The following is a 67,426-nucleotide window of genomic DNA, read 5'->3' on the forward strand; positions in this document are numbered from 1 at the left end:
AAGGATGATGAGGGACTACAATAGGATGATGAGGGACTATGAAGGACTATGAGAGGATGGTGAGGGATTATGAGGGATGATGAGGGACTATGAGGGATGATGAGCGACAATGATAGGATGATGAGGGACTATGAGGGATGATGAGGGACTATGGGAGGATGATGAGGGACTATGAGGGATGATGAGGGACTATGACAGGATGATGAGGAACTATAATAGGATGATGAAGGACTATGAGGGATGATGAGGGACTATGAGAGGATGATGAGGGACTATGAGGGATGATGAGGGACTATGAGGGACTAAGAGAGGATGATGAGGGACTATGAGAGGATGATGAGGGACTATGAGAGGATGATGAGGGACTATGAGGGATGATGAGGAACTATGATAGGATGATGAAGGACTGTGAGGGATGATGAGGGATTATGAGAGGATGATGAGGGACTATGAGGGATGATGAGGGACTATGAGGGACTATGAGAGGATGATGAGGGACTATGAAAGGACTATGAGAGGATGATGAGGGACTATGAGAGGATGATAAGGGACTATGAGAGGATTATGAGAGACTTTGAGAGGATGATGAGGGACTATTAGGGGACTGTGAGGGAGTATGATAGGACTATGAGAGGATGATGAGGGACTATAAGAGGATGATGAGGGACTATGAGGGACTATGAGAGGATGATGAGGGACTATAAGGGACTATGGGGGATGATGAGGGACTAGGAGAGGATGATGAGGGATTATGAGAGAATGATGAGGTACTTTGAAGGATGATGAGGGACTAAGATAGGATGATGAGGGACTATGAGGCATGATGAGGGACTATGAGAGGATGATGAGGGACTATTAGGGACTATGGGGGATTATGAGGGGATGATGAGGGACTATTAGGGATTATGAGAGGATGATAAGGGACTATGAGAGGACTATGAGAGGATGATGAGGGACTATGAGAGGATGATGAGGGACTATGAGGGACTATGGGGGATGATGAGGGACTAGGAGAGGATGATGAGGGACTATGAGAGGATGATGATTATGAGGGGATGATGAGGGACTATTAGGGAATGTGAGGGACTATGATGGGACTATGAGAGGATGATGAGGGATGATGAGGGAGTATGGGAGGATGATGAGGGACTATGAGGGATGATGAGGGACTATGAGAGGATGATGAGGGACTATGAGGGACTATGAGGGATGATGAGGGACTATGAGGGATGATGAGGAACTATGATAGGATGAAATAGTATGATGAGGGATGATGAGGGACTATGAGAGGAGGATGAGGGACTATGAGATGATGATGAGGGACTATGAGAGGATGATAAGGGACTATGAGAGGACTATGAGAGGATGATGAGGGACTTTGAGAGGATGATGAGGGACTATTAGGGACTGTGAGGGACTATGATGGGACTATGAGAGGATGATGAGGGATTATGAGAGGATGATGAGGGACTATGATGGGACTATGAGAGGATGATGAGGGACTATGAGGGACTATGGGGGATGATGAGAGACTAGGAGAGGATGATGAGGGACTATGAGAGGATGATGAGGTACTATGAAGGATGATGAGGGACTACGATAGGATGATGAGGGACTATGAGGCATGATGAGGGAGTAGGAGAGGATGATGAGGGACTATGAGGGACTATGAGAGGATGGTGAGGGATTATGAGGGATGATGAGGGACTATGAGAGGATGATGAGGGACTATGAGAGGATGATGGGGGACTATGAGGGATGATGAGGGACTATGATGGATGATGAGGGACTATGAGAGGATGATGAGGGACTATGAGGGACTATGAGGGATGATGAGGGACTATGAGGGATGATGAGGAACTATGATAGGATGATATAGGACTATGAGGGATGATGAGGGACTATGAGAAGAGGATGAAGGACTATGAGGGATGATGAGGGACTATGAGGGACTATGAGAGGATGATGAGGGACTATGAGAGGATGATAAAGGACTATGAGAGGACTATGAGAGGATGATGAGGGACTTTGAGAGGATGATGAGGGACTATTAGGGACTGTGAGGGACTATGATGGGACTATGAGAGGATGATGAGGGATTATGACAGGATGATGAGGGACTATGATGGGACTATGAGAGGATGATGAGGGACTATGAGAGGATGATGAGGGACTATGAGGGACTATGGGGGATGATGAGGGACTAGGAGAGGATGATGAGGGACTATGAGAGGATGATGAGGTACTATGAAGGATGATGAGGGACTACGATAGGATGATGAGGGACTATGAGGCATGATGAGGGACTATGAGAGGATGGTGAGGGATTATGAGGGATGATGAGGGACTATGAGGGATGATGAGGGACTATGGGAGGATGATGAGGGACTATTAGGGACTTTGAGGGACTATGATGGGATTATGAGAGGATGATGAGGGATTATGAGGGACTATGGGAGGATGATGAGGGACTATGGGAGGATGATGAGGGACTATTAGGGACTGTGAGGGACTATGATGGGATTATGAGAGGATGATGAGGGATTATGAGAGGATTTTTTATTTTTATTTTTATTTTTTATTTCACCTTTATTTAACCAGGTAGGCTAGTTGAGAACAAGTTCTCATTTGCAACTGCGACCTGGCCAAGATAAGGCATAGCAGTGTGAACAGACAACACAGAGTTACACATGGAGTAAACAATTAACAAGTCAATAACACAGTAGAAAAAAGGGGAGTCTATATATACATTGTGTGCAAAAGGCATGAGAAGGTAGGCAAATAATTACAATTTTGCATATTAACACTGGAGTGATAGATGATCAGATGATCATATGCAGGTAGAGATACTGGTGTGCAAAAGAGCAGAAAAATAAATAAATAAAAACAGTATGGGGATGAGGTAGGTGAAAATGGGTGGGCTATTTACCAATAGACTATGTACAGCTGCAGCGATCGGTTAGCTGCTCAGATAGCAGATGTTTGAAGTTGGTGAGGGAGATAAAAGTCTCCAACTTCAGCGATTTTTGCAATTCGTTCCAGTCACAGGCAGCAGAGAACTGGAACGAAAGGCGGCCAAATGAGGTGTTGGCTTTAGGGATGATCAGTGAGATACACCTGCTGGAGCGCGTGCTACGGATGGGTGTTGCCATCGTAACCAGTGAACTGAGATAAGGCGGAGCTTTACCTAGCATGGACTTGTAGATGACCTGGAGCCAGTGGGTCTGGCGACGAATATGTAGCGAGGGCCAGCCGACTAGAGCATACAAGTCGCAGTGGTGGGTGGTATAAGGTGCTTTAGTGACAAAACGGATGGCACTGTGATAAACTGCATCCAGTTTGCTGAGTAGAGTGTTGGAAGCAATTTTGTAGATGACATCGCCGAAGTCGAGGATCGGTAGGATAGTCAGTTTTACTAGGGTAAGTTTGGCGGCGTGAGTGAAGGAGGCTTTGTTGCGGAATAGAAAGCCGACTCTTGACTTGATTTTCGATTGGAGATGTTTGATATGGGTCTGGAAGGAGAGTTTAGAGTCTAGCCAGACACCTAGGTACTTATAGATGTCCACATATTCAAGGTCGGAACCATCCAGGGTGGTGATGCTGGTCAGGCGTGCGGGTGCAGGCAGCGAACGGTTGAAAAGCATGCATTTGGTTTTACTAGCGTTTAAGAGCAGTTGGAGGCCACGGAAGGAGTGCTGTATGGCATTGAAGCTCGTTTGGAGGTTAGATAGCACAGTGTCCAAGGACGGGCCGGAAGTATATAGAATGGTGTCGTCTGCGTAGAGGTGGATCAGGGAATCGCCCGCAGCATTAGAAACATCATTGATATATACAGAGAAAAGAGTCGGCCCGAGAATTGAACCCTGTGGCACCCCCATAGAGACTGCCAGAGGACCGGACAGCATGCCCTCCGATTTGACACACTGAACTCTGTCTGCAAAGTAATTGGTGAACCAGGCAAGGCAGTCATCCGAAAAACCGAGGCTACTGAGTCTGCCGATAAGAATACGGTGATTGACAGAGTCGAAAGCCTTGGCAAGGTCTATGAAGACGGCTGCACAGTACTGTCTTTTATCGATGGCGGTTATGATATCGTTTAGTACCTTGAGCGTGGCTGAGGTACACCCGTGACCAGCTCGGAAACCAGATCGCACAGCGGAGAAGGTACGGTGGGATTCAAGATGGTCAGTGACCTGTTTGTTGACTTGGCTTTCGAAGACCTTAGATAGGCAGGGCAGGATGGATATAGGTCTGTAACAGTTTGGGTCCAGGGTGTCGCCCCCTTTGAAGAGGGGGATGACTGCGGCAGCTTTCCAATCCTTGGGGATCTCAGACGATATGAAAGATGATGAGGGACTATGATGGGACTGTGAGAGGATGATGAGGGACTATGAGGTACTATGGGGGATGATGAGAGACTAGGAGAGGATGATGAGGGACTATGAGAGGATGATGAGGTACTATGAAGGATGATGAGGGACTACGATAGGATGATGAGGGACTATGAGGCATGATGAGGGACTAGGAGAGGATGATGAGGGACTATGAGGGACTATGAGAGGATGGTGAGGGATTATGAGGGATGATGAGGGACTATGAGAGGATGATGAGGGACTATGAGAGGATGATGAGGGACTATGAGGGATGATGAGGGACTATGATGGATGATGAGGGACTATGAGAGGATGATGAGGGACTATGAGGGACTATGAGGGATGATGAGGGACTATGAGGGATGATGAGGAACTATGATAGGATGATATAGGACTATGAGGGATGATGAGGGACTATGAGAAGAGGATGAGGGACTATGAGGGATGATGAGGGACTATGAGGGACTATGAGAGGATGATGAGGGACTATGATAGGATAATAAAGGACTATGAGAGGACTATGAGAGGATGATGAGGGACTTTGAGAGGATGATGAGGCACATTTAGTGACTTTGAGGGACTATGATGGGACTATGAGAGGATGATGAGGGATTATGACAGGATGATGAGGGACTATGATGGGACTATGAGAGGATGATGAGGGACTATGAGAGGATGATGAGGGACTATGAGGGACTATGGGGGATGATGAGGGACTAGGAGAGGATGATGAGGGACTATGAGAGGATGATGAGGTACTATGAAGGATGATGAGGGACTACGATAGGATGATGAGGGACTATGAGGCATGATGAGGGACTTGGAGAGGATGATGAGGGACTATGAGGGACTATGAGAGGATGGTGAGGGATTATGAGGGATGATGAGGGACTATGAGGGATGATGAGGGACTATGGGAGGATGATGAGGGACTATGAGAGGATGATGAGGGACTATGAGAGGATGATGAGGGACTATGAAGGACTATGAGGGACTATGAGAGGATGATGAGGAACTATAATAGGATGATGAAGGACTATGAGGGATGATGAGGGACTATGAGAGGATGATGAGGGACTATGAGGGATGATGAGGGACTATGAGAGGATGATGAGGGACTATGAGGGATGATGAGGGACTATGAGGGACTATGGGGGATGATGAGGGACTAGGAGAGGATGATGAGGGACTATTAGGGACTATGGGGGATTATGAGGGGATGATGAGGGACTATTAAGGATTATGAGAGGACGATGAGGGACTATGAGAGGACTATGAATGGATGATGAGGGACTATGAGAGAATGATGAGGGACTATGAGGGATTATGAGGGACTATGAGAGGATGATGAGGGACTATGAGGGATGATGATGGACTATGAGGGATTATGAGAGGATGATGAGGGACTATGAGAGGATGATGAGGGACTATGAGGGATTATGAGGGATTATGAGAGGATGATGAGGAACTATGAGGGATTATAAGAGGATGATGAGGGACTATGAAGGACTATGAAGGATTATTAGGGACTATGAGGGACTATCAGAGGACCGTGAGCGACTATGGGAGGACTATGAGAGGACCGTGAGCGACTATCGGAGGACTATGAGGGATTATGAGAGGATGATGGGGGACTATGAGGGACTATGAAGGATTATTAGGGACTATGAGGGACTATCAAAGGACTTTGAGCGACTATGGGAGGACAATGAGAGGACTATGAGCGACTATGGGAGGATTATGAGAGGACTGTGAGCGACTATGGGAGGACTATGATGGATTATGAGAGGATGATGAGGGACTATGAGGGACTATCAGAGCGACTATGGGAGGACTATGAGGGTCAAATATTTCTCAGAGGCCGGTCATCCCACCTCCTCCATGTCCTGGTCTATACAGCAGATAAACCTTCAGGTAGGGCGGGTCATCTTCTCCAGAGAGAATGTAGTTGGATGTTCTATTTAAAAACTCTCCGCCCATCAGGCCTGAATGAAGAATTGTTATAGGAAACACGACACGTCTTCCTGCGTCCAAGTCATGTTACGGTTCTGTCCTGATATGTGTTTTATCCTCGGAGAAAGAGCTGTGATATTCAGATACAGTGCCTTGCGAAAGTATTCGGCCCCCTTGAACTTTGCGACCTTTTGCCACATTTCAGGCTTCAAACATAAAGATATAAAACTGTATTTTTTTGTGAAGAATCAACAACAAGTGGGACACAATCATGAAGTGGAACGACATTTATTGGATATTTCAAACTTTTTTAACAAATCAAAAACTGAAAAATTGGGCGTGCAAAATTATTCAGCCCCTTTACTTTCAGTGCAGCAAACTCTCTCCAGAAGTTCAGTGAGGATCTCTGAATGATCCAATGTTGACCTAAATGACTAATGATGATAAATACAATCCACCTGTGTGTAATGAAATCTCCGTATAAATGCACCTGCACTGTGATAGTCTCAGAGGTCCGTTAAAAGCACAGAGAGCATCATGAAGAACAAGGAACACACCAGGCAGGTCCGAGATACTGTTGTGAAGAAGTTTAAAGCCGGATTTGGATACAAAAAGATTTCCCAAGCTTTAAACATCCCAAGGAACACTGTGCAAGCGATAATATTGAAATGGAAGGAGTATCAGACCACTGCAAATCTACCAAGACCTGGCCGTCCCTCTAAACTTTCAGCTCATACAAGGAGAAGACTGATCAGAGATGCAGCCAAGAGGCCCATGATCACTCTGGATGAACTGCAGAGATCTACAGCTGAGGTGGGAGACTCTGTCCATAGGACAACAATCAGTCGTATATTGCACAAATCTGGCCTTTATGGAAGAGTGGCAAGAAGAAAGCCATTTCTTAAAGATATCCATAAAAAGTGTCGTTTAAAGTTTGCCACAAGCCACCTGGGAGACACACCAAACATGTGGAAGAAGGTGCTCTGGTCAGATGAAACCAAAATTGAACTTTTTGGTAACAATGCAAAACGTTATGTTTGGCGTAAAAGCAACACAGCTGAACACACCATCCCCACTGTCAAACATGGTGGTGGCAGCATCATGGTTAAGGGCCTGCTTTTCTTCAGCAGGGACAGGAAAGATGGTTAAAATTGATGGGAAGATGGATGGAGCCAAATACAGGACTATTCTGGAAGAAAACCTGATGGAGTCTGCAAAAGACCTGAGACTGGGACGGAGATTTGTCTTCCAACAAGACAATGATCCAAAACATAAAGCAAAATCTACAATGGAATGGTTCAAAAATAAACATATCCAGGTGTTAGAATGGCCAAGTCAAAGTCCAGACCTGAATCCAATCGAGAATCTGTGGAAAGAACTGAAAACTGCTGTTCACAAATGCTCTCCATCCAACCTCACTGAGCTCGAGCTGTTTTGCAAGGAGGAATGGGAAAAAATGTCAGTCTCTCGATGTGCAAAACTGATAGAGACATACCCCAAGCGACTTACAGCTGTAATCGCAGCAAAAGGTGGCGCTACAAAGTATTAACTTAAGGGGGCTGAATAATTTTGCACGCCCAATTTTTCAGTTTTTGATTTGTTAAAAAAGTTTGAAATATCTAATAAATGTCGTTCCACTTCATGATTGTGTCCCACTTGTTGTTGATTCTTCACAAAAAAATACAGTTTTATATCTTTATGTTTGAAGCCTGAAATGTGGCAAAAGGTCGCAAAGTTCAAGGGGGCCGAATACTTTCGCAAGGCACTGTAAGAGACTGTTCCTGATGTACAGCCCTGTGGGGAGAGGTAACAGATAAGAGACTGTTCCTGATGTACAGCCCTGTGGGGAGAGGTAACGGATAAGAGACTGTTCCTGATGTACAGCCCTGTGGGGAGAGGTAACAGATAAGAGACTGTTCCTGATGTACAGCCCTGTGGGGAGAGGTAACGGATAAGAGACTGTTCCTGATGTACAGCCCTGTGGGGAGAGGTAACAGATAAGAGACTGTTCCTACTGTACTGGCCGGTATGGAGTGATGAGGAGAGTGGTGGCTGATAGGAGACTGTTCCTACTGTACTGGCCGGTATGGAGTGATGAGGAGAGTGGTGGCTGATAGGAGACTGTTCCTACTGTACTGGCCGGTATGGAGTGATGAGGAGAGTGGTGGCTGATAGGAGACTGTTCCTACTGTACTGGCCGGTATGGAGTGATGAGGAGAGTGGTGGCTGATAGGAGACTGTTCCTACTGTACTGGCCGGTATGGAGTGATGAGGAGAGTGGTGGCTGATAGGAGACTGTTCCTACTGTACTGGCCAGTATGGAGTGATGAGGAGAGTGGTGGCTGATAGGAGACTGTTCCTACTGTACTGGCCGGTATGGAGTGATGAGGAGAGTGGTGGCTGATAGGAGACTGTTCCTACTGTACTGGCCGGTATGGAGTGATGAGGAGAGTGGTGGCTGATAGGAGACTGTTCCTACTGTACTGGCCGGTATGGAGTGATGAGGAGAGTGGTGGCTGATAGGAGACTGTTCCTACTGTACTGGCCGGTATGGAGTGATGAGGAGAGTGGTGGCTGATAGGAGACTGTTCCTACTGTACTGGCCGGTATGGAGTGATGAGGAGAGTGGTGGCTGATAGGAGACTGTTCCTACTGTACTGGCCGGTATGGAGTGATGAGGAGAGTGGTGGCTGATAGGAGACTGTTCCTACTGTACTGGCCGGTATGGAGTGATGAGGAGAGTGGTGGCTGATAGGAGACTGTTCCTACTGTACTGGCCGGTATGGAGTGATGAGGAGAGTGGTGGCTGATAGGAGACTGTTCCTACTGTACTGGCCGGTATGGAGTGATGAGGAGAGTGGTGGCTGATAGGAGACTGTTCCTACTGTACTGGCCGGTATGGAGTGATGAGGAGAGTGGTGGCTGATAGGAGACTGTTCCTACTGTACTGGCCGGTATGGAGTGATGAGGAGAGTGGTGGCTGATAGGAGACTGTTCCTACTGTACTGGCCGGTATGGAGTGATGAGGAGAGTGGTGGCTGATAGGAGACTGTTCCTACTGTACTGGCCGGTATGGAGTGATGAGGAGAGTGGTGGCTGATAGGAGACTGTTCCTACTGTACTGGCCGGTATGGAGTGATGAGGAGAGTGGTGGCTGATAGGAGACTGTTCCTACTGTACTGGCCGGTATGGAGTGATGAGGAGAGTGGTGGCTGATAGGAGACTGTTCCTACTGTACTGGCCGGTATGGAGTGATGAGGAGAGTGGTGGCTGATAGGAGACTGTTCCTACTGTACTGGCCGGTATGGAGTGATGAGGAGAGTGGTGGCTGATAGGAGACTGTTCCTACTGTACTGGCCGGTATGGAGTGATGAGGAGAGTGGTGGCTGATAGGAGACTGTTCCTACTGTACTGGCCGGTATGGAGTGATGAGGAGAGTGGTGACAGATAAGTGGTTATCTGTTGAGGCTGACTGTGTTTCCAGACCTGAGGCGCTGCGGCTCTATTCAGCGCTGCGGCGGAGAAAATATATTTAGTCCCGTAACCATGGATATAGAACCATAACATCACCTACCGTTCTGAGCTGGACCAGGCAGCTGATCCATAATCTTGATGATGGTACAGAGGACTACAAAACAACGTTTTGCTTTGTGAATGAAGACATTATTCTGGTTTAAGAAGATGAAAACTGTTCTTCCTGTTTATCGTTTGTGTCTAGTCTGTCAAGCCATTCCTCAGGTTATGTCCTGTTGTTTGGCAAGTTGGCTCTTCTTTGTGGGTTTGCTTATTAACTTGTTTGTTGTCTGTATGTTAAGGACATTTAGTGTTGACATTTAAGTAGCTGCTTCTGTTCCACACCACAGTCATCCTGATCCGGCTGCTATTCTGAGTATGTAGAATAGAATAGACTAGACAGGATAATATGTCTAGGTTAGAGTGTTCAATAGACTAGACAGGATATTGTGTGATGAAGACAGGCTGTAAATCCTAACTGAGGGTCCCAGCTGAGCCTTCGTATTAAAAAGAAGTGTGTGAGCGCCTGTGTTTGTGTGACGCCTGTGGGTGTGAGTGCCTGTGCGCGAGTGTGTGTGAGTATTCAGGAGATGACTGTGTCAGACTTCACTGAACTGGCGCCCTCTATCTGTACCCACAGCACCAACTGAGACAGAGAACCAGCCCCTCCTAAAGAACACAAGTACTAGAACACCAATCGTATTTGGTACAGTTAAAGAGAGTTCCTGCACCTCGTTGATCATTACACCTCAAGACCAACTCCTCTCCAGTCAGCAAGTCTCTCCCAGATATTACGTAACCTTTTTCAAACCCAATTTTGTTGTTGTCTGTTGGTTTTAGTCAATTACAAAACTAAGTTTAAGAAAAGAACATGTCTAAAGATGACTTGTCAACATTGTCTGCTCCCGAGCGTTCTCACATGATGCCGCTGACAATAGCCACACGAGTGAGAGCTAGCTAGCTACCAACCAGAACATTAAGCTAACCAAGACCAATAACACAAACAAATGGTCTTTACAGCTACAAGTAGTGAATGGAGTAACTAACAGACTATACAACTACTAGTAGTGAGTGGGGTTACTAACAGACTATATAACTACTAGTAGTGAGTGGAGTTACTAACAGACTATATAACTACAAGTAGTGAGTGGAGTTACTAACAGACTATATAACTACTAGTAGTGAGTGGAGTAACTAACAGACTATATAACTACTAGTAGTGAGTGGAGTTACTAACAGACTATATAACTACTAGTAGTGAGTGGAGTTACTAACAGACTATATAACTACTAGTAGTGAGTGGAGTTACTAACAGACTATATAACTACTAGTAGTGAGTGGGGTTACTAACAGACTATATTTACTATATGTTATAGGAAACACGACACGTCTTCCTGCGTCCAAGTCATGTTACGGTTCTGTCCTGATATGTGTTTTATCCTCGGAGAAAGAGCTGTGATATTCAGATACAGTGCCTTGCGAAAGTATTCGGCCCCCTTGAACTTTGCGACCTTTTGCCACATTTCAGGCTTCAAACATAAAGATATAAAACTGTATTTTTTTGTGAAGAATCAACAACAAGTGGGACACAATCATGAAGTGGAACGACATTTATTGGATATTTCAAACTTTTTTAACAAATCAAAAACGGAAAAATTGGGCGTGCAAAATTATTCAGCCCCCTTAAGTTAATACTTTGTAGCGCCACCTTTTGCTGCGATTACAGCTGTAAGTCGCTTGGGGTATGTCTCTATCAGTTTTGCACATCGAGAGACTGACATTTTTTCCCATTCCTCCTTGCAAAACAGCTCGAGCTCAGTGAGGTTGGATGGAGACATTTGTGAACAGCAGTTTTCAGTTCTTTCCACAGATTCTCGATTGGATTCAGGTCTGGACTTTGACTTGGCCATTCTAACACCTGGATATGTTTATTTTTGAACCATTCCATTGTAGATTTTGCTTTATGTTTTGGATCATTGTCTTGTTGGAAGACAAATCTCCGTCTCAGTCTCAGGTCTTTTGCAGACTCCATCAGGTTTTCTTCCAGAATGGTCCTGTATTTGGCTCCATCCATCTTCCCATCAATTTTAACCATCTTCCCTGTCCCCGCTGAAGAAAAGCAGGCCCAAACCATGATGCTGCCACCACCATGTTTGACAGTGGGGATGGTGTGTTCAGGGTGATGAGCTGTGTTGCTTTTACGCCAAACATAACGTTTTGCATTGTTGCCAAAAAGTTCAATTTTGGTTTAATCTGACCAGAGCACCTTCTTCCACATGTTTGGTGTGTCTCCCAGGTGGCTTGTGGCAAACTTTAAACAACACTTTTTATGGATATCTTTAAGAAATGGCTTTCTTCTTGCCACTCTTCCATAAAGGCCAGATTTGTGCAATATACGACTGATTGTTGTCCTATGGACAGAGTCTCCCACCTCAGCTGTAGATCTCTGCAGTTCATCCAGAGTGATCATGGGCCTCTTGGCTGCATCTCTGATCAGTCTTCTCCTTGTATGAGCTGAAAGTTTAGAGGGACGGCCAGGTCTTGGTAGATTTGCAGTGGTCTGATACTCCTTCCATTTCAATATTATCGCTTGCACAGATCTCCTTGGGATGTTTAAAGCTTGGGAAATCTTTTTGTATCCAAATCCGGCTTTAAACTTCTTCACAACAGTATCTCGGACCTGCCTGGTGTGTTCCTTGTTCTTCATGATGCTCTCTGCGCTTTTGACGGACCTCTGAGACTATCACAGTGCAGTTGCATTTATACGGAGACTTGATTACACACAGGTGGATTGTATTTATCATCATTAGTCATTTAGGTCAACATTGGATCATTCAGAGATCCTCACTGAACTTCTGGAGAGAGTTTAGGGGCACTGAAAGTATAGGGGCTGAATAATTTTGCACGTCCAAGTTTTCAGTTTTTGATTTGTTAAAAAAGTTTGAAATATCCAATAAATGTCGTTCCACTTCATGATTGTGTCCCACTTGTTGTTGATTCTTCACAAAAAAATACAGTTTTATATCTTTATGTTTGAAGCCTGAAATGTGGCAAAAGGTCGCAAAGTTCAAGGGGGCCGAATACTTTCGCAAGGCACTGTAACTACTAGTAGTGAGTGGGGTTACTAACAGACTATATAACTACTAGTAGTGAGTGGGGTTACTAACAGACTATATAACTACTAGTAGTGAGTGGGGTTACTAACAGACTATATAACTACTAGTAGTGAGTGGAGTTACTAACAGACTATACTAAATGAGTTGAATGTCTTACCTGTGATTAAATGTTTTCCACACATAGCTATGTGTAGTCTACTTGGACACAGGGTTTCCATAATTTCCCCCACATATATCCTGAATCCACAGCACACGGCTTTTCTTTTAGGCTCTATTTCACTAGGTGGGAGCATCGCGAACCATAGGTGGGGATTTTTGACCTGGTTTCATGTACATTGAACAACAAAGCAGCTTTTCGGCATGTTTTGTGATTTCTGTTTATCAAAAAAACGACAACTAAATTGTCTCTTTTACAATGGGATCAATGGGAAAGAATATTTGTTTTCCTCAATTTGTGGGCGTGGCTGAGGGGAATTCCTTCTCATGACATGAATACCTCTGAGTTTAGGGTGTCACACACAGCTGTCTGTTTCCTAGGTAACGACCCATATGACTGACAACAGTAGATGATTCTCTGGTTCTCTAGTACAGGAGTTCACACACAACATAGCTAGTATTCTAGTTGACAGTTTATCATAGAGGAATCACTTAATAATGTACATTCCAAATCCTCACAACAAAAACAACAAGAACATATACAATACACATTGATAACAGGAGCTGCCTTTAACAGTATTCGTTATGTACAGTTTTCTTTACCATTTACTTAGTTGTTAGTTTGTAATCAACAATGTCTTTAGAAGAACATGATTTAGAGTGTTATACATATAAACATGATCTGTACCGTGAGATCGGTACAGTATTTACAAATCTTTACTGTATATCATACAGAGAGAAGCCGGATCAACATGTACCACAAACAGTACAACAACAGATTATCACAGATCATCAACCAATGATCAATAAATAAATTGCTCAAATATCTGAGTACTCCTGATTAATTACATTTAGTTCCTGATTTGCTATTGCTGACATATTATAATCTGGATATGTGAGGTGACATTGTGGTAACTTTGTGGTATTCAACAGCTATTTGTTATAAAAATACATTTGCTGCTTTGAGTTCCGTCACTCATGAAATTATGATAATAATCTGCACGTGAGAGACGCAACACTCAGTGTAGACTAGTGGTTAGAGAAACAACTCTCAGTGTAGCCTAGTGGTTAGAGAAACAACTCTCAGTGTAGACTAGTGGTTAGAGAAACAACTCTCAGTGTAGACTAGTGGTTAGAGAAACAATTCTCAGTGTAGACTAGTGGTTAGAGAAACAACTCTCAGTGTAGACTAGTGGTTAGAGAAACAACTCTCAGTGTAGCCTAGTGGTTAGAGAAACAACTCTCAGTGTAGTCTAGTGGTTAGAGAAACAACTCTCAGTGTAGCCTAGTGGTTAGAGAAACAACACTCAGTGTAGCCTAGTGGTTAGAGAAACAACTCTCACAGTGTGGCCGAGTGGTTAGAGAAATAACTCTCACAGTGTAGCCTAGTGGTTAGAGAAATAACTATCTCTTCAACACATCAAACATAGGAGATTTACAGTAGAACAACGAACAGAAACAACTCTCTCAGCGTAGTCTAGTGGTTAGAGAAACAACTCTCAGGTAGTCTAGTGGTTAGAGTGTAGAGCGAAACAACTCTCTCAGTGTAGTCTAGTGGTTAGAGCGTAAAGCGAAACAACTCTCTGTGTAGCCTAGTGGTTAGAGAAACAACTCTCTCAGCTTAGTCTAGTGGTTAGAGCGTAAAGCGAAACAACTCTCTCAGTGTAGCCTAGTGGTTAGAGAAACAAATCTCTCAGGTAGTCTAGTGGTTAGAGCGCAGAGCGAAACAACTCTCTCAGCTTAGTCTAGTGGTTAGAGCATACAGCGAAACAACTCTCTCTTCAACACATCATCAAACATAGAAGAAGATTTACAGCATGACAACAAACAAAACAGAAACTTCTATCTAAACTATAACCAAACATATGTAAAATAAAGATCTGATATTTAAAATTATAAGATAAAAGCTGTTGTTGAATGTTGAGGCTCCGTTTCCCAGACTCCAGTCTATTCCTGGAATAAAATGGTAGATTTTCCATTGAGCTGCAAACTGATTAATCCAGGAGAAGTTTTACAGTAATCTGGGACAGAACCAATAGTATTATAGTCTGGGACAGAACCAATAGTATTATAGTCTGGGACAGAACCAATAGTATTATAGTCTGGGACAGAACCAATAGTATTATAGTCTGGGACAGAACCAATAGTATTATAGTCTGGGACAGAACCAATAGTATTATAGTCTGGGACAGAACCAATAGTATTATAGTCTGGGACAGAACCAATAGTATTATAGTCTGGGACAGAACCAATAGTATTATAGTATCGGACAGGGACAGACAGAACCAAAGTATTATAGTATAGGACAGTACAGACAGTACCAATACTATTGTAGTATGATACCATACATGGGACAGGTATGTGTTGTAGTCATTATTATTAACACAGGTCTGTGTTGTATATGGTATGGGACAGGTCTGTGTTGTATATTGTATGGGACAGGTCTGTGTTGTAGTCATTATGGTATGGAAAGGTCTGTGTTGCATATGGTATGGGACAGGTCTGTGTTGTATATGGTATGGACAGGTCTGTGTTGTTTATGGTATGGGACAGGTCTGTGTTGTATATGGTATGGGACAGGTCTGTATTGTATATGGTATGGACAGGTCTGTGTTGTTTATGGTATGGGACAGGTCTGTGTTGTATATGGTATGGGACAGGTCTGTATTGTAGTCATTATGGTATGGGACAGGTCTGTGTTGTATATGGTATGGACAGGTCTGTGTTGTATATGGTATGGGACAGGTCTGTGTTGTAGTCATTATGGTATGGACAGGTCTGTGTTGTATATGGTATGGACAGGTCTGTGTTGTAGATGGTATGGGACAGGTCTGTGTTGTATATTGTATGGGACAGGTCTGTGTTGTATATTGTATGGGACAGGTCTGTGGTATGGGACAGGTATGTGTTGTAGTCATTATGGTATGGGACAGGTCTGTGTTGTACATGGTATGGGACAGATCTGTATTGTAGTCATTATGGTATGGGACAGGTCTGTGTTGTACATGGTATGGGACAAGTCTGTGTTGTATATGGTATGGACAGGTCTGTGTTGTATATGGTATGGACAGGTCTGTGTTGTATATGGTATGGACAGGTCTGTATTGTAGTCATTATGGTATGGACAGGTCTGTGTTGTTTATGGTATGGGACAGGTCTGTGTTGTACATGGTATGGGACAAGTCTGTGTTGTAGTCATTATGGTATGGAAAGGTCTGTATTGCATATGGTATGGGACAGGTCTATGTTGTATATGGTATGGACAGGTCTGTGTTGTATATGGTATGGGACAGGTCTGTGTTGTAGTCATTATGGTATGGACAGGTCTGTGTTGTATATGGTATGGACAGGTCTGTGTTGTATATGGTATGGACAGGTCTGTGTTGTATATGGTATGGACAGGTCTGTGTTGTATATGGTATGGACAGGTCTGTGTTGTTTATGGTATGGGACAGGTCTGTGTTGTATATGGTATGGGACAGATCTGCATTGTATTCATTATGGTATGGACAGGTCTGTGTTGTATATGGTATGGACAGGTCTGTGTTGTATATGGTATGGAAAGGTCTGTGTTGCATATGGTATGGGACAGGTCTGTGTTGTATATGGTATGGACAGGTCTGTGTTGTAGTCATTATGGTATGGAACAGATCTGTGTTGTATATGGTATGGACAGGTCTGTGTTGTATATGGTATGGGACAGATCTGCATTGTATTCATTATGGTATGGGACAGGTATTTAGTGTATATGGTATGGAAGAGATCTGTGTTGTATATCGTATGGAACAGATCTGTGTTGTATATCGTATGAGACAGTTCTTTGTTGTACATGGTATGGGACAGATCTGTGTTGTTTATCGTATGAGACAGTTCTTTGTTGTACATGGTATGGGACAGATCTGTGTTGTTTATCGTATGAGACAGTTCTTTGTTGTACATGGTATGGGACAGATCTGTGTTGTTTATCGTATGAGACAGTTCTTTGTTGTACATGGTATGGGACAGATCTGTGTTGTTTATCGTATGAGACAGTTCTTTGTTGTACATGGTATGGGACAGATCTGTGTTGTATATCGTATGAGACAGTTCTTTGTTGTACATGGTATGGGACAGATCTGTGTTGTTTATCGTATTGGAAAACAGTTATTATAGTATAGGACAATACGGCCCACAGCGTAGAGACTCTAGACTGCTCTGTACCTGCAGAGCCCTGCTCCGTCCAGACATACCCACTGCAGTCCTGGAGCTTGGCTCTACAGCAGACTCTGACCCACCCAGCCCCGCCTCCGGATGCACCCTGCCGTCCCGCATCCTGAACTCCACCGAGGCGAACGACGACATGCTGCCATTTTTCCTCGCCCAGGTCCGGGATGTGTCCACAGCTGTCTCCCTCTTAGACCTGCCCTGCAATCCCTGATCCTTGCCCTCTGACCTCTCCCTGGCCCCGTTCCCGTTGAGACTGAGATTGTCAAGGAAGGGGTCTGAGTCGCTGCTGTGGGACATGTTATAATAGGTGCACTTAGGGGTCGGAGGTCGGGCCAGCTCCTCTAGCTCGGAGGAGGAGAGGACAGACAGGGGGTTGAGGTGGTGGTGATGGTGGAGGGAGGTGGAGGAGAGGTGGTCGTAGGCTGGAGCCTCCTCACTGAGGGTTGTATCCACGGATGTGTTGTCAAGGTTACCATACATCCCCATGGGAACCGGGGGAGACTTCCTGATTAGGTGATTCTCCTTAAGAAGCCAGCGCCCTTGGTCAATCAGAACCCCCTCACTAGAGTCAGGGAGGCTCTTAGAGTCTGCTGCGCTCTGCCACGCTCCTCCCACCCCTTCAGGAGAGTCCCCCTCCTTAAATAGCCAACGTCCCTGATCGATCATCCTGACCAGCTCTGGTCCTGGTTCTGTCTTCACTGAGCTGGACCCACTGACGTACGACAGGCTCTCCCCACAGACTTTAGCCCCAGAGTGACAAGACTCAAAGCTCCCTGTGGGCCTCTTCCCTTCAAGACTCTCAGGGCTCCTTAACTGATCTGCTTTCATTTCTACCGAGGGTTTAGAGGCCCAGAGCTCCAGAGAGGTAGTACTGGCTTTACTCTGCTTGTCACTAGTCTGTCTTATACGTCGAAAGCCAGGCGAGTGTCTCCCTGCCTCTTCCTTGTCTTCGTCTCCGCTCTCCGTTGACATGTCCACTGACCCCTGGGTCTTGTACCCTCCGCTGCTGGATGTCTCAGGTCTGTAGTCAGACAGGTCAGAGGTGTTGGGGCTGGGCAGTCTCTTCAGGCCGTACTGGCTGTCGACGCACCCGTTAAATATAACCATCTGTTTGGTATGGACGACTCTGGTTGCCCCCTCCGGTTCGATCCGCAGGTTACCCTTAGGGTCGTAGGTGAACATCAGGGAGGAGGACTTCAGAGCAGTGTTGACAAAGTCTAGAAGCTCCTGAGATATCTCAACAGGATGGGAGCAGTCTTTACCTCTGACCTTTTCTTCCTCATCCTCATCCTCATCTTCCTCTCCTTCGTCAGTCTTTAGTTCGTTGGAGGTGTCTAGACCCTGATCTTTGACACCACAGAGGTATATGGCTCTAGAGGAGGAGTTGTTGGACACTACGTCAACCTCCTCGTGTTCTGAGACTTTACACTCTACCTCAGATTTATCTGACTTTACAGACTGCCTTGAAGTCATTGACTTTTCTGAATTTACGGATTTCATTGATTTCTCAGACATTACAGATTTCTCTGACTTTACTGAATTATCTGACTTTAAAGACTTAATTGACTTCCTTGACATTGATACTTCAGACCCAACCTCTGCTGCCTCCTCTTCCTCCACCTGCTCCCCCTCGTCATAATTCTGCTCTTCACAGCTGCCCTGGTCCTCCTCCTTCTCCTCTCCCTCCTCTTCTAAACCTCGTTCTTCTATATAACAGACTTCGTCTAACATCCTGCCACTGGAACAGACTTTGTTATCTGAGGATGGATGACTATCAACACTCCTGCCCTCTTCAAAGTCTGATTCAGATCTTTTGTCCTCACTCTCCACCACTTCTTCCTTCTCCTCTTCCCCCACCTCTTCTCTCTCCTCCTTTTTCTCCTCCTCATCTTCTTCACCTTCTCCCTCCTCTTCCTTTTCTGCTAACTCCTTCCTCTGCCTCTCAACTTCCTCACCCTCCTCCTCCTCTGTCTCCTCCTGCTCATCTCCTTCCTCCCCTTCCTCCTCCACCCTTTCCTCCTCCCCCTCATAATCTCCCTCCATATCCTTAACTTCCTCCTCAACCAACTCCTCGTATTTCTCCTCCTCTTCCTCATTATCTCCCTTCTCTCCATTCTGTGCCTTTTCACCCTCCTCCTCTTCTTTCTCATCCTCCTCCACCTCCTCCTCCTCCACCTTAACTCCCTCCTCCACCTCTTCTTTCTCATCCTCCTCCTCCCCCACCTTAACTACCCCCTCCACCTCCTCCTCATCCACCTCTTCTTTCTCATCCTCCACCTCCTCATCTTCCTCCTCCACCTCTTCTTTCTCCTCCTCGACCTCCTCCCCCACCTCTTCTTTCTCATCCTCCACCTCCTCCTCCACCTCTTCTTTCTCATCCTCCACCTCTTCTTTCTCATCCTCCACCTCCTCATCTTCCTTATCCACCTCTTCTTTCTCATCCTCCACCTCCTCATCTTCCTTATCCACCTCTTCTTTCTCATCCTCCACCTCCTCATCTTCCTCCTCCACCTCTTCTTTCTCATCCTCCACCTCCACATCTTCCTCCTCCACCTCTTCTTTCTCATCCTCCACCTCCTCCTCCTCCTCCACCTCTTCTTTCTCATCCTCCACCTCCTCATCTTCCTCCTCCACCTCTTCTTTCTCATCCTCCACCTCCTCCTCCTCCTCCACCTCTTCTTTCTCATCCTCCACCTCCTCATCTTCCTCCTCCACCTCTTCTTTCTCATCCTCCACCTCCTCCTCCTCCTCCACCTCTTCTTTCTCATCCTCCACCTCCTCATCTTCCTCCTCCACCTCTTCTTTCTCATCCTCCACCTCCACATCTTCCTCCTCCACCTCTTCTTTCTCATCCTCCACCTCAGCATCATATCCTTCCTCCACATCTTTCTCATGAACAGAACCAGCTGGACTAGATACTTCAGAAGCTGACTGAGCTGACTTCAATGACTGAGCTGACTTTACTGACTTCAATGACTGAGCTGACTTTACTGACTTCAATGACTGAGCTGACTTTACTGACTTCAATGACTGAGCTGACTTCAATGACTGAGCTGACTTCAATGACTGAGCTGACTTTACTGACTTCAATGACTGAGCTGACTTTACTGACTTCAATGACTGAGCTGACTTTACTGACTTGAATGACTGAGCTGACTGAGCTGACTTCAATGACTGAGCTGACTGTACTGACTTCAATGACTGAGCTGACTTTACTGACTTCAATGACTGAGCTGACTGTACTGACTTCAATGACTGAACTGACTTTGCTGACTTCATTGAAACTGATACTTCAGACTCTACCTCTGCTGGTGATTTCAGTGACTGTACTGACTTTACTGTTGTAATTGAATTCTCTGACTTTACTGATTTCAATGACTGAATAGACTTCATTGACAGCATTGACATTGACTTTGATTCCCTCATGCCTGATTCTATTAATGAACTAACATCTTGGGATGTCTTTACTGATTTCAATGACTGTACCGACTTCAATGACTGTACTGACTTCAATGACTGAGCTGACTTTACTGACTTCAATGACTGTACTGACTTCAATGACTGAGCTGACTGTACTGACTTCAATGACTGTACTGACTTCAATGACTGTACTGACTTCAATGACTGTACTGACTTCAATGACTGTACTGAAAGCAATGACTGTACTGAAAGCAATGACTGTACTGAAAGTAATGACTGTACTGAAAGCAATGACTTCATTGACTCTCTCTCTTTTGACTCCATCCTGTCAGGGTCTGATAGTCCACCAATATCAGGCTCTGACTTCACTGACTTCAATGACATTTCTGAGTTAATTGACTGCATTGACTGTACTGACTTTGCTGATTTCAATGACGTCACTGACTTCAATGACTGTACTGACTTCAATGACTGCATTGACTTGGACTTCATTGACTCTCTTTCTGTTTCAGGCTCAATTAGTAAACCATCATCCGTCTCTAATGACTTCAGTGACTGTAATGACTTTACTGACCTCAGTGACTGTACTGATAGCAATGACTTCATTGACTGAATTGACTTGGTTTCTGTTGACTCCCTCCTGACAGGATCTGAAAGTATATCAACACCCGACTGTAGTGTTGGTTCTGACTTCACTGAAGCAATTGACTTTACTGACATCAACTTTGATTCCCTGATGCCTGATTCTATGGCTTTATTAACATCTTGTGTCTGATCTGCAGCGCTGACCTCCTCAGAGTGAATGGCTGTTGCTTCTGTTTGTGGGAAGTCTCTTCTCTCCCTAGCATCCAAACCCTCCCCCTCCTCCTCCTGCACCTCCTCCTCCTGTTCCTCCTCCTTCTGCTCCTCCTCATTTTCCTCTCCCTCCTGCTTCCCCTCCTCCTCCTCTTCAGCTGAAGGTCTGGGTTGAGAAGCTTCAGACCCAGGCCAGTTATCAGGTATCTTCTTCACATCTTCCTCAAACACCTCTAGTTCCTCAATCTCATCACACTCTACTTTGTCTACCTCAGTGTCAACAGCATAAGACATATCACTGACGCTGCCCCCTAACATTGGAGACCTCATGGCGTATTGCACTGTTCTCTCTCCCTCCACCAACGACGACACCTCATCCCTGAGTTCCTGGGGCATGTTAAGTTCCTCCATGAGCTCCTCGATACCCAACCGTCCTCCGTTCTCGTCACCCGCCTCAGACTCCACATCCAAGGCAAACTCCTGGTTGGTGCTCGGAGACAGAGGAGGACTTTCCCTGTCTCCCATTTCACTGCTCCTTTCCTGGAAGTCTCTCCAGCTGTCCTTCAGCTGATCAGATGTCCGGCTCTGCAGGCTGGCCAGGCTGGCTCTCTGCTGTTCCTCGTCCTCCATGGTGGAGATCTTCTGGAGCGACTGCATCACCAGGAGGGCCTCCGACCCGCTGTTAGAGTTCCCTCTACAAAACTCTCCTCCTCCTCCTTTTCCCAGGGCTGACGACAGGGTGTCCTTCAGGGTGGACACCGACAGGAAGGACATCAGCGCCTTGGAGGACGAGCCGAACACCGATGACACCTGGAGAAGAAGAAGAAGAAGTAGAAGAAGACGAAAAGGATGAAGAAGAAGAATTCTCATCTTTAGCTTGTGTCTAGTCTGTCAAACCATTCCTTAGGTTCTATCCTGCTGTTTGGCAAGCTGGCGCTTATTTGTGTGAAGGAGTTAGAATTATTCATCTGTCAGTTAGTCATCGATTCATAAAAACACAGAAGCCATACAATACAAATAAATCAGCAGAAACAATCCTATGGCTAAGAACAACAACACGACTATTCCTAATAAACATGTGAACCCAGCTACCTGAGAGGAGAAGTCGGGCATGCTGTGTGATTTCTCCAGGCTGGCAGGAGGCTGGGAGGCCTGTCTGATGCACTGTATCGAGGAGCAGAGCTGACGGAAGATCGGTGTAAGAGTGGCCTTGGGGATAAGGAGGTGGTGGGTGGAGGAGGAAGACTCACTGTGCTCAACAGGATGAGGGACAAAGGACGCTGAGCGGTGGAGGAGACCGAGCCTGCTCTGCTGTTCCACCGGGTCGATCCTATTAGTAGTGGGAATAGCATTAGAGTAGTAGTAGTAGTAGAGAAGTAATAGTAGTATAAGTATAATTAGTAAGACTATTGTTAGAGGAGGAGCAGTAGATTATTATTATTTTTAGTAGTAGTAGTAGCAGGAGCAGTTGAAGTAGTGGTAGTTGTATTGGCAGTAGTAGTAGTATTAGTGGTGGTATTAGTAGTAGTAGCAGTAGGAGTCAGAACATAGTTTGAGGAAGAGTAGTGGTAACAGTAGAAATAGAGTTAGAAGAGTAGTAGCTGAGTACTAGTTGTAGTAGTTATTATTATTATTATTAGTAGTAGTAGTAGTAGTAGTAGCAGTAGTAGCAGTAATATTATTATTATTAGTAGTAGAAGTAGTAGAAGTAGTAATATTATTGTTATTATCGTTATTATTATTATTAGTAGTAGTAGTAATATTATTGTTATTATCGTTATTATTATTATTATTATTATTATTAATAGTAGTAGTAGTAGTAGTAGTGGTAGTAATATTATTATTAGTAGTAGTAGTAATAGTAATAGTATTGTTATTATCGTTATTATTATTAATATTATTATTATTATTAGTAGTAGTAGTAATATTATTGTTATTATCGTTATTATTATTATTATTATTAGTAGTAGTAGTAGTAGTGGTAGTAATATTATTATTAGTAGTAGTAGTAGAGGTAGTAATATTATTATTATTAGTGGGAGAAGTAATATTATTATTATTATTAGTAGTAGTAGTAGTAGTAGTAATATTATTATTATAAGTTGTAGTAGTAGTAATATTTGTATTATTATTAGTGGTAGTAGTAGTAATATCTGTATTATTATTAATAGTAGTAGTAGTAGTAGTAATATTTTTATTAGTAGTAGTATTCGTAATAGTATTATTATTAGTAGTAGTAGTAGTAGTAGTGGTACTATTATCAGTAGTAGTAGTCGTAATATTATTATTGGTAGTAGTAGTAGTATTCGTAATATTATTATTATTAGTAGTAGTAGTAGTAGTAGCAGTAGAAATATTATTATTATTAGTTGTAGTAGTAGTAATATTTGTATTATTATTAGTGGTAGTAGTAGTAATATTCGTATTATTATTAATAGTAGTAGTAGTAGTAGTAATATTTTTATTAGTAGTAGTATTCGTAATAGTATTATTATTATTATTAGTAGTAGTGGTACTATTATTATTATTAGCAGTAGTAGTAGTCGTAATATTATTATTGGTAGTAGTAGTAGTATTCGTAATATTATTATTATTATTAGTAGTAGTAGTAGTCGAAATAATATTATTAGTGGGAGTAGTAGTAGTAGCAGTAGGAGGAAGAGTAGAGTTAGTAGTAGAAATAGAGTTAGAAGAGTAATAGCTGAGTACTAGTTGTAGTAGTTCGTAATATTATTATAATTATTATTATAATTATTATTATTATTATTAGTAGTAGTAGTAGTAGTAATATTATAATTATTATTAATAGTAGTAGTAGTAGTAGTAGTGGTAGTAGTAATATTATTACTAGTAGTAGTAACAGTAATATTATTATTTTTTTAGCAGTAGAGTAGTAGCAGAAGTAGCAGTAGTAATAATATTATTATTATTAGCAGTAGTAGTAGTAATAATATTAGTATTATGTGTAGTAGTAGTAATATTATTATTATTATTATTATTGGTAGTAGTAGTAGTAGTAATATTTTTATAGATGTAAAATTATTATTATTGTTAGCATAGTAGTAGTAGCAGTAGTAGTAGTAAATGTATTAGTAGTAGTAGTAGTAGTAGTAATATTATTATTATTAGTAGAAGTAGTAGTAGTAATATTATTATTAGTAGTAGTAGCAGTAGCAGTAAAGCAGTAGTAGTAGTAATGTTATTATTAGTAGTAGTAGTAGTAGTAGTGGTAGTAGTAGTGGTAATATTATTATTATTAGTAGTAGTAGTGGTAATATTATTATTATTATTATTATTAGTAGTAGTAGTAGTGGTAATATTAGTAGTAGTACTAGTAGTAGTAGTAGTTGTAGTGGTAATATTATTATTATTATTAGTAGTAGTAGCAGTTGTAGTGGTAATAGTATTAGTATTATTGTTAATATTATTAGTAGTAGTAGTAGTAGTGATAATATTATTATTAGTAGCAGTAGTAGTAATATTATTTGTAGTTGTCGTAGTAGTAGTAGTAGTAGTAGTAGTAGTATTATTAGTAGTAGTAGTAATATTATTATTCTTTTTAGCAATAGTAGCAGTAGCAGAAGTAGTAGTAGTAGTAATATTATTATTAGTAGTAGTATTAGTAATATTATATATTTATTATTATTATTATTATTATTAGTAGTAGTAGTAGTAGTAATATTATTATAGTCGTAAAATTATTATTATTATTATTAGCATAGAAGAAGTAGCAGTAGTAGTAGTAAATGTACTAGTAGTAGTAGTAATATTATTATAATTATTAGTAGTAGTAGTGGCAGTAGTAGTAGTAATATAATAATAATGATTATTATTATTCGTTATTATTATTAGTAGTAGTGGTAGTAGTAGTAGTACTATTATTATTATTATTATTAGTAGTAGTAGTAGTAGTAGTAGTAGTAGTAGTAGTAGTAGTAGTTGTAATATTATTATTATTATTATTAGTAGTAGTAGGAGGAGTAATATTATTAATATTATTATTAGTAGTATTAGTATTAGTAGTGGAAATATTATTATTATTATTATTATTGTTGTTGTTGTTATTAGTAGTAGTAGCATAAGTAATAATACTGTTAATATTAGTATTAGTAGTAGTAGTAGTAATAGTAATATTATTATTACTATAATTAATATTGTTATTAGTAGTAGTAGTAGCAGTAGTAGTGGTAATTGTATTATTATTAGTAGTGTTCATAGTATTATTATTAATAGTAATAGTAGTAATATTATTATTGTTGTCATTATTAGTAGTAGTAGTAATAGTTGTAATATTATTATTAGTAGTTTTAGCAGTAGTAGTGGTAATATTATTCTTAGTAGTAGCAGCAGTAGTAGCTGTAATATTATTATTATTAGTAGTAGTAGTACTCGTGACATTATTATTATTGTTATTATTAGTAGTAGTAGCAGTAGTAGTGGTAATATTATTCTTAGTAAAAGTAGCAGTAGTAGCTGTAATATTATTAGTAGTAGTAGTACTGGTGACATTATTATTATTGTTATTATTATTAGTAGTAGCAGTAGTAGTGGTAATATTATTATTATCAGTAGTAGTAGCAGTAGTAGTGGTAATATAGAAATTATTGGTAGTAGTAGCAGTAGTAGTAGTTGCAGCAGTAGTGTTAATATTATTATTAGTAGTAGTAGCAATGGTAGTGGTAATATAGTTATTATTAGTAGTAGCAGAAGTAGTAGTTGCAGTAGTAGTGTTAATGTTATTCTTAGTAATAGTAGCAGTAGTAGCTGTAATATTATTATTATTATTAGTAGTAGTAGTAATAGTTGTAATATTATTATTAGTAGTAGCAGTAGTAGTGGTAATATTATTCTTAGTAATAGTAGCAGTAGTAGCTGTAATAATATTATTATTAGTAGTAGTAGTAGTACTGGTGACATTATTATTATTGTTATTATTTTTAGTAGTAGCAGTAGTAGTGGTAATATTATTATCAGTAGTAGTAGCAGTAGTAGTGGTAATATAGAAATTATTGGTAGAAGTAGCAGTAGTAGTAGTTGCAGCAGTAGTGTTAATATTATTATTATTAGTAGTAGCAGTGGTAGTGGTAATACAGTTATTATTAGTAGTAGCAGAAGTAGTAGTGTTAATATTATTAGTAGTAGTAGTAGAAGTAGTAGTGGTAATATAGTTATTATTGGTGGTAGTAGCAGTAGTAATAATACTCGTATTAGTAGTAGTAATATCAGTAGTAGTAGTAGTAATATTATTATGATTAGTTGTTGTGGTATTATTATTAGTGGTAGCATTAGTAGAGATAATATTATTATGATCATTAGTAGCAGCAGTAGTAGTGGTATTATTATTATTATTAGTAGTAGTAGTAGCAGTAGTAGTGGTAATATTATTAGTATTATTAGTAGGAGTGGTAGTAATAATATTATTATTAGGAGTAGTGGTATTATTATTAGTAGTAGTAGTAGTAGTAGTATTATTATTATTAGTAGTAGTAGTAGCAGTAGTAATATTATTATTATTCGTAGTAGTAGTGGTACTATTATTATTATTATTAGTAGTAGTATTATTATTATTAGTAGTAATAGTAGTAGTAGTAGTAGTAGTAGTAGCAGTTGTAGTGGTAATATTATTATTATTATTGTTAGTATTATTATTATTAGTATTATTAGTAGTAGTAATAATATTATTATTCGTAGTAGTAGTAGTGGTAGTAGTAGTGGCAATATTATTAGTATTAGTAGTAGTAGTTGTGGTAAATTATTATTATTATTAGTAGTAGTAATAGTAGTAGTAGTGTTAATAGTAGTATTAGTAGTAGTAGTGGTAATAGTAGTATTAGTAGTAGTAGTAGTAGTAGTAGTAGAAGTAGTAGTAGTAGTGGTAATATTATTATTACTATTATTAGTAGTAGTAGTAGCAGTTGTGGTGGTAATATTATCAGTATTATTGTTAATATTATTATTATTATTAGTAGTAGTAGTGATATTATTATTATTAGTAGTAGTAGTGGTAGTAATATTATTATAGTTATAATTATATTATTATTATTATTATTAGCATAGTAGCAGTAGTAGTAGTACATGTATTATTATTATTATTAGTAGTAGTAGTAGTAGTAGTAATATAATAATAATAATAATTATTATTAGTAGTAGTAGTAGTAGTAGTAGTAGTAGTAGTAATATTATTATAGTTGTACAATTATTATTATTATTAGCATAGTAGTAGTAGTAGTAAATGTATTAGTAATAGTAGTAGTAGTAGTAGTAGTAGTAGTAATATAATAATAATAATTATTATTATTATTATTGTTATTAGTAGTAGTAGTAGTAGTAGCAGTAGCAGTAAAGCAGTGGTAGTAGTACTATTATTATTATTAGTAGTAGTAGTAGTAATTTAATTATTAATATTATTATTATTAGTAGCAGTAGTAAATTATTATTATTGTTATTATTATTAGTAGTAGCAGTAGTAGTGGTAATATTATTATTATCAGTAGTAGCAGTGGTAGTTGTAATATAGTTATTATAAGTAGTAGCAGAAGTAGTAGTTGCAGTAGTAGTGTTATTATTATTATTATTAGTAGTAGCAGGAGTAGTGTTAATATAGTTATTATTGGTAGTAGTAGCAGTAGTAATAATACTATTATTGGTAGTAGTAATATCAGTAGTAGTAGTAGTAGTAATGTTATTATTATTAGTGGTAGTTGTGGTAGTAATATTATTATTATTAGTTGTAGTGGTATTATTATGAGTAGTAGTAGTAGTAGCAGTAGTAATATTATTATTATTAGTTGTTGTGGTATTATTATTAGTGGTAGCATTAGTAGAGGTAATATTATTATTATTAGTAGTAGCAGTAGTAGCAGTGGTATTATTATTATTAGTAGTAGTAGTAGTAGTGGTAGCAGTAGAATTGGTAATATTATTAGTATTATTAGCAGTAGTGGTAGTAATAATATTATTAATAGGAGTAGTGGTATTATTATTATTATTATTATTAGTAGTAGTAGTAGTAGTAGTAGTAATATTATTATTATTAGTAGTAGTAGAAGTAGTAATAATATTATTATTAGTAGTAGTAGTAGTATTTGTAGAAGCTCGAAATCATACACTGAATTGTAAACCAATTTACAATCATTTTTTTATTTTTTTATTTCACTTGGCCTGGCCAAGATAAAGCAAAGCAGTTCGACAGATACAACGACACAGAGTTACACATGGAGTAAAACAAACATATAGTCAATAATACAGTATAAACAAGTCTATATACGATGTGAGCAAATGAGGTGAGAAGGGAGGTAAAGGCAAAAAAAGGCCATGGTGGAAAAGTAAATACAATATAGCAAGTAAAACACTGGGATGGTAGATTTGCAATGGAAGAATGTGCAAAGTAGAAATACAAATAATGGGGTGCAAAGGAGCAAAATAAATAAATTAAATACAGTAGGGAAAGAGGTAGTTGTTTGGGCTAAATTATAGGTGGGCTATGTACAGGTGCAGTAATCTGTGAGCTGCTCTGACAGTTGGTGCTTAAAGCTAGTGAGGGAGATAAGTGTTTCCAGTTTCAGAGATTTTTGTAGTTCGTTCCAGTCATTGGCAACAGAGAACTGGAAGGAGAGGCGGCCAAAGAAATAATTGGTTTTGGGGGTGACTAGAGAGATATACCTGCTGGAGCGTGTGCTACAGGTGGGAGATGCTATGGTGACCAGCGAGCTGAGATAAGGGGGGACTTTACCTAGCAGGATCTTGTAGATGACATGGAGCCAGTGGGTTTGGCGACGAGTATGAAGCGAGGGCCAGCCAACGAGAGCGTACAGGTCGCAATGGTGGGTAGTATATGGGGCTTTGGTGACAAAACGGATTGCACTGTGATAGACTGCATCCAATTTGTTGAGTAGGGTATTGGAGGCTATTTTGTAAATGACATCGCCAAAGTCGAGGATTGGTAGGATGGTCAGTTTTACAAGGGTATGTTTGGCAGCATGAGTGAAGGATGCTTTGTTGCGAAATAGGAAGCCAATTCTAGATTTAACTTTGGATTGGAGATGTTTGATATGGGTCTGGAAGGAGAGTTTACAGTCTAACCAGACACCTAAGTATTTGTAGTTATCCACGTATTCTAAGTCAGAGCCGTCCAGAGTAGTGATGTTGGACAGGCGGGTAGGTGCAGGTAGCGATCGGTTGAAGAGCATGCATTTAGTTTTACTTGTATTTAAGAGCAATTGGAGGCCACGGAAGGAGAGTTGTATGGCATTGAAGTTTGCCTGGAGGGTTGTTAACACAGTGTCCAAAGAAGGGCCAGAAGTATACAGAATGGTGTCGTCTGCGTAGAGGTGGATCAGAGACTCACCAGCAGCAAGAGCGACCTCATTGATGTATACAGAGAAGAGAGTCGGTCCAAGAATTGAACCCTGTGGCACCCCCATAGAGACTGCCAGAGGTTCGGACAGCAGACCATCCGATTTGACACACTGAACTCTATCAGAGAAATAGTTGGTGAACCAGGCGAGGCAATCATTTGAGAAACCAAGGCTGTCGAGTCTGCCGATGAGGATGTGGTGATTGACAGAGTCGAAAGCCTTGGCCAGATCAATGAATACGGTTGCACAGTAATGTTTCTTATCGATGGCAGTTAAGATATCGTTTAGGACCTTGAGCGTGGCTGAGGTGCACCCACGACCAGCTCTGAAACCAGATTGCATAGCAGAGAAGGTATGGTGAGATTCGAAATGGTCGGTAATCTGTTTGTTGACTTGGCTTTCGAAGACCTTAGAAAGGCATGGTAGGATAGATATAGGTCTGTAGAAGTTTGGGTCAAGAGTGTCCCCCTCTTTGAAGAGGGGGATGACCGCAGCTGCTTTCCAATCTTTGGGAATCTCAGACGACACGAAAGAGAGGTTGAACAGGCTAGTAATAGGGGTGGCAACAATTTCGGCAGATAATTTTAGAAAGAAAGGGTCCAGATTGTCTAGGCCGGCTGATTTGTAGGTGTCCAGATTTTGCAGCTCTTTCAGAACATCAGCTGAATGGATTTGGGAGAAGGAGAAATGGGGAAGGCTTGGGCGAGTTGCTGTTGGGGGTGCAGTGCTGTTGACCGGGGTAGGAGTAGCCAGGTGGCAAGCATCATAGATTGTCATCAAATAGTAAAACCTGAAAACTGATCAATGAAAAATACATATTGTACGAAAAATACAATAAGAAAACTGTATTTGGTGTAGTATTTGGTGTAGAAAATTAAGATTAACAAACATTTGTTCTGATTTTGACTTCTTAGCTACTTGCTGCTGCTTTCTTAGCCAGGTGTCCCTTGTAAAAAATATTCTATATCTCATTGGGACATTCCTTAAATGAAAGGTTAAATAACATGAAAATAAATAAAGGTCGACCGACCTGACACTGGGCATAGAGGAGCACAGTTTCCTGGTCCTCTGGGGGTTAGAGAGGTCGACCTGAGCTTCGGCGTAGCTGACAGGGACAGACAGGCAGGACATGGACATGCCTCCCACTGAGAGGTGGTCTCCCCCCTGGGGCAGATGTTGATCCTCTGGGTAATCACTCTTCACTTCTGACTCAACCTCTGAGTCGGCTCCTATCTGGAAGATCACCTTGGTCCTGGGCTCAGCCTCCCCAGTGTCCTGGCCTTCGTCCTCCATGTTTACCTTAAAAGAAGAAGAAGATTTAATTCATCCATACGAGACATAAATGTATCTTCTGCTGTACAAAACCCCTCCAATACACAAACACACCTTGGTCCTGGGTTCAGCCTCCCCAGTGTCCTGGCCTTCGTCCTCCATGTTTACCTTAGAAGAAGAAGAAGATTTTATTCATCCATACGAGACATAAATGTATCTTCTGCTGTACCCAACCCCTCCAATACACAAACACACCTTGGTCCTGGGTTCAGTCTCTTCTGTGTCCTGGCCTCCCTCCTCCATGTAGGGGACATAGGGGATGGACTCCGGGGCGATGTTCTGCAGCCAGTTCTCTACGTACTGGTGTACCCCAGAGGGGGCTAGAGGGGGGTGCAAGACAGGCATGGAGAAGCTCTCACTCAGTAGAGTCTGTTTAGGGGATTTGGTTCTGTCCTCGTTAGACATGGACCTCTGCTTAGCCAAGGTCTTTCTGGTTGGCTGGCTGGCCATCTTTCGACCCGTCTGTCTGACTATCTGTCTACTGTCTGTTTGTCTGTCTGTCTGTCCGGTATCTGTATGTATGTCTGTCTCTCCGATGTCAGTCTGTCTGGCTGGGGAAACATAAAACACATTCTTCCTCGGCTGTGTCTTCTGCCTGGAATACTTAGCGGTGTTGACCTTCTGGGATCTTTGCCCTCTTCCAAACTTCTCACCTATATTCAGCTGTTTTTCAGAAGCTAAACCTCGTTTTTCAGAATCTTTCAAGTTTATGTTTAACACCAAGGGCCCATTCTTCACAGGAATATAATTGATATTCTTCTCTACCTTCTCTCTACTCCTCTGGCTGACTTGGCTGTCACTCTCTGTTGCGCTTAGAATTTGTTCACTTCCTGTTGCACTGCCGCTCTTCTTCTCTGTGCTGGCAGGAGAAAGGGTATTTTTGGTGCTCCGAACAGACCCTGCAACGCTGTCCTTCTGTCTGCTCTTTGAGCTCGTAGTGGACGTTGGGCTTATTTGAATCCCGTTCCGCTTCACTGTCCTCTTCTTGTTGTTCTCTTCAAGAGCATCCGCCTCAACCCCCTTCTCTTCTTTCGCTACTGTCTTGGAACATTCCAGTTCCTTTCTCCCTGAACATCCTAATTCCTTTCTCTCTGAACATCCAAATTCCTTTGTCTCTGAACATCCAAATTCCTTTGTCTCTGAACATCCTAATTCCTTTGTCTCTGAACATCCTAATTCCTTTCTCTCTGAACATCCAAATTCCTTTGTCTCTGAACATTCAAATTCATTTGTATCAGAACATTCCAATACCTTTGGTTCTGGCCATTCTGTCTCTTTAGGAGATGACCCTGTGTAAGACTCTGACGCGGCGTAAGCTTCGTTGTCTGGGAAAGACGCCAGTTTGTTGCTAATGATCTCTGGTTGTTTTTTAAATGGAACGGTGACATTCTGAGAAGGTGAGGTGGGTTCAGAAGACAGAGAGAGTATCTCATCCCTCTGTTGGTTCAGTGAGTTGCTGGTACTGGATGGTCGGCTTAAGTCCACGGAGGAGCGCGGCCCCGAATCTGAAGAGGCCGGTTTACTCCGCGGAATGGGGTTGGAGCCACCACCACAACCTCCACCATACCCTGCCTCGCCTGCATAACCCCCACCTCCCTCCCCACATGTCCCATACCCGGCCCCCAGGGCGTTGGCATAGTAGTTATCGTAGCTGCTCTGTCTCCTCTCGTAGATGTGCATGACGGTCTCAGTGATCTCCCTGCCATTACCATTGTTCTGAATCTGCATCACCTCTGCTACTCCAGAGGACCGGAGTGAGGAGTGGGAGCTGGTCCTGATGGCCCTGCTGGCCCCAGCCGAGCCACTCTTCCTGGGCTTGGGGACAGGTGGTATGGCGGGTAACCTGGAGCTGCTGCTGCTCTGCCGGACCACACAGTACCCCTCTGTGGTTTCCCCGTCTGCCATGCACTCTGTGTACGAAAAAGTCCCCAGGCTGGTCTCCTGGACACCTGTCTCCGTCACCGTGGTTACGCTCTCCACGGACGCCTGTTTCTTTTTCACCTGTCTCAGCCCAGGGGTTGGCATCCGCTTCTGACGGGGGTGGGCCTTCAGAGAACCAGCCCTGCCTCCACCGCCACTGTCTGTCCCTCCTCCGTCTGTCCCGCTGAAGGCCACGTCCCTCTCTGCATTGCGGCTGGGGTGGTTACTCTCCTTGGTCTCATCCTCACTGAGACCAATGTTAGGGTCTTTCGCCTCCACGTTGTTGTCGGGGGACTGTGGGGTGGATACCGACTTGGCTCCTAGTTTATGATTGGTCACCACGCTGGAGCGGCTCAACGTGGTCGTCCAATGGATCATCTCCTCCTCCTTAATGGTCAGACGGACCTGCCAATCAGAATCAAATCAGAGGTGCTTTAAACCATGACATTCCATAAATATATAAATAATGGAAGTAATGATATTAATAATATTAGTAACAACAACACCATACTCAACAACAACAACAACACCATTCTCAAACAACAATATTCTCAACAACAACATACTCAACAACATCAACATACTCAACAAAAATAACAACAACACCACCATAGTCAACAACATTAACAACAACACCACCATACTCAACAACAACACCACCATACTCAAAAACAACAGCAATGACAACAACAACACCATACTCAACAACAATAACAATAACAACAACAACATACTCAGCAACAGCAGCAGCAACAACAACAACAGTACTAACCTTCATCTCGACGGTCATGCTGCCATCCTGGTTGACCCTGAAGGACTTCTCAATGTCATCATCCTGCGGTACGATGGAGGTCTTCCCGTTGTCCTCTACAAGCTGATACGTTTCTGTCTCCATATCTATAGAGCCCCGGGTCTTTCTCTGGTTTAGCTCTGTCTCCATGTTCTCTGGGAGGCGGACCGGCTGGCCATAGGAGCTATCGTTCACAGACTTGTTGATCTGGTTCACAAAGTATCTTTCTGATGACAGGCTGAAGTTCCTGGACCGCCGTCCGCTGGATAACGATGTTTTATTTTCTAAGAGATAAGAGTGTTGATAAGAGATAAGAGTGTTGATGGGAGAGGAGGAGAGGAAGGAAGAGAGAAAAAATAAATATATATTTTTTTGTTGTTGTTGAAAAAGTAGGACTATCAGAAGAAAAATAATATGTTTAGTCACAATACAATCAAACAATTTGATCTATGACACACTCAATCACGCTGATTAAGGTCTTATCCTTCACACATCGGTGTTTATTTAAATAATGACTTAGCCCACAAAATAAAAGCTTTTTAACTTGCAAATCCACATGATTGCCTGGACCTGGATTGTTGTATGCCACTCAACACCCATTTGTTATAATTCTTCCTTTTGCTTTTTGATATACTATCCCCCCAAGGGCACCTGTGGTTGTTCTGGAATACCTGAAGCAATCCTGCTACATTTTTCTTCAATCAATCAGTCACTAGTCAACACAAAGCACTACCAAGCTGAACACTCACCTGTTAGAGGCTTTAGCCTGGTTGGTTCTATAGAGTCTGAGTTAAAGGACAGAGCAGCAGCAGGCTGGGTCGGTCTCAGGAAGTCATAGTTCCCTGGTCTAAAAGGTTCGTTCCCCGAAGCTACCACCACCCCAGAACACAGGATCAAGGCTGGCAGACCTTCAACCTGAAAGACAAAGGAGGAGACATACAATCTCAAGTCAATGGAATTACAATATCTATCAGAATGAACAGTTGTTAGGTTTCATAATAATTCAATAAAGTTGGCTGCCGTTTTGCTCCGACCCAACTTTGCTATTTTGGGATTCTTTTAGCGATTATTTGTCCTTTATTTGAATGAAATGTATCCACTATCATTTCTTAAAACCGACAAGACGTTAAACATCAGATCAGCAGTCACTTACCTCAATTCCAGCTTCAACTTTGACCTCAACTCATCTGCCCTGGGCTCTTTCTGTTATTTTGGGGGTTTACAAGAGGAAACACCAGCGTTACAGAGACAACCGAAGGGGAGTCCAGGCGAGATCAAGCTGAAGGGAAAGCAAGCCACCTCTTCCATCCATTCTACTGGCCAATCTTATTGCTCTTGATAATAAGATGGATAACATCCGATTGCGGATTTGCTACCAATGAGACTTGCTACCAATGTAACTGCAATATTCTCTGCTTTTCTGAAACATTTCTTTTGGACAAGATAGAACCCATGGCTATCCAACTCAATGAATTCTCCATTCACAGAGAGGACAGGACAGTGGAGTCATGGAAATCAAGAGGGGGAGGGATTCGCCTCTTCATCAGAAAAAAATGGTTTCTGACTCGAGCACAGTGGAAGTCCAGGTCATCAATGGGCCCGAACTCCCTGACCTATATTTTTTTCTTGACAGTTGTTTCTGGTGTGGTGTATTCCATTAGATCTGGAAAAGAGACATAAAGGAGGAGATCCTTCTGACTTAGATAACTACTGTCCAATTTCCAAGTTATCTTGCCAAAGTTTAAGAATCGCTGACTAACTTTCACCTAATAACATTTTTAACTTTGTACTTTTTAATGTGCACCAATCCAGTTTTAGATCTGGATATAGCAGTTTCAGCTGCTACCCTCGTTATAGATGGTTAAATTGCTTGGATCATAAAAATCATTGTTTATAGACCTCTTCAAGGCCTTCGATACCATTGACGATCACATTCTTAGTCAAAGGTTCAAAGGTTGACTGATATAGGCAGGGATCAGGCTTCTTGCAAGTGGTTTGAAAATGATCTTACAGACAGAACTCAATGTGTGATTTCTGATGGTGTTAAGTCTAGTTTTCTGGATATTATAAAAGGTGTACCACAGGGGTTGGTGCTGGGACCTGTCCTCTTTACTATTTAAATCAATTATATTGGTCTATCTGTTAAAACTCATCATATTCATCTGTATGCAGACAACACTGTTATGTATGCCATTGTCACAACTGTTTACCATTCTATATTAGAGCTGCAATCTGACCTTGTTACCATACAGAATGCCCTGGTTGGCTTAAAACTTGTATTTAATGTGGGCAAGACTAAATATATGTTTTTCTCTAGTTCTCTCCAGAATGTTTCAGATGGACTACATATGTATTCATTGGATGGTTCTCCCATTGATCGGGTAAAGTGAAGAGGCGACTCCTGGATGCTGGCCTTCTAGGCAGAGTGCCTCTGTCCAGTGTCTGTGTTCTTTTGCCCATCATATAATTTTTTTTTTTATTGGACAGTCTGAGATATTACTTTTTCTTTGCAACTCTGCCAAGAAGGCCAGCATCCCGGGGGTTGCCTCTTCACTGTTGACGTTGAGACTGGTGTTTTGCGGGTACTATTTAATGAAGCTGCCAGTTGAGGACTTGTGAGGCGTCTGTTTCTCAAACTAGACACTAATGTACTTGTCCTCTTGCTCAGTTGTGCACCGGTGTCTCCCATTCCTCTTTCTATTCTGGTTAGAGCCAATTTGCGCTGTTCTGTGAAGGGAGTTGTACACAGCGTTGTACAAGATCTTCAGTTTCTTGGCAATTTCTCGCATGGAATAGAACAACAATATACTGACGTGTTTCAGAAGAAAGTGCTTTGTTTCTGGCCATTTTGAGCCTGTAATTGATCCCACAAATGCTGATGCTCCAGATACTCAACTAGTCTAAAGAGGGACAGTTTTATTGCTTCTTTAATCAGAACAACAGTTTTCAGCTGTGCTACCATAATTGCAAAAGGCTTTTCTAATGATCAATTAGCCTTTTAAAATGATAAACTCGGATTAGCTAACACAATGTACCATTGGAACACAGGAGTGATGGTTGCTGATAATGGGCCTCTGTACGCCTATGTAGATATTCCATAAAAAAATCAGCTGTTACCAGCTACAATAGTCAATTATAACATTAACAATGTCTACACTGTATTTCTGAACAATTTGATGTTATTTTAATGGACCAAAAATGTGCTTTTCTTTCAAAAACATGGACATTTCCAAGTGACCCCAAACTTTTGAACAGTAATGTATCTCTGTATATAGTATGTTAAGCTAGTCCCTAGTATGTTATACTAGTTGTCACACCCTGGTCAAAGTATTTTGTGTTTATCTTTATTTATTTGGTCAGGCCAGGGTGTGGCATGGGTTTTTGTATGTGGTGTGTATGTATGGGGATTGTAGCTAGTGGGGTGTTCTAGCTAAGTCTATGGCTGTCTGAAGTGGTTCTCAATCAGAGGCAGGTGTTTATCGTTGTCTCTGATTGGGAACCATATTTAGGCAGCCATATTCTTTGAGTTTGTCGTGGGTGATTGTCCTTATTGTCCTGATGTCATTGTTCTGTGTTAGGTTACCCAAGTATAGGCTGTTTCGGTTTTTGTTAAGTTTATTGTTTTGGTAGTGTTTGTGTTTAGTGTGTTACTTCATTAAACATGGATTGCAATAGACACGCCGCATTTTGGTCCGACTCTCCTTCTCATCAAGAAAACCGTTACAGAATCACCCACCACCAATGGACCAAGCAGCGTGTCAACAGGCAGGAGCAGCGCGAGGAGATGCGCATTAAGGATTTCTGGACATGGGAGGAAATCCTCGACGGGAGAGGACCCTGGGCTAAACCAGGGGAGTGTAGCCGCCCAAAGGTGCAGTGGGAGAAGAAACAACAGGAGCAGCCCAAAGAGGAGTACAGTATGGAGTATACGACTTGGGAAGAGATCGACAGGTGGGCGGCCGACCCAGGGAGAGTGCCGGAGCCCGCCTGGGATTCGATGGAGCAGTGCGCGGAAGGATATAGGAGAATGGAGTTTGCGAAGCAAGCAAGGCGGCGCGGACGGAGGCCCCATAGTCAGCCCCAAAAATTTCTTGGGGGGGGGCTCAGGGAGAGTGTGGCAGAGTCAGGAGCCAGACCTGAGCCAACTCTCCCTGTTTATCGTGAGGAGCCAAGGAGGAGACCAGAACCAGAGCCGGTGTTGGAGGTGAGCGAAACAGAGACTGTGAAGGAGTTAATGGGGAAATTGGAGGAGAGAGAAATGAGGGAGTTGCTGTGTTGGTGCATTTTGCATAGAATTCGCCTGACGGAACGTGTCAGGGATTTGATGGCACCTGGGTTAGCGCTCCATACTCGTCCTGAGGTCCGTTTTAGTCGGCTGGTGAAGTTGGTTCCAGTCTCACGCATCAGGCCTCCTGTGCCCATCCCTAGCCTTGCACGTCCTGTGCCAGCACTACGCATCAGGCCTACAGTGCGCCTCGCCTGTTCAGCGCAGCCAGAGCCTCTCTCCTCTCCTGCGCTGCCGGAGTCTCCCGCCTGTTCAGCGCAGCCAGAGCCTCTCTTCTCTCCTGCGCTATTGGAGTCTCCTGCCTGTTCAGCGCAGCCAGAGTCTTTCTCCTCTCCTACGCTGCCGGAGTCTCCCGCCTGTTCAGCGCAGCCAGAGCCTTTCTGCTCTCCTGCACTGCCGGAATCTCCCGCCTGTTCAGCGCAGCCGGAGCCTCTCTCCTCTCCTGCGCTGCCGGAGTCTCCCGCCTGTTCAGCGCAGCCAGAACTGCCAGTCTGCATGAAGCAGCCTGAGCTGCCAGTCTGCAATGAGCTGCCAGTCTGCAAGGAGCTGCCAGCCTGCAAGGAGCTGTCAGTCTGCATGGAGCAGCCTGAGCTGTCAGTCTACATGAAGCAGCCAGAGCTGCCAGTCTGCAAGGAGCTGCCAGTCTGCAAGGAGCTGCCAGTCTGCAAGGAGCTGCCAGTCTGCAAGGAGCTGCCAGCCTGCAAGGAGCTGTCAGTCTGCATGGAGCAGTCTGAGCTGTCAGTCTGCATGAAGCAGCCCGAGCTGTCAGTTTGCAAGGAGCAGCCAGAGCTGTCAGTCTACATGAAGCAGCCAGAGCTGCCAGTCTGCAAGGAGCTGCCAGTCTGCAAGGAGCTGCCAGTCTGCAAGGAGCTGCCAGTCTGCAAGGAGCTGCCAGTCTGCAAGGAGCTGCCAGTCTGCAAGGAGCTGCCAGTCTGCAAGGAGCTGCCAGTCTGCATAGAGCTGCCAGTCTGCAAGGAGCTGCCAGTCTGCAAGGAGCCGCCAGAGCTGCCTGTCTGCAGGATGCCGCCAAAGCTGCCAGTCTGCAAGGAGCCGCCAGAGCTGCCAGTCTGCAAGGAGCCGCCAGAGCTGCCAGTTAGCAAGGAGCAGCCAGGGCCGCCAGTCAGCATGGAGCAGCCAGGGCCGCCAGTCAGCATGGGGCAGCCAGGGCCGCCAGTCAGCATGGAGCAGCCAGTCAGCATGGAGCAGCCAGAGCAGCCAGTCAGCATGGAGCAGCCAGAGCTGCCAGTCAGCATGGAGCAGCCAGTCAGCATGGAGCAGCCAGAGCTGCCAGTCAGCATGGAGCAGCCAGTCAGCATGGAGCAGCCAGAGCTGCCAGTCGACCAGACTCTTCCAGATCTGCCAGTCGACCAGACTCTTCCAGATCTGCCAGTCGACCAGACTCTTCCAGATCTGCCAGTCGACCAGACTCTTCCAGATCTGCCAGTCGACCAGACTCTTCCAGATCTGCCAGTCGACCAGACTCTTCCAGATCTGCCAGTCGACCAGACTCTTCCAGATCTGCCAGTCGACCAGACTCTTCCAGATCTGCCAGTCGACCAGACTCTTCCAGATCTGCCAGTCGACCAGACTCTTCCAGATCTGCCAGTCGACCAGACTCTTCCAGATCTGCCAGTCGACCAGACTCTTCCAGATCTGCCAGTCGGCCAGACTCTTCCAGATCTGCCAGTCAGCCAGGATCTGCCAGTCAGCCAGGATCTGGTAGATTCATCAACCTGCCTGAGCTTCCTCTCACTCCTGAGCTTCCTCTCACTCCTGAGCTTCCTCTCACTCCTGAGCTTCCTCTCACTCCTGAGCTTCCCCTCAGTTCCGAGCTGCCTCAGTCCCGAGCTGCCCCTCAGTCCCGATCTGCTCCTCAGTCCAGTGGGGTTCTGGGTGAGGACTACTAGGCCATGGTCGGCGGCGAGGGTGGACTATCCAGGGACGCGAGGAGAAGGGACTAAGACATTGATTGAGTGGGGTCCACGTCCCACGCCGGAGCCGCCACCATGGACAGACGCCCACCCGGACCCTCCCTATTGTTTTGAGGTGCGTTCGGGAGTCCGCACCTTAGGGGGGGGGGGTTCTGTCACACCCTGGTCAAAGTATTTTGTGTTTATCTTTATTTATTTGGTCAGGCCAGGGTGTGGCATGGGTTTTTGTATGTGGTGTGTATGTATGGGGATTGTAGCTAGTGGGGTGTTCTAGCTAAGTCTATGGCTGTCTGAAGTGGTTCTCAATCAGAGGCAGGTGTTTATCGTTGTCTCTGATTGGGAACCATATTTAGGCAGCCATATTCTTTGAGTTTGTCGTGGGTGATTGTCCTTATTGTCCTGATGTCATTGTTCTGTGTTAGGTTACCCAAGTATAGGCTGTTTCGGTTTTTGTTAAGTTTATTGTTTTGGTAGTGTTTGTGTTTAGTGTGTTACTTCATTAAACATGGATTGCAATAGACACGCCGCATTTTGGTCCGACTCTCCTTCTCATCAAGAAAACCGTTACACTAGTGCATATATATATATATATATATATATATATATATATATATATATATATATATATATATATATATATATATATATATATATATATATATGTGTCTGTATATGGTATGTTATACTAGTCCCTATATATATGTATATATCTGTATATGGTATGTTATACTAGTCCCTATATATATGTATATATCTATGTATATGGTATGCTATAATAGTCCCTATATATATATATATATAGTATGCTATACTAGTGCCTATATATATCTGTATATAGTATGCTAAACTTGTGCCTATATATATATATATATATATATATATATATGCTATACTAGTGCCTATATATATCTGTATATAGTATGCTATACTAGTGCCTATATATATCTGTATATAGTATGCTATACTAGTGCCTATATATATCTGTATATAGTATGCTAAACTTGTGCATATATATATATAGGCACTAGTATAGCATACTATATATATATATATATATAGTATGCTAAACTTGTGCATATATATATATATATATATATATAGGCACTAGTATAGCATACTATATATATATGCTATACTAGTGCCTATATATATCTGTATATAGTATGCTATACTAGTGCCTATATATATCTGTATATAGTATGCTAAACTTGTGCATATAGATATATATATATATATATATATGCACTAGTATAGCATACTATATATATATATATGTGTGTGTGCTCCAAGATGACAGACGTCTTTTGTCCTCGTCTTGTCGTGTCCCGTATATATATATATATATATTTACAACTTTCTTCGCATACCTTTTTATATTTTTATTTTATTTTCCATAAACTCATCTTCAAAACAATCTCCTCACCAATTTATATATTTTTTAAAATAAAGTATTATTTACCTCAAATCTGTAATCCTCCATAGAAGATAGTCAGAAGCTAACCAGAAGCTAGCCAGAAGCTAGACAGAAGCTAGCCAGAAGCTAGACAGAAGCTAATCCAGAAGCTAGCCAGAAGCTAACCTGAAGCTAATCAGAAGCTAGTTAGCTTCTTTACTGGCTAATCGTTAGTATTCAGCTAACTACGGTTTGTGGTCATCAGCTATCCTTTAGCTCGAAAATCTATCGCCAGTTTTGTACGGCGCGGCTCGGACCGGAACATACCGGACCTATTTTTCTCTCCATGTCCCCGGATTTCAACCACTAACTCTGGACATTTGCACCTGGATCTCGCAGCTAGCTAGCTGCTATCCGTGTGACTATCGGCTTACGTCGATTCCGGAGCAAACATCAATTATTCCGGAGCTAGCCAGCTGAAGAGTTCCATCACTCACTCCTGGTCTACAATCACCTATCCGGACCCGTTTTACTGCCAACCCGGAGCCCCACCGGGCCTCCACAACTGGACTACCGACGTTATCTGCCTGAGGGAGTTATCCGGCCGACTCCTCCGTCGCGACGCTACCTGAACGCCCATCTGCGGTCCGCTAATCGTTAGCTGTCTTATCGGCTGCTATCTGAATAGGCCTATCGGACAATTTATTAAAAAAAAAAAAAAAAATTCTTGGGCCTCAACTATATATATTGTTTTTTTTTGCGAATTGGATTGATCCCCTCTACCACACGGAACCCCACTAATCCTACCGACAGAAACACACGAGGTGGCTAAAAACAGACCTCCATCCTATGCTAGCTTGCCCGGCTAGCTGGCCCGATGGCCCGGCTAGCTGTCTGAATCGCCGTGACCCCAACCAACCTTCCTACTCACTGGACCCTTTTGATCACTCGACTAAGCATGCCTCTCCTTAATGTCAATATGCCTTGTCCATTGCTGTTCTGGTTAGTGTTTATTGGCTTATTTCACTGTAGAGCTCACTATACCTTATCCAACCTATTAGTTCCACCACCCACACATGCGATGACATCTCCTGGTTTCAATTATGTTTCTAGAGACAATATCTCTCTCATCATCACTCAATACCTAGGTTTACCTCCACTGTATTGACATCCTACCATACCTTTGTCTGTACATTATACCTTGAAGCTATTTTATTGCCCCCAGAAACCTCCTTTTACTCTCTGTTCCAGACGTTCTAGACAACCAATTCTTATTGCTTTTAGCCGTACACTTATCCTACTCCTCCTCTGTTCCTCTGGCGATGTAGAGGTGAATCCAGGCCCTGCAGTGCCTAGCTCCACTCCTATTCCCCAGGCGCTCTCTTTTGATGACTTCTGTAACCGTAATAGCCTTGGTTTCATGCATGTTAACATTAGATTAGATTAGATTAGCCTCCTCCCTAAGTTTGTTTTATTCACTGCTTTAGCACACTCTGCCAACCCGGATGTTCTAGCTGTGTCTGAATCCTGGCTTAGGAAGACCACCAAAAATTCTGAAATTTTCATCCCAAACTACAACATTTTCAGACAAGATAGAACTGCCAAAGGGGGCAGTGTTGCAATCTACTGCAAAGATAGCCTGCAGAGTTCTGTCCTACTATCCAGGTCTGTAGCCAAACAATTTGAACTTCTACTTTTAAAAATCCACCTCTCTAAAAACAAGTCTCTCACCGCTGCCGCCTGCTATAGACCACCCTATGCCCCCAGCTGTGCTCTGGACACCATATGTGAACTGATTGCCCCCCATCTATCTTCAGAGCTTGTGCTGCTAGGCGACCTAAACTGGAACATGCTTAACACCCCAGCCATCCTACAATCTAAGCTTGATGCCCTCAATCTCACACAAATGATCAATGAACCTACCAGGTACCTCTCCAAAGCCTTAAACACGGACACACTCATAGATATCATCCTAACCAACTTGCCCTCTAAATACACCTCTGCTGTCTTCAACCAAGATCTCAGCGATCACTGCCTCATTGCCTGCATCCGTAATGGGTCAGCGGTCAAACGACCTCCACTCATCACTGTCAAACGCTCCCTGAAACACTTCAGCGAGCAAGCCTTTCTAATCGACTTGGCCGGGGTATCCTAGAAGGATATTGATCTCATCCCGTCAGTAGAGGATGCCTGGTTATTTTTTTAAAATGCCTTCCTAACCATCTTAAGTAAGCATTCCCCATTCAAGAAATTTAGAACCAGGAACAGATATAGCCCTTGGTTCTCCCCAGACCTGACTGCCCTTAACCAACACAAAAACATCCTATGACGTTCTGCATTAGCATCGAACAGCCCCCGTGATATGCAGCTGTTCAGGGAAGCTAGAAACCATTATACACAGGCAGTTAGAAAAGCCAAGGCTAGCTTTTTCAAGCAGAAATTTGCTTCCTGCAACACTAACTCAAAAAAGTTCTGGGACACTGTAAAGTCCATGGAGAATAAGAACACCTCCTCCCAGCTGCCCACTGCACTGAAGATAGGAAACACTGTCACCACTGATAAATCCACTATAATTGAGAATTTCAATAAGCATTTTTCTACGGCTGGCCATGCTTTCCACCTGGCTACCCCTACCCCGGTCAACAGCACAGTATACCCCACAGCAACTCGCCCAAGCCTTCCCCATTTCTCCTTCTCCCAAATCCAGTCAGCTGATGTTCTGAAAGAGCTGCAAAATCTGGACCCCTACAAATCAGCCGGGCTAGACAATCTGGACCCTTTCTTTCTAAAAAATTATCTGCCGAAATTGTTGCCACCCCTATTACTAGCCTGTTCAACCTCTCTTTCGTGTCGTCTGAGATTCCCAAAGATTGGAAAGGAGCTGCGGTCATCCCCCTCTTCAAAGGGGGGACACTCTTGACCCAAACTGCTACAGACCTATATCTATCCTACCATGCCCTTCTAAGGTCTTCGAAAGCCAAGTCAACAAACAGATTACCGACCATTTCGAATCTCACCATACCTTCTCTGCTATGTAATCTGGTTTCAGAGCTGGTCATGGGTGCACCTCAGCCACGCTCATGGTCCTAAAAGATATCTTAACTGCCATCGATAAGAAACAATACTGTGCAGCCGTATTCATTGATCTGGCCAAGGTTTTCGACTCTGTCAATCACCACATCCTCATCGGCAGACTCGACAGCCTTGGTTTCTCAAATGATTGCCTCGCCTGGTTCACCAACTATTTCTCTGATAGAGTTCAGTGTGTCAAATCGGAGGGTATGCTGTCCGGACATCTGGCAGTCTCTATGGGGGTGCCACAGGGTTCAATTCTTGGACCAACTCTCTTCTCTGTATACATCAATGATGTCGCTCTTGCTGCTGGTGAGTCTCTGATCCACCTCTACGCAGACGACACCATTCTGTATACTTCTGGCCCTTCTTTGGACACTGTGTTAACAACCTTCCAGGCAAGCTTCAATGTCATACAACTCTCCTTCCGTGGCCTCCTATTGCTCTTAAATACAAGTAAAACTAAATGCATGCTCTTCAACCGATCGCTGCCTGCACCTGCCCGCCTGTCCAACATCACTACTCTGGACGGCTCTGACTTAGAATACGTGGACAACTACAAATACCTAGGTGTCTGGTTAGACTGTAAACTCTCCTTCCAGACCCATATCAAACATCTCCAATCCAAAGTTAAATCTAGAATTGGCTTCCTATTTCGCAACAAAGCATCCTTCACTCATGCTGCCAAACATACCCTTGTAAAACTGACCATCCTACCAATCCTCGACTTCGGCGATGTAATTTACAAAATAGCCTCCAATACCCTACTCAACAAATTGGATGCAGTCTATCACAGTGCAATCCGTTTTGTCACCAAAGCCCCATATACTACCCACCATTGCGACCTGTACGCTCTCGTTGGCTGGCCCTCGCTTCATACTCGTCGCCAAACCCACTGGCTCCATGTCATCTACAAGACCCTGCTAGGTAAAGTCCCCCCTTATCTCAGCTCGCTGGTCACCATAGCATCACCCACCTGTAGCATGCACTCCAGCAGGTATATCTCTCTGGTCACCCCCAAAACCAATTATTTATTTTGTCGCCTCTCCTTCCAGTTCTCTGTTGCCAATGACTGGAACGAACTACAAAAATCTCTGAAACTGGAAACACTTATCTCCCTCAGTAGCTTTGAGCACCAACTGTCAGAGCAGCTCACATATTACTACACCTGTACATAGCCCACCTATAATTTAGCCCAAACAACTACCTCTTTCCCTACTGTATTTATTTTATTTATTTTGCTCCTTTGCACCCCATTATTTTTATTTCTACTTTGCACATTATTCCACTGCAAATCTACCATTCCAGTGTTTTACTTGCTATATTGTATTTACTTTGCCACCATGGCCTTTTTTTGCCTTTACCTCCCTTATCTCACCTCATTTGCTCACATCGTATACAGACTTGTTTATACTGTATTATTGACTGTATGTTTGTTTTACTCCATGTGTAACTCTGTGTCGTTGTATGTGTCGAACTGCTTTGCTTTATCTTGGCGAGGTCGCAATTGTAAATGAGAACTTGTTCTCAACTTGCCTACCTGGTTAAATAAAGGTGTTCTCAACTTGCCTACCTGGTTAAATAAAGGTGTTCTCAACTTGCCTACCTGGTTAAATAAAGGTGTTCTCAACTTGCCTACCTGGTTAAATAAAGGTGAAATAAAATGTTTAAAAAAAAAATATATATATATATATACATAGATCTGTATATAGTATGCTATACTAGTGACTATATATATCAATATATATGGTATGTTATACTAGTCCCTATATATATATATCTGTATATGGTATGTTATACTAGTCCCTATATATATATATATATCTGTATATGGTATGTTATACTAGTCCCTATATATATATATCTGTATATGGTATGTTATACTAGTCCCTATATATATATATCTGTATATGGTATGTTATACTAGTCCCTATATATATATATCTGTATATGGTATGTTATACTAGTCCCTATATATATATATCTGTATATGGTATGTTATACTAGTCCCTATATATATATATATCTGTATATGGTATGTTATACTAGTCCCTATATATATATATCAATATATATGGTATGTTATACTAGTCCCTATATATATATATCTGTATATGGTATGTTATACTAGTCCCTATATATATATATCAATATATATGGTATGTTATACTAGTCCCTATATATATATATCAATATATATGGTATGTTATACTAGTCCCTATATATATATATCTGTATATGGTATGTTATACTAGTCCCTATATATATATATCTGTATATGGTATGTTATACTAGTCCCTATATATATATATCTGTATATGGTATGTTATACTAGTCCCTATATATATATATCTGTATATGGTATGTTATACTAGTCCCTATATATATATATCTATATATGGTATGTTATACTTGTCCCTATACATATATATATATTTTTTATTTTACCTTTATTTAACCAGGCAAGTCAGTTGAGAACAAATTCTTATTTTCAATGACGGCCTAGGAACAGTGGGTTAACTGCCTGTTCAGGGGCAGAATATCTCTGTATATAGTATGTTATACTAGTCCCTATATATATATATCTGTATATGGTATGTTATACTAGTCCCTATATATATATATCTGTATATGGTATGTTATACTAGTCCCTATATATATATATCTATATATGGTATGTTATACTAGTCCCTATATATATATATATCTGTATATGGTATGTTATACTAGTCCCTATATATATATATCTGTATATGGTATGTTATACTTGTCCCTATACATATATATCTGTATATGGTATGTTATACTAGTCCCTATATATATATATCTGTATATGGTATGTTATACTTGTCCCTATACATATATATATATTTTTTATTTTACCTTTATTTAACCAGGCAAGTCAGTTGAGAACAAATTCTTATTTTCAATGACGGCCTAGGAACAGTGGGTTAACTGCCTGTTCAGGGGCAGAATATCTCTGTATATAATATGTTATACTAGTCCCTATATATATATATATATATATATATATATATATATATATATATATATATAGTATGCTATACTAGTCCCTATACAGTATATATATATATATATATGTGTGTATATAGTATGTCAAACTAGTCCCTATACATATCTCTGTATATAGTATGTTATACTAGTGCCGATAAATATATATGTCTGTATATGGTATGTTATACTAGTGCCTATATATATATATATAGTATAACATACTATTTACATATATATATATATATATATATATATATATATATATCTGTAAATAGTATGTTATACTAGTCCCTATATATATATATATATATATATATATATATATATATATATAGTATGTTATACTAGTCCCTATATATATATATATATATATATATATATATCTGTGTATATAGTATGCTATACTAGTCCCGATACATATCTGTACATAACTTCTTACTTCCTCATGTTTGTCTTATTTGTGGAGTGTTTTTGTTCTACCTTGTTATTTTGAGGGCTACATTGATATTGATTACAGCATTGTTGGGGATAGACATTACAACTTGGCATCAATATATTTCAGGGCCCGTATGTATCACGTGTCTCAGAGTAGGTGTGTTGATCTAGGATCGGGTCTCTCCTGTCCATATCATTATATCTAAAACACAAAACTGATCCTAAATCCCACTCCTACCCTGAGATACTTGATACATATGACCCCTGATCTCCCTCTCATCTCAAAGAACATCCAGAAGGAAACCATTAACCACTTTGATCTGCTGCTCCCATCAACTCTGGGTTAATCAAAGATAATTAAGAGGAATTAATCCCTGACTCTGGGCCAGAACAGGTACGTCATCCTGATAGCAGATGGACGGCAGACAGATTATTCTGTTAATTCCCAGTAGGGGGCAGAAGGCTTGATAGTACGTCATCAGGGTGCCCTGGGGTGACTCCGATCAGTCCTAGAGATAGGGTGCATACATAGAGATAGATAGAGGACTCATCTTTGTATCTATGCCATTATAGCATCTGTGATAGCTTGGGCAGAGCCATTTAGGCTATCTCCATTTTAAAGTAGTACATTTTCTTAATCACGATTGGATGATCCCTCCTGATGACCCGGTCACCAGGAGGGATCAGCCAATGAAATTGGAATCCCCCAATGGCGCTGACCATGCTTGGACGGCCTTTTGGCCACTAGAGGCCTCTATCAATCTCTATGGGTGAGTCCAAAATTGCAGCCATTTCTCTGTGGAGTGTACTACATTTGGCCGGAACCACATAAAGTTCTTTAGTCAGTAACTAACATGTTGTTCTTTAGTCAGTAACTAACATGTTGTTCTTTAGTCAGTAACTAACATGTTGTTCTTTAGTCAGTAACTAACATGTTGTTCTTTAGTCAGTAACTAACATGTTGTTCTTTAGTCAGTAACTAACATGTTGTTCATTAATTCTTTAGTCAGTAACTAACATGTTGTTCTTTAGTCAGTAACTAACATGTTGTTATTTAGTCAGTAACTAACATGTTGTTCTTTAGTCAGTAACTAACATGTTGTTCATTAGTCAGTAACTAACATGTTGTTCTTTAGTCAGTAACTAACATGTTGTTCTTTAGTCAGTAACTAACATGTTGTTCTTTAGTCGGTAACTAACATGTTGTTCTTTAGTCAGTAACTAACATGTTGTTCTTTAGTCACTAACTAACATGTGGTTATTTAGTCAGTAACTAACATGTTGTTCTTTAGTCAGTAACTAACATGTTGTTCTTTAGTCAGTAACTAACATGTTGTTCTTTAGTCAGTAACTAACATGTGGTTCTTTAGTCAGAAACTAACATGTTGTTCTTTAGTCAGTAACTAACATGTTGTTCTTTAGTCAGTAACTAACATGTTGTTATTTAGTCAGTAACTAACATGTTGTTCATTAATTCTTTAGTCAGTAACTAACATGTTGTTCTTTAGTCAGTAACTAACATGTTGTTTTTTAGTCAGTAACTAACATGTTGTTCTTTAATTCTTTAGTCAGTAACTAACATGTTGTTATTTAGTCAGTAACTAACATGTTGTTCTTTAGTCAGTAACTAACATGTTGTTCTTTAGTCAGTAACTAACATGTTGTTCTTTAGTCAGTAACTAACATGTTGTTATTTAGTCAGTAACTAACATGTTGTTCATTAATTCTTTAGTCAGTAACTAACATGTTGTTCTTTAGTCAGTAACTAACATGTTGTTCTTTAGTCAGTAACTAACATGTTGTTCTTTAATTCTTTAGTCAGTAACTAACATGTTGTTATTTAGTCAGTAACTAACATGTTGTTCTTTAGTCAGTAACTAACATGTTGTTCTTTAGTCAGTAACTAACATGTTGTTCTTTAGTCAGTAACTAACATGTTGTTATTTAGTCAGTAACTAACATGTTGTTATTCAGTCAGTAACTAACATGTTGTTCTTTAGTCAGTAACTAACATGTTGTTCTTTAGTCAGTAACTAACATGTTGTTCTTTAGTCAGTAACTAACATGTTGTTCTTTAGTCAGTAACTAACATGTTGTTATTTAGTCAGTAACTAACATGTTGTTCTTTAGTCAGTAACTAACATGTTGTTCTTTAGTCGGTAACTAACATGTTGTTCTTTAGTCAGTAACTAACATGTTGTTTTTTAGTCAGTAACTAACATGTTGTTCTTTAGTCAGTAACTAACATGTTGTTCTTTAATTCTTTAGTCAGTAACTAAAATGTTGTTCATTAATTCTTTAGTCAGTAACTAACATGTTGTTCTTTAGTCAGTAACTAACATGTTGTTCTTTAGTCAGTAACTAACATGTTGTTATTTAGTCAGTAACTAACATGTTGTTATTTAGTCAGTAACTAACATGTTGTTCTTTAGTCAGTAACTAACATGTTGTTCTTTAGTCAGTAACTAACATGTTGTTCTTTAGTCAGTAACTAACATGTTGTTATTTAGTCAGTAACTAACATGTTGTTCTTTAGTCAGTAACTAACATGTTGTTCTTTAGTCAGTAACTAACATGTTGTTCTTTAGTCAGTAACTAACATGTTGTTCTTTAGTCAGTAACTAACATGTTGTTATTTAGTCAGTAACTAACATGTTGTTCTTTAGTCAGTAACTAACATGTTGTTCATTAGTCAGTAACTAACATGTTGTTCTTTAGTCAGTAACTAACATGTTGTTATTTAGTCAGTAACTAACATGTTGTTCTTTAGTCAGTAACTAACATGTTGTTCTTTAGTCAGTAACTAACATGTTGTTCTTTAGTCAGTAACTAACATGTTGTTCTTTAGTCAGTAACTAACATGTTGTTCATTAATTCTTTAGTCAGTAACTAACATGTTGTTCTTTAGTCAGTAACTAACATGTTGTTATTTAGTCAGTAACTAACATGTTGTTCTTTAGTCAGTAACTAACATGTTGTTCATTAGTAAGTAACTAACATGTTGTTCTTTAGTCAGTAACTAACATGTTGTTCTTTAGTCAGTAACTAACATGTTGTTCTTTAGTCGGTAACTAACATGTTGTTCTTTAGTCAGTAACTAACATGTTGTTCTTTAGTCACTAACTAATATGTGGTTATTTAGTCAGTAACTAACATGTTGTTCTTTAGTCAGTAACTAACATGTTGTTCTTTAGTCAGTAACTAACATGTTGTTCTTTAGTCAGTAACTAACATGTTGTTATTTAGTCAGTAACTAACATGTTGTTCTTTAGTCAGTAACTAACATGTTGTTCATTAGTCAGTAACTAACATGTTGTTCTTTAGTCAGTAACTAACATGTTGTTCTTTAGTCAGTAACTAACATGTTGTTCTTTAGTCGGTAACTAACATGTTGTTCTTTAGTCAGTAACTAACATGTTGTTCTTTAGTCACTAACTAACATGTGGTTATTTAGTCAGTAACTAACATGTTGTTCTTTAGTCAGTAACTAACATGTTGTTCTTTAGTCAGTAACTAACATGTTGTTCTTTAGTCAGTAACTAACATGTGGTTCTTTAGTCAGAAACTAACATGTTGTTCTTTAGTCAGTAACTAACATGTTGTTCTTTAGTCAGTAACTAACATGTTGTTTTTTAGTCAGTAACTAACATGTTGTTCTTTAATTCTTTAGTCAGTAACTAACATGTTGTTATTTAGTCAGTAACTAACATGTTGTTCTTTAGTCAGTAACTAACATGTTGTTCTTTAGTCAGTAACTAACATGTTGTTCTTTAGTCAGTAACTAACATGTTGTTATTTAGTCAGTAACTAACATGTTGTTATTTAGTCAGTAACTAACATGTTGTTCATTAATTCTTTAGTCAGTAACTAACATGTTGTTCTTTAGTTAGTAACTAACATGTTGTTTTTTAGTCAGTAACTAACATGTTGTTCTTTAATTCTTTAGTCAGTAACTAACATGTTGTTCTTTAGTCAGTAACTAACATGTTGTTATTTAGTCAGTAACTAACATGTTGTTATTTAGTCAGTAACTAACATGTTGTTCATTAATTCTTTAGTCAGTAACTAACATGTTGTTCTTTAGTCAGTAACTAACATGTTGTTTTTTAGTCAGTAACTAACATGTTGTTCTTTAATTCTTTAGTCAGTAACTAACATGTTGTTATTTAGTCAGTAACTAACATGTTGTTCTTTAGTCAGTAACTAACATGTTGTTCTTTAGTCAGTAACTAACATGTTGTTCTTTAGTCAGTAACTAACATGTTGTTATTTAGTCAGTAACTAACATGTTGTTATTCAGTCAGTAACTAACATGTTGTTATTTAGTCAGTAACTAACATGTTGTTCTTTAGTCGGTAACTAACATGTTGTTCTTTAGTCAGTAACTAACATGTTGTTTTTTAGTCAGTAACTAACATGTTGTTCTTTAGTCAGTAACTAACATGTTGTTCTTTAATTCTTTAGTCAGTAACTAAAATGTTGTTCATTAATTCTTTAGTCAGTAACTAACATGTTGTTCTTTAGTCAGTAACTAACATGTTGTTCTTTAGTCAGTAACTAACATGTTGTTATTTAGTCAGTAACTAACATGTTGTTATTTAGTCAGTAACTAACATGTTGTTCTTTAGTCAGTAACTAACATGTTGTTCTTTAGTCAGTAACTAACATGTTGTTCTTTAGTCAGTAACTAACATGTTGTTATTTAGTCAGTAACTAACATGTTGTTCTTTAGTCAGTAACTAACATGTTGTTCTTTAGTCAGTAACTAACATGTTGTTCTTTAGTCAGTAACTAACATGTTGTTATTTAGTCAGTAACTAACATGTTGTTCTTTAGTCAGTAACTAACATGTTGTTCTTTAGTCAGTAACTAACATGTTGTTCTTTAGTCAGTAACTAACATGTTGTTCTTTAGTCAGTAACTAACATGTTGTTATTTAGTCAGTAACTAACATGTTGTTCTTTAGTCAGTAACTAACATGTTGTTCTTTAGTCAGTAACTAACATGTTGTTCTTTAGTCAGTAACTAACATGTTGTTCTTTAGTCAGTAACTAACATGTTGTTCTTTAGTCAGTAACTAACATGTTGTTCTTTAGTCAGTAACTAACATGTTGTTCTTTAGTCAGTAACTAACATGTTGTTCATTAATTCTTTAGTCAGTAACTAACATGTTGTTCTTTAGTCAGTAACTAACATGTTGTTCTTTAGTCAGTAACTAACATGTTGTTCTTTAATTCTTTAGTCAGTAACTAACATATTGTTCTTTAGTCAGTAACTAACATGTTGTTCTTTAGTCAGTAACTAACATGTTGTTCTTTAATTCTTTAGTCAGTAACTAACATGTTGTTCTTTAGTCAGTAACTAACATGTTGTTCTTTAGTCAGTAACTAACATGTTGTTCTTTAGTCAGTAACTAACATGTTGTTCTTTAGTCAGTAACTAACATGTTGTTCTTTAGTCACTAACTAACATGTTGTTCTTTAGTCAGTAACTAACATGTTGTTCTTTAGTCAGTAACTAACATGTTGTTCTTTAGTCAGTAACTAACATGTTGTTCTTTAGTCAGTAACTAACATGTTGTTCTTTAGTCAGTAACTAACATGTTGTTCTTTAGTCAGTAACTAACATGTTGTTCTTTAGTCAGTAACTAACATGTTGTTCTTTAGTCAGTAACTAACATGTTGTTCATTAATTCTTTAGTCAGTAACTAACATGTTGTTCTTTAGTCAGTAACTAACATGTTGTTCTTTAGTCAGTAACTAACATGTTGTTCTTTAATTCTTTAGTCAGTAACTAACATGTTGTTCTTTAGTCACTAACTAACATGTTGTTCTTTAGTCAGTAACTAACATGTTGTTCTTTAGTCACTAACTAACATGTTGTTCTTTAGTCAGTAACTAACATGTTGTTCTTTAGTCAGTAACTAACATGTTGTTCTTTAGTCAGTAACTAACATGTTGTTATTTAGTCAGTAACTAACATGTTGTTCTTTAGTCAGTAACTAACATGTTGTTCTTTAGTCAGTAACTAACATGTTGTTCTTTAGTCAGTAACTAACATGTTGTTCTTTAGTCAGTAACTAACATGTTGTTATTTAGTCAGTAACTAACATGTTGTTCTTTAGTCAGTAACTAACATGTTGTTCTTTAGTCAGTAACTAACATGTTGTTCTTTAGTCAGTAACTAACATGTTGTTCTTTAGTCAGTAACTAACATGTTGTTCTTTAGTCAGTAACTAACATGTTGTTCTTTAGTCAGTAACTAACATGTTGTTCTTTAGTCAGTAACTAACATGTTGTTCATTAATTCTTTAGTCAGTAACTAACATGTTGTTCTTTAGTCAGTAACTAACATGTTGTTCTTTAGTCAGTAACTAACATGTTGTTCTTTAATTCTTTAGTCAGTAACTAACATATTGTTCTTTAGTCAGTAACTAACATGTTGTTCTTTAGTCAGTAACTAACATGTTGTTCTTTAATTCTTTAGTCAGTAACTAACATGTTGTTCTTTAGTCAGTAACTAACATGTTGTTCTTTAGTCAGTAACTAACATGTTGTTCTTTAGTCAGTAACTAACATGTTGTTCTTTAGTCAGTAACTAACATGTTGTTCTTTAGTCACTAACTAACATGTTGTTCTTTAGTCAGTAACTAACATGTTGTTCTTTAGTCAGTAACTAACATGTTGTTCTTTAGTCAGTAACTAACATGTTGTTCTTTAGTCAGTAACTAACATGTTGTTCTTTAGTCAGTAACTAACATGTTGTTCTTTAGTCAGTAACTAACATGTTGTTCTTTAGTCAGTAACTAACATGTTGTTCTTTAGTCAGTAACTAACATGTTGTTCATTAATTCTTTAGTCAGTAACTAACATGTTGTTCTTTAGTCAGTAACTAACATGTTGTTCTTTAGTCAGTAACTAACATGTTGTTCTTTAATTCTTTAGTCAGTAACTAACATGTTGTTCTTTAGTCACTAACTAACATGTTGTTCTTTAGTCAGTAACTAACATGTTGTTCTTTAGTCACTAACTAACATGTTGTTCTTTAGTCAGTAACTAACATGTTGTTCTTTAGTCAGTAACTAACATGTTGTTCTTTAGTCAGTAACTAACATGTTGTTCTTTAGTCAGTAACTAACATGTTGTTCTTTAGTCAGTAACTAACATGTTGTTCTTTAGTCAGTAGCTAACATGTGGTTCTTTAGTCACTAACTAACATGTTGTTCATTAGTCAGTAACTAACATGTTGTTCTTTAGTCAGTAACTAAAATGTTGTTCTTTAGTCAGTAACTAACATGTTGTTCTTTAGTCAGTAACTAACATGTTGTTCTTTAGTCAGTAGCTAACATGTGGTTCTTTAGTCACTAACTAACATGTTGTTCATTAGTCAGTAACTAACATGTTGTTCTTTAGTCAGTAACTAACATGTTGTTCTTTAGTCAGTAACTAACATGTTGTTCTTTAGTCAGTAACTAACATGTTGTTCTTTAGTCAGTAACTCACATGTTGTTCATTAGTCAGTAACTAACATGTTGTTCTTTAGTCAGTAACTAACATGTTGTTCTTTAGTCAGTAACTAACATGTTGTTCTTTAGTCAGTAACTAACATGTTGTTCTTTAGTCAGTAACTAACATGTTGTTATTTAGTCGGTAACTAACATGTTGTTCTTTAATTCTTTAGTCAGTAACTAACATGTTGTTCTTTAGTCACTAACTAACATGTTGTTATTTAGTCGGTAACTAACATGTTGTTCTTTAATTCTTTAGTCAGTAACTAACATGTTGTTCTTTAGTCACTAACTAACATGTTGTTCTTTAGTCAGTAACTAACATGTTGTTCTTTAGTCAGTAACTAACATGTTGTTCTTTAGTCAGTAACTAACATGTTGTTCTTTAGTCAGTAACTAACATGTTGTTCATTAATTCTTTAGTCAGAAACTAACATGTTGTTCTTTAGTCAGTAACTAACATGTTGTTCTTTAGTCAGTAACTAACATGTTGTTCTTTAGTCAGTAACTAACATGTTGATCTTTAGTCAGTAACTAACATGTTGTTCTTTAGTCAGTAACTAACATGTTGTTCATTAGTCAGTAGCTAACATGTTGATCTTTAGTCAGTAACTAACATGTTGTTCTTTAGTCAGTAACTAACATGTTGTTCATTAGTCAGTAGCTAACATGTTGATCTTTAGTCAGTAACTAAGTAAATAACATTGAAACAGATACCCGTATTCGCAAAGAGTCTCAGAATATGATTACAGATCCAGGATCAGGTCCTCCCTTTCCATGACGACCTACCCTGCTGCCATCTGGTGTGTACAGTACAGGGAACTGCATGATGACCTACCCTGCTGCCGTCTGGTGTGTACAGCTTCAGTACAGGGAACTGCATGATGACTGACAGGTAGTCCAGTAGAGCATCATAGGTTGGAGCCGTTCTTCTCTGCAGAACTACAGTCCTCCTCACACTGGGGTCTCTATTCTTAAATACTATCAGCCTTTTAGGGGTCCTGATCCTGCTGTCTGCCGGCCGGTTGATGTCCCCGGGGACACCACGACTCCCTCGCTGCGCCCTCCGACCCCCACTGACGGGCCGGGTGGTGGTGTTCCAGGGTGGCTGGCGGCGGTTAGCCATGTCCAGGTTGAGGGGCTTCACCTTCCGCTGGTCCGAGCAGACATAGGAGCCCCCATTCTGCAGCTCTTCCAGACACCGGACAGGGTGGGAGCCACGGGGGGTGGTGATGGTGCGGACCCCGAACGGCAGGGGGACCTTGGACATGGAGACATGGGAATGTGTTATATGTGTTGACTACATGGGGGGACTGTATGTACAAGACACAGGAAGGGGAGGGGTTGGAGTTCCAAATCATGTCAGATGCAATGTCATTTTCTGTAAACAACAGATGATACATTATATCTAATATAAATCAAATCAATCAATCAATCTATAATCAATAATCTAATCACCTTTTTAGACAGGGCATCCAGGAGGGCATCGAAGGTCTTGAAGGTCCTGGCATTGATGACCATCCGGTGGCCTCCGAACTGGGGGTCTCCACTCTTATAGAAGCAGACACGTCTGGAGGCCTGGGGGTCTGAGTGGGGCTGAGGGGGGCGGGAGGCTACACTGCCTGAGGGTACCACCTCCCCACCCTGACCGCCACCCTGCTGAAGGACCTGGGCCTCTTGCTCATGCAGAGGAGTGGAACTCATAATGGAGCACGGCAGCTGATGAGAGAGAGACAGGGAGAGAGACAGGGGAGAGAAAGAGACAGGGAGAGAGAGACAGGGGAGAGACAGGGGAGAGAGAGACAGGGGAGAGAGAGACAGGCAGAGAGAGGGAGAGAGACAGGGGAGAGAGAGACAGGGGGAGAGAGACAGGGGGAGAGAGACAGGGGGAGAGACAGGGGAGAGAAAGAGACAGGGGGAGAGACAGGGGGAGAGACATAGGGAGAGAGACAGGGGAGAGAAAGAGACAGGGGAGAGAAAGAGACAGGGGGAGAGACAGGGGGAGAGACAGGGGGAGAGAGACAGGGGAGAGAAAGAGACAGGGGGAGAGACAGGGGGAGAGACAGGGGGAGAGAGACAGGGAGAGAGATAGGGGAGAGAGACATAGGGAGAGAGACATAGGGAGAGAGACATAGGGAGAGAGACATAGGGAGAGAGACATAGGGGAGAGAGAGACAGGGAGAGAGACACAGGGAGAGAGACAGGGAGAGAGACATAGGGAGAGAGACATAGGGAGAGAGACATAGGGAGAGAGAGATATAGGGAGAGAGATATAGGGAGAGAGATATAGGGAGAGAGACAGGGGAGAGAGACATAGGGAGAGAGACAGGGGAGAGAGACATAGGGAGAGAGACATAGGGAGAGAGACAGGGGGAGAGAGACAGGGGGAGAGAGACAGGGGGAGAGAGACAGGGGGAGAGAGACAGGGGGAGAGACAGGGGAGAGAAAGAGACAGGGGGAGAGACAGAGACAGGGGGAGAGACAGGGGGAGAGACATAGGGAGAGAGACAGGGGAGAGAAAGAGACAGGGGGAGAGACAGGGGGAGAGACAGGGGGAGAGACAGGGGGAGAGAGACAGGGGAGAGAAAGAGACAGGGGGAGAGACAGGGGGAGAGACAGGGAGAGAGACAGGGAGAGAGGGACAGGGAGAGAGATAGGGGAGAGAGACATAGGGAGAGAGACATATGGAGAGAGACATAGGGAGAGAGACATAGGGAGAGAGACATAGGGGAGAGAGACATAGGGGAGAGAGAGACAGGGAGAGAGACATAGGGAGAGAGACAGGGAGAGAGACATAGGGAGAGAGACAGGGGAGAGAGACATAGGGAGAGAGACATAGGGAGAGAGACATAGGGAGAGAGACATAGGGAGAGAGACATATGGAGAGATATAGGGAGAGAGAGACATAGGGAGAGAGACATAGGGAGAGAGACATAGGGAGAGAGACATAGGGAGAGAGACATAGGGAGAGAGACATAGGGAGAGAGACATAGGGAGAGAGACATAGGGAGAGAGAGATATAGGGAGAGAGATATAGGGAGAGAGATATAGGGAGAGAGATATAGGGAGAGAGAGACAGGGAGAGAGACATAGGGAGAGAGACATAGGGAGAGAGACATAGGGAGAGAGAGACAGGGAGAGAGAGACAGGGAGAGAGAGACAGGGGAGAGAGACACAGGGAGAGAGACACAGGGAGAGAGACACAGGGAGAGAGAGACAGGGAGAGAGAGACAGGGAGAGAGACATAGGGAGAGAGACATAGGGAGAGAGAGACAGGGAGAGAGAGACAGGGAGAGAGACATAGGTAGAGAGACAGGGAGAGACATAGGGAGAGAGACATAGGGAGAGAGACAGGGAGAGAGACATAGGGAGAGAGACATAGGGAGAGAGGCACAGGGAGAGAGACATAGGGAGAGAGACATAGGGAGAGAGACATAGGGAGAGAGACATAGGGAGAGAGACAGGGGAGAGATATAGGGAGAGATAGATAGAGGAGAGAGAGACAGGGGAAAGAGATATAGGGAGAGATATAGGGAGATATCGACAGGGGAGAGAGACAGGGGAAAGAGATATAGGGAGAGATATAGGGAGATATCGACAGGGGAGAGAGACAGGGGAGAGAGATATAGGGAGAGATCGACAGGGGAGAGAGAGACAGGGGAAAGAGATATAAGGAGAGAGAGACAGGGAGAGAGACAAGGGAGAGAGACAGGGGAGAGAGAGGGGAGAAAGAGACATGGGAGAGAGAGACAGGGAGAGATTTATAGGGAGAGAGACAGGGAGAGAGACACAAGGGAGAGAGAGACAGGGGAGAGAGAGATGGAAAGAGATGTAGGGAGAGAGACACAAGGGAGAGAGAGACAGGGGGAGAGAGAGAGAGGAGAGAGATAGCGAGTAAGAGACAGAAAGAGAGAGAAAGAAAGAGAGAGAAGGACGGGGAGAGATATATAAGGCACGAGTGACAGGGAGAGAGATATAAGGAGAGAGAGACATGAGAGAGAGAGGGGAGATAGAAAGAGAGTAAGAGAGAGAAGGAGAGAGGAACAGGCGAGAGAAAGAAATAAAGAAAGAAAGAAAGAAAGAAAGAAAGAAAGAAAGAAAGAAAGAAAGAAAGAAAGAAAGAAAGAAAGAAAGAGAGAGATAGAGAGAGAAAGAGAGACGGGAAAGAGAGAAAGAGAGACGGGAAAGAGAGAGAGAGACAGAGAAAAGGGAGAGAGAGATAGAGAGAGACAGAGAAATAGAGAGAGAGAAATAGAGAGAGAGAGGGAGAGACTAGTTCAGGAGGGATTGGTTATGTACAGTTTGTATGTGAGTGTGTGCATGTGAACATATGATTGTGGAGGGAAAATGAAGAGTAAAGAATTCCTGTAATTCAAAGAATCAATCCAGTTGCCAATTGTACACTAGAATAAGTGTGGTGTGACTGACTGGAGTGAAAGTACATATAAACTGTTGTTTCAGTCTGCCAGGCTGGAGAGAGAGCATTATGCTGCAACAAAAAACCACAACAAACCAGACTCTTCTAATCAGTAGCCAATGCTGCTAATAAACTGTAGCAAACCATGGTCTTCTCATCAGTAGCCTGTGCTGCTAATAAACCAGAACAACCCAGTCTTCTCATCAGTAGCCTGTGCTGCTAATAAACCTGAACAAACCAGTCTTCTCATCAGTAGCCTGTGCTGCTAATAAACCTGAACAAACCAGAGTCTTCTCATCAGTCACCTGTGCTGCTAATAAACCTGAACAAACCAGTCTTCTCATCAGTAGCCTGTGATGCTAATAAACCAGAACAACCCAGTCTTCTCAATAGTATCCTGTGCTGCTATTAAACCAGAACAAACCAGAGGCTTCTCATCAGAAGCTTGTGCTGCTAATAAAATTGAACGAACCAATACTTTCATTAGTAGCCTGTGCTGCTAATCAACCAGAACAACCAGCCTCTTCTCATCAGTACCCTGTGCTGCTAATAAACCAGAACAACCAGCCTCTTCTCATCGGTACCCTGTGCTGCTAATTAACCAAATCAAATCAAATGTATTTATATAGCCCTTCGTACAGCAGCTGTACGGAGTGCAGAGTGCTGTACAGACACCCAGCCTAAAACCCCAAACAGCAAGCAATGCAGGTGTAGAAGCACGGTGGTTAGGAAAGACTCCCTAGAAAGTCCAAAACCTAGGAAGAAACCTAGAGAGGAACCAGGCTATGAGGGGTGGCCAGTCCTCTTCTGGCTGTGCCGGGTGGAGATTATAACAGAACATGGCCAAGATGTTCAAATGTTCATAAATGACAAGCATGGTCAAATAATAATAATCACAGTAGTTGTCGAGGGTGCAGCAAGTCAGCACCTCAGGAGTAAATGTCAGTTGGCTTTTCATAGCCGATCATTAAGAGTATCTCTACCACTCCTGCTGTCTCTAGAGAGTTGAAAACAGCATGTCTGGGACAGGTAGCACGTCCGGTGAACAGGTCAGGATTCCATAGCCGCAGGCAGAACAGTTGAAACTGGAGCAGCAGCACGGCCAGGTGGACTGGGGACAGAAAGGAGTCCTCATGCCAGGTAGTTCTGAGGCATGGTCCTAGGGCTCAGGTCCTCCGAGAGAGAGAAAGAAAAAAAGAGAGAAAGAGAGAATTAGAGAGAGCATACTTAAATTCACACAGGACACCGGATAAGACAGGAGAAGTACTCCAGATATAACAAACTGACCCTAGCACCCCGACACATAAACTACTGCAGCATAAATACTGGAGGCTGAGACAGGAGGGGTCAAGAGACACTGTGGCCCCATCCGATGATACCCCCGGACATGGCCAAACAGGAAGGATATAGCCCCACCCACTTTGCCAAAGCACAGCCCCCACACCACTAGAAGGATATCTTCAACACCAACTTACCATCCTGAGACAAGGCCGAGTATAGCCCACAAAGATCTCCGCCACGGCACAACCCAGTGGGGGGGGGGGGACAACCCAGACAGGAAGATCACATCAGTGACTCAACCCACTCAAGTGACGCACCCCTCCTAGGGACGGCATGAAAGAGCACCAGTAAGCCAGTCTCAGCCTGAACAAACCAGAATCATTTCATATCAAGCCTGTGCTGCTAATTAACCAGAACAAATCAGGGAAATCCCATCAGTAGCCTGTGCTGCTAATAAACCAGAACAATTGAGAGTCTTCTCATCAGTAGCCTGTGGTGCTAATAAACCAGAACAAATCTGGGAAATCCCATCAGTAGCCTGTGCTGCTAATAAACCAGAACAAACCATGGTCTTCTCATCAGTAGCCTGTGCTGCTAATAACCCACACCAAACCAATGTCCTCTCATCAGTAGCCTGTGCTGCTAATAAACCAGAACAAACCAATGTCTTCTCATCAATAGCCTGTGCTGCTATTGAACCAGAACATACCAGAGTCGTCTCATAACAAGCCTGTGCTGATAATAAACCAGAACAAGTCAGATTCTTCCCATCAGAAGCCTGTGCTGCTAATAATGCAGACCAAACAGTTACCTGCGCTGGTAATTAACCAGACCAAACCAGTCTTCTCATCAGTTACCTGTGCTGGTAATTAACCAGACCAAACCAGTCTTCTCATCAGTTACCTGCGCTGGTAATTAACCAGACCAAACCAGTCTTCTAATCAGTAGCCTGTGCTGGTAATTAACCAGACCAAACCAGTCTTCTCATCAGTTACCTGCGCTGGTAATTAACCAGACCAAACCAGTCTTCTCATCAGTTACCTGTGCTGGTAATTAACCAGACCAAACCAGTCTTCTCATCAGTTACCTGCGCTGGTAATTAACCAGACCAAACCAGTCTTCTAATCAGTAGCCTGTGCTGGTAATTAACCAGACCAAACCAGTCTTCTCATCAGTTACCTGCGCTGGTAATTAACCAGACCAAACCAGTCTTCTCATCAGTTACCTGTGCTGGTAATTAACCAGACCAAACCAGTCTTCTCATCAGTTACCTGCGCTGGTAATTAACCAGACCAAACCAGTCTTCTAATCAGTAGCCTGTGCTGGTAATTAACCAGACCAAACCAGTCTTCTCATCAGTTACCTGCGCTGGTAATTAACCAGACCAAACCAGTCTTCTCATCAGTTACCTGTGCTGGTAATTAACCAGACCAAACCAGTCTTCTCATCAGTTACCTGTGCTGGTAATTAACCAGACCAAACCAGTCTTCTCATCAGTAGCCTGTGCTGGTAATTAACCAGACCAAACCAGTCTTCTAATCAGTAGCCTGTGCTGGTAATTAACCAGACCAAACCAGTCTTCTCATCAGTTACCTGTGCTGGTAATTAACCAGACCAAACCAGTCTTCTAATCAGTAGCCTGTGCTGGTAATTAACCAGACCAAACCAGTCTTCTAATCAGTAGCCTGTGCTGGTAATTAACCAGACCAAACCAGTCTTCTCATCAGTAGCCTGTGCTGGTAATTAACCAGAGCAAACCAGTCTTCTCATCAGTAGCCTGTGCTGGTAATTAACCAGACCAAACCAGTCTTCTCATCAGTAGCCTGTGCTGGTAATTAACCAGACCAAACCAGTCTTCTCATCAGTAGCCTGTGCTGCTGCTATGGTACTTCCAGCATCAGAAATTATTTACAAAAATCAGATCCCCATCTTGAGCGTTATGAAATGAGAATAATATTGACAATATACAGCATCTGTTCTCCCTTTCTTTACCTTGCCACAACAATTGTAGTAGTATATCTTTGAGGGGGCATTCAGGTTTTAGAAATACTGTAGCACAGTGGTTCCCAAACTTTTCATAGTCCCGTACCCCTTCAAACATTCAACCTCCAGCTGCATACCCCCTCTAGCACCAGGGTCAGCGCTCTCTCAAATGTAATTTTTGCCATCATTGTAAGCCTGCCACACAAACACTGTACGATACATTTATTAAACATGAGAATGTGTGTGAGTTTTCGTTACAACCCGGCTCATTGGAAGTGACAAAGAGCTCTCATAGGACCAGGGCACAAACAATAATATAATAATAATCAATATTTTTGTTCTTTATTTAACCATCTTACATATAAAACCTTGTTTGTTCATCAAAAATTGTGAATAACTCACCACAGGTTAATGAGAAGGGTGTGCTTGAAAGGATGCACATAACTCTGCAATCTTGGGTTATATTGGAGAGAGTCTGTCTTAAATAATTTTCCACACAGTCAGTGCCTGTATTTAGTTTTCATGCTAGTGAGGGCCGAGAATCCACTCTCACATAGGTATGTGGTTGCAAAGGGCATCTGAGTCTTAACAGCATTATTTGCCAAGGCAGGATACTCTGAGAGCAGCCCTATCCAGAAATCTGGCAGTGGCTTCTGATTAAATTACATTTTCACAGAACCGCTTGTTGCAATTTTGATGAGGCTCTCTTGTTCAGATATCGGTAAGTGGACTGGAGGCAGGGCATGAAAGGGATAACGAATCCAGTTGTTTCTGTCATCTGTTTCGGGACAGTACCTGTGTAATTGCGCACCCAGCTCACTCAGGTGCTTCGCTATATCACATTTGACATTGTCCGTAAGCTTGAGTTCATTTGCACACAAAAAATCATACAATGATGGAAAGACCTGTGTGTTGTCCTTGTTAATGCAGACAGAAAAGCTTCAACTTCTTAATTGATCGAAAATTCTCTTCGATCATAATCGCAGTCGTGTATATCCCCCCGAAGCAGACACATCGACGGCCATGAAATAACTTCATTGGACTCTATGTAAACTGGAAAGCACATATCCTGAGGCTGCATTTATTGTAGCTGGGGATTTTAACAAGGCTAATCTGAAAACAAGACTCCCTAAATTCTATCAGCATATCGAATGGATCATTGTTATTCTAACTTCCGCAATGCATACAAAGCCCTCCGCCGCCCCCCTTTCGTAAGATTTGACCACGACACCATTTTGTTGTTCCAGCCTATGGACAGAAACTAAAACAGGTAACGCCCGTGCTCAGGTCTGTTCAATGTTGGTCCGACCAATCGGATTCCACGCTTCAAGATTGCTTCGATCACCTGGACTGGGATATGTTCTGCATAGCGTCGGACAATAACTTTGATGAATACACTGATTTGGTGAGCGAGTTTATTAGCAAGTGCATCGGTGATGTTGTACCCACAGCGACTATTAAAACCTTCCCGGGGATTTATGGCAGCATTTGAGCAAAACTGAAAGTGCGAACCACAGCTTTTAATCAGGGCAAGGTGACCGGAAACATGACCGCATCCTCAGAACATGCGCAGACCAGCTGGCTGGTGTGTTTAAGGACATATTCAATCAATCCTTATCCCAGTCTGCTGTTCCTACATGCTTCAAGAGCGCCACCATTGTTCCTTTTCCCAAGAAAGCTAAGGTATCTAAGGTAAATGACTCTCGTCCCGTAGCACTCACTTCCGTCATCATGAAGTGCTTTGAGAGACTAGTCAAGGACCATATCACCTCCACCCTACCTGACACCCTAGACCCACTCCTATTTGCTTAACGCCCCAATAGGTACATAGGCAACGCAATCCCAATCACACTGCACACTGCCCTAACCCATCTGGACAAGAGGAATACCTATGTACGAATGCTGTTCATCGACTACAGCTCAGCATGTAACACCATAGTACCCTCCAAACTCGTCATTAAGCTGGATCTCGACCATGCTCTGTGAAACTGGGTCCTGGACTTCCTGACGGGCCACCCCCAGGTGGTGAGGGTAGGAAAAAACATCTCCACCCCGCTGATCCTCAAAACTGGGGCCCCACAAGGGGCCAGCCCTCTCCTGTACTCCCTGTTCACCCATGACTGCGTGGCCATGCACACCTCCAACTCAATCATCAAGTTTGCAGACAACACTACAATGGTAGCCTTGATTACCAATAACGACGAGACGGCCTACAGGGAGGAGGTGAGGGCCCTCGGAGTGTGGTGTCAGGAAAATAACCTCACACTCAATGTCAAAAAAACAAAGGAGATGATCGTGGACTTCAGGAAACAGCAGAGGGAGCAGCCCCCTATTCACATCGACGGGACAGTAGTGGAGAAGGTGGAAAGTTTTGAGTTCCTCAGCTTACACATTACGGACAAACTGAAATGGTCCACCGACACAGACAGCATTGTGAAGAAGGCGCAGCAGCGCCTCCTTTACCTCAGGGGGCTGAAGAAATTTGGCCTGTAACCAAAAACACTCACAAACTTTTACAGATGCACAATCGAGCACATCCTGTCGGGCTGTATCACCGCCTGGTACGGCAACTGCTCTGCCCACAACCGTAAGGCTCTCCAGAGGGTAGTGAGGTCTGCACAACGCATCACCGGGGGCAAACTACCTGCCCTCCAGGACACCTACACCACCCGATGTCACAGGAAGGTCAAAAAGATCATCAAGGACAACAACAAGTTAACAAGATATCACTCTAGTGGTGTGGGGCTGTGCTTTGGCAAAGTGGGTGGGGTTATATCCTGCCTGTTTGGCCCTGTCCGGGGGTATCATCGGATGGGGCCACAGTGTCTCCTGACCCCTCCTGTCTCAGCCTCCAGTATTTATGCTGCAGTAGTTTATGTGTCGGGGGGCTAGGGTCAGTCTGTTATATCTGGAGCACTTCTCCTGTCTTTTCCGGTGTCCTGTGTGAATTTAAGTATGCTCTCTCTAATTCTCTCTTTCTCTCTTTCTTTCTTTCTCTCTTTCAGAGGACCTGAGCCCTAGGACCATGCCTCAGGACTACCTGGCATGAGGACTCCTTGCTGTCCCCAGTCCACCTGGCCGTGCTGCTGCTCCAGTTTCAACTGTTCTGCCTGCGGCTATGGAACTATGACCTGTTCACCGGACGTGCTACCTGTCCCAGACCTGCTGTTTTCAACTCTCTAGAGACAGCAGGAGCGGTAGAGATACTCTTAATGATCGGCTATGAAAAGCCAACTGACATTTACTCCTGAGGTGCTGACTTGCTGCACCCTTGACAACTACTGTGATTATTATTATTTGACCATGCTTGTCATTTATGAACATTTGAACATCTTGGCCATGTTCTGTTATAATCTCCACCCAGCACAGCCAGAAGAGGACTGGCCATCTTTCATAGCCTGGTTCCTCTCTAGGTTTCTTCCTAGGTTTTGGCCTTTCTAGGGAGTTTTTCCTAGCCACCGTGCTTCTACACCTGCATTGCTTGCTGTTTGGGGTTTTAGGCTGGGTTTCTGTACAGCACTTTGAGATATCAGCTGATGTAAGAAAGGCTATATAAATACATTTGATTTGATTTGAATTACCTGAGCCACTGCCTGTTCACCCTGCTATCATCCAGAAGGCGAGGTCAGTACAGGTGCATCAAAGCTGGGACCGAGAGACTGAAAAACAGCTTGTATCTCAAGGCCATCAGACTGTTAAACAGCCATCACTAACATTGAGTGGCTGCTGCCAACATACTGACTCATCTATAGCCACTTTAATAATTAAAAATTGGATGTAATAAATGTATCACTAACCACTTTAAACAATGCCAGTTTATATAATGTTTACATACCCTACATTACTCATCTCATATGTATTTACTGTACTCTATACCATCTACTGCATCTTGTCTATGCCGTTCGGCCATCGCTCATCCATATATTTAGATGTACATATTCTTATTAATTCCTTTACACTTGTGTGTATAAGGTAGTTGCTGTGAAATTGTTAGAATACTTGTTAGATATTACTGCATGGTCGGAACTAGAAGCACAAGCATTTCGCTACACTCGCATTAAGATCTGCTAACCATGTGTATGTGACAAATAAAATTAGATTTGATTTGATTTACCAAATCATTTTATACATCTCATATTTACTTATATGAGTGCAGCCAATACAAAAAAAATATTT

The 67,426-nt window shown here is 41.8% G+C and overlaps 1 protein-coding gene across 1 annotated transcript; it reads right to left on the minus strand.

Moving 5' to 3' along the window:
* Positions 1-13,577: 13,577 nt before the first annotated feature.
* rp1 (RP1 axonemal microtubule associated) lies at positions 13,578-57,422 on the minus strand. Its single transcript, XM_090226057.1, has 9 exons — positions 57,028-57,422; positions 56,408-56,830; positions 34,681-34,846; positions 33,914-34,215; positions 31,417-33,546; positions 31,276-31,329; positions 30,920-31,188; positions 22,625-22,862; positions 13,578-22,342 (listed from the first exon to the last, which is right to left on the minus strand). Exons 1-9 carry the CDS (start codon positions 57,271-57,273, stop codon positions 17,258-17,260), a joined length of 8,913 nt encoding a protein of 2,970 aa, XP_090082183.1. The 5' UTR covers positions 57,274-57,422; the 3' UTR covers positions 13,578-17,257.
* Between the last annotated feature and the right edge of the window lie 10,004 nt (positions 57,423-67,426).

Source organism: Oncorhynchus mykiss, chromosome 28 (genome assembly GCF_057628025.1).
Source record: "Oncorhynchus mykiss isolate SJ-2025 chromosome 28, ASM5762802v1, whole genome shotgun sequence".
Lineage (NCBI taxonomy): Eukaryota > Metazoa > Chordata > Actinopteri > Salmoniformes > Salmonidae > Oncorhynchus > Oncorhynchus mykiss.

Coding starts and splice junctions, on each gene's coding strand:
- rp1 (XM_090226057.1), bottom strand. CDS start 57,273: ATGAGTTCCACTCCTCTGCATGAGCAAGAGGCCCAGGTCCTTCAGCAG. Junction 33,547..33,913: donor GCATGACCGTCGAGATGAAG/GTTAGTACTGTT, acceptor TCTGATTGGCAG/GTCCGTCTGACCATTAAGGA. Junction 31,189..31,275: donor AGGCTGAACCCAGGACCAAG/GTGTGTTTGTGT, acceptor TCTTCTTTTAAG/GTAAACATGGAGGACGAAGG.